The sequence below is a fragment of the Heterodontus francisci genome, chromosome 24, assembly GCF_036365525.1.
Source record: "Heterodontus francisci isolate sHetFra1 chromosome 24, sHetFra1.hap1, whole genome shotgun sequence".
Taxonomy (NCBI): Eukaryota; Metazoa; Chordata; class Chondrichthyes; order Heterodontiformes; family Heterodontidae; genus Heterodontus; species Heterodontus francisci.
This window is the reverse complement of record NC_090394.1, coordinates 178,049-244,031: the sequence shown is the minus strand read 5'-3', so window position 1 is coordinate 244,031 and position 65,983 is coordinate 178,049.

Sequence of the window (65,983 nt, the reverse complement as noted above, 5' to 3'; positions counted from 1 at the left end):
AGAGTGTCAGAGATTGCCAGAGATTGTCAGACAGTTTCAGAGAGTTTCAGAGAATGTCAGAGATTTTCAAAGTGTTTCAGAGATCTTCAGAGAGTGTCAGAGAGTGCGAGAAAGTTTCAGAGAGTGTGACAGAGTGTCGGAGAGATTCAGAGAGATTCAGAGAGTGTCCGAGAGATTCAGAAAGTGTCAGATAGTTTCAGAAAGCGTCAGAGAGCGTCAGAGAGTGTCTGAGAGTGCCAGAGATTGTCAGGGAGTTTCAGAGAGTGTCAGAGAGTGTCAGAGAGTTTCAGAGAATGTCAGAGAGTGTCAGAGTGTTTCGGAGAGTTTCAAAGAGTTTCAGAGAGTGTCAGAGATTTTCAAAGAGTTTCAGAGAGTTTCAGAGAGTGTCAGGGAGTGTCAGAGAGTTTCAGAGAGAGTCAGTGAGTGTCAGAGATTGTCAAAGTGTGTCACAGAGTTTCAGAGAGTGTCAGAGAGCGTCAGAGAGTGTCAGAGAGTTTCAGAGAGTTTCAGAGCGTTTCAGAGACTTTCTGAGAGTGTCAGAGAGTTTCAGTGAGCTTCTGAGAGTTTCTGAGAGTGTCAGAGAGTTACAAAGAGTTTCAGAGAGTTTCAGAGAGTGTCAGAAAGTTTCAGAGATTGTCACAGAGTTTCAGAGAGTTTCAGAGGGTGTCACAGACTGTCAGAGAGTTTCAGAAAGCTTCAGAGAGTGTCAGAGTGTGTCAGAGAGTTTCAGAGAGAGTCTGACAGTGTCTGAGAGTGTCAAAGAGTGTCAAAGCGTTTCAGAGAGTGTCAGAGAGTGTCAGAGAGTGTCAGAGGGTTTCAGAGAGTGTCAGAGAGTTTCAGAGAATTTCTGAGAGTGTCAGAGAGTGCCTGAGAGTTTCCGACAGTTTCTGAGAGTGCCAGAGAGTGTCAGAGATTGTCAGAGTGTTTCAGAGAGTGTCACAGAGTTTCAGAGAGTGTCAGAGATTTTCAGAGAGTTTCGGAGATCTTCAGAGAGTGTCAGTGAGTGCCACAGAGTGTCAGTGAGTGTCAGAGAGTTTCAGAGAGTGTCAGCGATTTTCAGAGAGTTTCAGAGATTTTCAGAGAGTGTCAGAGAGTGCCAGAAAGTTTCAGAGAGTGTCACAGAGTGTTGGAGAGTTTCAGAGAGATTCAGAGAGTGTCCGAGAGATTCAGAAAGTGTCAGATAGTGTCAGAGAGTTTCAGAAAGTGTCAGAGAGTGTCAGAGAGTGTCTGAGAGTGCCAGAGATTGTCAGAGAGTTTCAGAGAGTGTCAGAGAGTGTCAGAGAGTTTCAGAGAGTTTCAGAGAGTGTCAGAGAGTGTCAGAGAGCTTCAGACAGTGTCAGAGAGTGTCAGAGAGTTTCAGATAGAGTCAGACAGTGTCTGAGATTGTCAAAGAGTGTCAAAGAGTTTCAGAGAGTGTCAGAGAGTGTCAGAGAGTTTCAGAGAGTGTCAGGGAGTGTCAGAGAGTGTCAGAGAGTTTCAGAGAGAGTCAGACAGTGTCTGAGAGTGTCAAAGAGTGTTAAAGAGTTTCAGAGAGTTTCAGAGTGTGTCAGAGAGTGTCAGAGAGTTTCAGAGAGTGTCAAAGAGTTTCAGAGAGTTTCTGAGAGTGTCAGAGAGTGCCAGAGAGTTTCAGAGAGTTTCTGAGTGTGTCGAAGTGTGTCTGCGGGAGTCAGAGAGTATCTGAGAGTATCACAGAGTGTCAGAGAGTGTCAGAGATTTTCAGAGAGTTTCAGAGATGTTCAGAGAGTGTCAGAGAGTGTCAGAAAGTTTCAGAGAGTGTCAAAGAGTGTCAGGGAGTTTCAGAGAGTTACAGAGTGTCACAGAGTGTCAGAGAGTTTCAGAGAGATTCAGAGAGTGTCAGAGAGTGTCACAGTGTGACACAGAGTTGCAGAGTGTGTCAGAGAGTGTCCGAGAGATTCAGAAAGTGTCAGATACTGTCAGAGAGTTTCAGAAAGTGTCAGAGAGTGTCAGAGAGTGTCTGAGAATGTCAGAGAGTGTCAGAGTTTTTCAGAGAGTTTCACAGAGTTTCAGAGAGTGTCAGAGATTTTCAAAGAGTTTCAGAGATCTTCAGAGAGTGTCAGAGAGTGAGAGAAAGTTTCAGAGAGTGTGACAGAGTGTCGGAGAGTTTCAGGGAGATTCAGAGAGTGTCCGAGAGATTCAGAAAGTTTCAGATAGTTTCAGAGATCTTCAGAGAGTGTCTGAGAGTGTCTGAGAGTGCCAGAGATTGTCAGAGAGTTTCAGAGAGTTTCAGAGAATGTCAGAGAGTTTCAGAGAGTTTCAGAGAGTGTCAGATAGTGTCAGAGAGTTTCAGAAAGTGTCAGAGAGTGTCAGAGAGTGTCTGAGAGTGTCAGAGAGTGTCAGAGTCTTTCAGAGAGTGTCACAGAGTTTCAGAGAGTGTCAGAGATTTTTAGAGAGTGCAAGAGATCTTCAGAGAGTGTCAGAGATTGCCAGAAAGTTTCAGAGAGTGTCACAGAGTGTCGGAGAGTTTCAGAGAGATTCAGAGAGTGTCCGAGAGATTCAGAACGTGTCAGATAGTGTCAGAGAGTTTCAGAAAGTGTCACAGAGTGTCAGAGAGTGTCTGAGAGTGTCAGAGAGTGTCAGAGAGTTTCAGAGAGTGTCAGAGAGTGTCAGAGAGTTTCAGAGAATTTCAGAGAGTGTCAGAGAGTTTCAGAGAGTCTCAGAGAGAGTCAGACAGTTTCTGAGAGTGTCAAAGAGTGTCAAAGAGTTTCAGAGAGTGTCAGAGAGTGTCAGAGAGTGTCAGAGAGTTTCAGAGAGTGTCAAAGAGTTTCCGAGAGTTTCTAAGAGTGTCAGAGAGTGCCAGAGAGTTTCTGAGAGTTTCTGAGTGTGTCGAAGTGTGTCTGCGGGAGTCAGAGAGTATCTGAGAGTGTCACAGAGTGTCAGAGATTGTCAGAGAGTTTCAGAGGGTGTCACAGAGTGTCAGAGAGTGTCAGAGAGTGTCAGAAAGTTTCAGAGAGTGTCAGAGAGTGTCAGGGAGTTTCAGAGAGTTACAGAGTGTCACAGTGCGTCAGAGAGTTTCAGAGAAATTCAGAGAGTGTCAGAGAGTGTCAGAGAGTGTCACAGTGTGACACAGAGTTGCAGAGTGTGTCAGAGAGTGTCCGAGAGTTTCAGAAAGTGTCAGATACTGTCAGAGAGTTTCAGAAAGTGTCAGAGAGTGTCAGAGAGTGTCTGAGAATGTCAGAGAGTGTCAGAGTTTTTCAGAGAGTTTCACAGAGTTTCAGAGAGTGTCAGAGATTTTCAGAGAGTTTCAGAGATCTTCAGAGAGTGTCAGAGAGTGCGAGAAAGTTTCAGAGAGTGTGACAGAGTGTCGGAGAGTTTCAGAGAGATTCAGAGAGTGTCCGAGAGATTCAGAAAGTTTCAGATAGTTTCAGAGATCTTCAGAGAGTGTCTGAGAGTGTCTGAGAGTGCCAGAGATTGTCAGAGAGTTTCAGAGAGTGTCAGAGAATGTCAGAGAGTTTCAGAGAGTTTCAGAGAGTGTCAGATAGTGTCAGAGAGTTTCAGAAAGTGTCAGAGAGTGTCAGAGAGTGTCAGAGAGTGTCTGAGAGTGTCAGAGAGTGTCAGAGTCTTTCAGAGAGTGTCACAGAGTTTCAGAGAGTGTCAGAGATTTTCAGAGAGTGCCAGAGATCTTCAGAGAGTGTCAGAGAGTGCCAGAAAGTTTCAGAGAGTGTCACAGAGTGCCGGAGAGTTTCAGAGAGATTCAGAGAGTGTCCGAGAGATTCAGAACGTGTTAGATAGTGTCAGAGAGTTTCAGAAAGTGTCACAGAGTGTCAGAGAGTGTCTGAGAGTGTCAGAGAGTGTCAGAGAGTTTCAGAGAGTGTCAGAGAGTGTCAGAGAGTTTCAGAGAATTTCAGAGAGTGTCAGAGAGTTTCAGAGAGTCTCAGAAATTGTCACAGAGTGTCAGAGAGTGTCTGAGAGTGTCAGAGAGTGTCAGAGAGTTTCAGAGAGTGTCAGAGAGTCTCAGATAGTGTCAGAGAGTGTCAGAAAGTGTCTGAGAGTGTCCGAGAGTTTCAGAGAGTGTCAGAGATTGTCAGAGAGTTTCAGAGAGCTTCTGAGAGTTTCTGAGAGTTTCAGAGAGTTACAAAGAGTTTCAGAGAGTTTCAGAGAGTGTCAGAAAGTTTCAGAGAGTGTCCGAGAGTTTCAGAGAGTTTCAGAGGGTGTCACAGAGTGTCAGAGAGTTTCAGAAAGCTTCAGAGAGTGTCAGGGAGTGTCAGAGAGTGTCAGAGTTTCAGAGAGTTTCAGAGAGAGTCAGTCAGTGTCTGAGAGTGTCAAAGAGTGTCAAAGAGTTACAGAGAGTGTCAGAGAGTGTCAGAGAGTGTCAGAGAGTGTAGGAGAGTGTCAGAGAGTGTCAGAGAGTGTCAGAGAGTTTCAGAGAATTTCTGAGAGTGTCAGAGAGTGCCTGTAGTTTCTGACAGTTTCTGAGTGTGCCGGAGAGTGTCAGAGAGTGTGAGAGTGTTTCAGAGAGTGTCACAGAGTTTCAGAGAGTGTCAGAGATTTTCAGAGAGTTTCAGAGGTCTTCAGAGAGTGTCAGTGAGTGCCACAGAGTTTCAGTGAGTGTCAGAGAGTTTCAGAGAGTGTCAGAGATTTTCAGAGAGTTTCAGAGATCTTCAGAGAGTGTCAGAGAGTTTCAGAGAGTTTCAGAGAGTGTCAGAGAGTGTCAGAGAGTTTCAGAGAGTGTCAGAGAGTGTCAGAGAGTTTCAGAAAGAGTCAGAGAGTGTCAGAGAGTGTCACAAAGTGTCAGAGATTGTCAGAGAGTTTCAGAGAGTGTCAGAGAGTGTCAGAGAGTTTCAGAGAGTTTCAGAGAGTGTCAGAGAGTTTCAGAGAGAGTCAGTGAGTGTCAGAGAGTGTCAAAGTGTGTCACAGAGTTTCAGAGATTGTCAGAGAGCGTCAGATAGTGTCAGAGAGTTTCAGAGAGTGTCAGAGTGTTTCAGAGACTTTCTGAGAGTGTCAGAGAGTTCCAGAGAGTTTCTGAGAGTTTCTGAGTGTGTCGGAGTGTGTCTGAGAGAGTCAGAGAGTATCTGAGAGTGTCACAGAGTGTCAAAGAGTGTCAGAGATTTTCAGAGAGTTTCAGAGATGTTCAGAGAGTGTCAGAGAGTGACAGAAAGTTTCAGAGAGTGTCAGAGAGTGTCAGGGACTTTCAGAGAGTTTCAGAGAGTGTCACAGAGTGTCAGAGCTTTTCAGAGAGATTCAGAGAGTGTCAGAGAGTGTCACATAGTGTCATAGAGCTGCAGAGTGTGTCAGAGAGTGCCCGAGAGTTTCAGAAAGAGTCAGATAGTGTCAGAGAGTTTCAGAGATCTTCAGAGAGTGTCTGAGAGTGTCTGAGAGTGCCAGAGATTGTCAGAGAGTTTCAGAGAGTCTCAGAGAGTGTCAGAGAGTTTCAGAGAGTTTCAGAGAGTGTCAGAGAGTTTCAGAGAGTTTCAGAGAGCTTCAGAGAGTTTCAGAGCGTGTCAGAAAGTTTCAGAGAGTGTCAGAGAGTTTCAGAGAGTGTCACAGAGTGTCAGAGTGATTCAGAGAGATTCAGAGAGTGTCAGAGATTGTCAGAGAGTGTCAGACAGTTTCAGAGAGTGTCAAAGAGTGTCACAGAGTTTCAGAGAGTGTCAGAGAGCGTCAGAGAGTGTCAGAGAGTTTCAGAGAGAGTCAGAGAGTTTCAGAGACTTTCTGAGAGTGTCAGAGAGTTCCAGAGAGTTTCTGAGAGTTTCTGAGTGTGTCGGAGTGTGTCTGAGAGAGTCAGAGAGTATCTGAGAGTGTCACAGAGTGTCAGAAGGTGTCAGAGATATTCAGAGAGTTTCAGAGAGAGTCAGAGAGTGTCAGGGAGTTTCAGATAGTTTCAGAGAGTGTCACACAGTGTCAGAGCTTTTCAGAGAGATTCAGAGAGTGTCAGAGAGTGTCACAGAGTGTCATAGAGTTACAGAGTGTGTCAGAGAGTGTCCGAGAGTTTCAGAAAGAGTCAGATAGTGTCAGAGAGATTCAGAAAGTGTCAGAGAGTGTCTGAGAGTGTCAGAGAGTGTCAGAGTCTTTCAGAGAGTGTCACAGAGTTTCAGAGAGTGTCAGACAGTTTCAGAGAGTGCCAGAGATCTTAAGAGAGTGTCAGAGAGTGCCAGAAAGTTTCAGAGAGTGTCACAGAGTGTCGGAGAGTTTCAGAGAGGTTCAGAGAGTGTCCGAGAGATTCAGAAAGTGTCAGATAGTGTCAGAGAGTTTCAGAAAGTGTCAGAGAGTGTCAGAGAGTGTCTGAGAGTGTCAGAGAGTGTCAGAGAGTTTCAGAGAGTGTCAGAGAGTGTCAGAGAGTTTCAGAGAATTTCAGAGAGTGTCAGAGAGTTTCAGAGAGTCTCAGATAGTGTCAGAGAGTGTCAGAGAGTTTCTGAGAGTGTCTGAGAGTTTCAGAGAGTGTCAGAGAGTGTCAGAGTATTTCAGTGAGCTTCTGAGAGTTTCGGAGAGTGTCAGAGAGTTACAAAGATTTTCAGAGAGTTTCAGAGAGTGTCAGAAAGTTTCAGGGAGTGTCCGAGAGATTCGGAGAGTTTCAGAGGGTGTCACAGAGTGTCCGAGAGTTTCAGAAAGCTTCAGAGAGTGTCAGGGAGTGTCAGAGAGTGTCAAAGAGTTTCAGAGAGTGTCAGAGAGTGTCAGAGAGTGTCAGAGGGTTTCAGAGAGTGTCAGAGAGTTTCAGAGAATTTCTGAGAGTGTCAGAGAGTGCCTGAGAGTTTCTGACAGTTTCTGAGTGTGCCGGAGAGTGTCAGAGAGTGTCAGAGTGTTTCAGAGATTGTCACAGAGTTTCAGAGAGTGTCAGAGATTTTCAGAGAGTTTCAGAGATCTTCAGAGAGTGTCAGTGAGTGCCACAGAGTGTCAGTGAGTGTCAGAGAGTTTCAGAGAGTGTCAGAGATTTTCAGAGAGTTTCAGAGATCTTCAGAGAGTGTCAGAGAGTGCCAGAAAGTTTCAGAGAGTGTCACAGAGTGTCAGAGAGATTCAGAGAGATTCAGAGAGTGTCCGAGAGATTCAGAAAGTGTCAGATAGTGTCAGAGAGTTTCAGAAAGCGTCAGAGAGCGTCAGAGAGTGTCTGAGAGTGCCAGAGATTGTCAGGGAGTTTCAGAGAGTTTCAGAGAGTGTCAGAGAGTGTCAGAGAGCTTCAGACAGTGTCAGGGAGTGTCAGAGAGTGTCAGAGAGTTTCAGATAGAGTCAGACAGTGTCTGAGATTGTCAAAGAGTGTCAAAGAGTTTCTGAGAGTGTCAGAGAGTGTCAGAGAGTTTCAGAGAGTGTCAGGGAGTGTCAGAGAGTTTCAGAGAGAGTCAGACAGTGTCTGAGAGTGTCAAAGAGTGTCAAAGAGTTTCAGAGAGTGTCAGAGAGTGTCAGAGAGTGTCAGAGAGTTTCAGAGAGTGTCAAAGAGTTTCAGAGAGTTTCTGAGAGTGTCAGAGAGTGCCAGAGAGTTTCTGAGAGTTTCTGAGTGTGTCGAAGTGTGTCTGCGGGAGTCAGAGAGTATCTGAGAGTGTCACAGAGTGTCAGAGAGTGTCAGAGATTTTCAGAGAGTTTCAGAGATGTTCAGAGAGTGTCAGAGAGTGTCAGAAAGTTTCAGAGAGTGTCAGAGAGTGTCAGGGAGTTTTAGAGAGTTACAGAGTGTCACCGAGAGTGTCAGAGAGTTTCAGAGAGATTCAGAGAGTGTCAGAGAGTGTCAGAGAGTGTCACAGTGTGACACAGAGTTGCAGAGTGTGTCAGAGAGTGTCCGAGAGTTTCAGAAAGTGTCAGATACTGTCAGAGAGTTTCAGAAAGTGTCAGTGAGTGTCAGAGAGTGTCTGAGAATGTCAGAGAGTGTCAGAGTGTTTCGGAGAGTTTCACAGAGTTTCAGAGAGTGTCAGAGATTTTCAAAGAGTTTCAGAGATCTTCAGAGAGTGTCAGAGAGTGCGAGAAAGTTTCAGAGATTGTGACAGAGTGTCGGAGAGTTTCAGAGAGATTCAGAGAGTGTCCGAGAGTGTCTGAGAGTGCCAGAGATTGTCAGAGAGTTTCAGAGAGTGTCAGAGAGTGTCAGAGAGTTTCAGAGAGTGTCAGAGAGTGTCAGAGAGTGTCAGAGAGTGTCAGAGAGTTTCAGAGAGTTTCAGAGAGCTTCAGAGAGTTTCAGAGAGTGTCTGAAAGTTTCAGAGAGTGTCAGAGAGTTTCAGAGAGTGTCACAGAGTGTCAGAGTGATTCAGAGAGATTCAGAGAGTGTCAGAGATTGCCAGAGATTGTCAGACAGTTTCAGAGTGTTTCCGAGAATGTCAGAGAGTTTCAGAGAGAGTCAGTGAGTGTCAGAGAGTGTCAAAGTGTGTCACAGAGTTTCAGAGAGTGTCAGAGCGTTTCAGAGACTTTCTGAGAGTGTCAGAGAGTTCCAGAGGGTTTCTGAGAGTTTCTGAGTGTGTCGGAGTGTGTCTGAGAGAGTCAGAGAGTATCTGAGAGTGTCACAGAGTGTCAGAGAGTGTCAGAAATTTTCAGAGAGTTTCAGAGATGTTCAGAGAGTGTCAGAGAGTGTCAGAAAGTTTCAGAGAGAGTCAGAGAGTGTCAGGGAGTTTCAGAGAGTTTCAGAGAGTGTCACAGAGTGTCAGAGCTTTTCAGAGAGATTCAGAGAGTGTCAGAGAGTGTCACAGAGTGTCATAGAGTTGCAGAGTGTGTCAGAGGGTGTCCGAGAGTTTCAGAATTAGTCAGATAGTGTCAGAGAGTTTCAGAAAGTGTCAGAGAGTGTCAGAGAGTGTCTGAGAGTGTCTGAGAGTGTAAGAGAGTGTCAGAGTCTTTCAGAGAGTGTCACAGAGTTTCAGAGAGTGTCAGAGATTTTCAGAGAGTGCCAGAGATCTTCAGAGAGTGTCGGAGAGTGCCAGAAAGTTTCAGAGAGTGTCACAGAGTGTCGGAGAGTTTCAGAGAGATTCAGAGAGTGTCCGAGAGATTCAGAAAGTGTCAGATAGAGTCAGAGAGTTTCAGAAAGTGTCACAGAGTGTCAGAGAGTGTCTGAGAGTGTCAGAGAGTGTCAGAGAGTTTCAGAGAGTGTCAGAGAGTTTCAGAGAATTTCAGAGAGTGTCAGAGAGTTTCAGAGGGTCTCAGATAGTGTCAGAGAGTGTCAGAGAGTGTCTGAGAGTGTCTGAGAGTTTCTGAGAGTGTCAGAGAGTTTCAGTGAGCTTCTGAGAGTTTCTGAGAGTGTCAGAGAGTTACAAAGAGTTTCAGAGAGTTTCAGAGAGTGTCAGAAAGTTTCAGAGATTGTCACAGAGTTTCAGAGAGTTTCAGAGGGTGTCACAGAGTGTCAGAGAGTTTCAGAAAGCTTCAGAGAGTGTCAGAGAGCGTCAGAGAGTTTCAGAGAGAGTCCGACTGTGTCTGAGAGTGTCAAAGAGTGTCAAAGCGTTTCAGAGAGTGTCAGAGAGTGTCAGAGGGTTTCAGAGAGTGTCAGAGAGTTTCAGAGAATTTCTGAGAGTGTCAGAGAGTGCCTGAGAGTTTCTGACAGTTTCTGAGAGTGCCGGAGAGTGTCAGAGATTGTCAGAGTGTTTCAGAGAGTGTCACAGAGTTTCAGAGAGTGTCAGAGATTTTCAGAGAGTTTCGGAGATCTTCAGAGAGTGTCAGTGAGTGCCACAGAGTGTCAGTGAGTGTCAGAGAGTTTCAGAGAGTGTCAGAGATTTTCAGAGAGTTTCAGAGATCTTCAGAGAGTGTCAGAGAATGCCAGAAAGTTTCAGAGAGTGTCACAGAGTGTTGGAGAGATTCAGAGAGATTCAGAGAGTGTCCGAGAGATTCAGAAAGTGTCAGATAGTGTCAGAGAGATTCAGAAAGTGTCAGAGAGTGTCAGAGAGTATCTGAGAGTGCCAGAGATTGTCAGAGAGTTTCAGAGAGTGTCAGAGAGTGTCAGAGAGTTTCAGAGAGTTTCAGAGAGTGTCAGAGAGTGTCAGAGAGCTTCAGACAGTGTCAGAGATTGTCAGAGAGTTTCAGATAGAGTCAGACAGTGTCTGAGATTTTCAAAGAGTGTCAAAGAGTTTCAGAGAGTGTCAGAGAGTGTCAGAGAGTTTCAGAGAGTGTCAGGGAGTGTCAGAGAGTGTCAGAGAGTTTCAGAGAGAGTCAGACAGTGTCTGAGAGTGTCAAAGAGTGTTAAAGAGTTTCAGAGACTTTCAGAGAGTGTCAGAGAGTGTCAGAGAGTGCCAGAGAGTGCCAGAGAGTTTCTGAGAGTTTCTGAGTGTGTCGAAGTGTGTCTGCGGGAGTCAGAGAGTATCTGAGAGTATCACAGAGTGTCAGAGAGTGTCAGAGATTTTCAGAGAGTTTCAGAGATGTTCAGAGAGTGTCAGAGAGTGCCAGAAAGTTTCAGAGAGTTACAGAGTGTCACAGAGTGTCAGTGAGTTTCAGAGAGATTCAGAGAGTGTCAGAGAGTGTCACAGAGTGACACAGAGTTGCAGAGTGTGTCAGAGAGTGTCCGAGAGTTTCAGAACGTGTCAGATAGTGTCAGAGAGTTTCAGAAAGTGTCAGAGAGTGTCAGAGAGTGTCTGAGAATGTCAGAGAGTGTCAGAGTGTTTCAGAGAGTTTCACAGAGTTTCAGAGAGTGTCCGAGATTTTCAGAGAGTTTCAGAGATGTTCAAAGAGTGTCAGAGAGTGTCAGAGATTTTCAGAGAGTTTCAGAGATGTTCAGAGAGTGTCAGAGAGTGTCAGAGATTTTCAGAGATTTTCAGAGATGTTCAGAGAGTGTCAGAGAGTGTCGGAAAGTTTCAGAGAGAGTCAGAGAGTGTCAGGGAGTTTCAGAGAGTGTCAGAGAGTGTCACAGAGTGTCATAGTGTTGCAGAGTGTGTCAGAGAGTGTCCGAGAGTTTCAGAAAGAGTCAGATAATGTCAGAGAGTTTCAGAAAGTGTCAGAGAGTGTCAGAGAGTGTCTGAGAGTGTAGGAGAGTGTCAGAGGGTTTCAGAGAGTGTCAGAGAGTTTCAGGGAGTTTCAGAGAATTTCTGAGAGATTCAGAGAGTGCCTGAGAGTTTCTGACAGTTTCTGAGTGTGCCGGAGAGTGTCAGAGAGTGTCAGAGTGTTTCAGAGAGTGTCACAGAGTTTCAGAGAGTGTCAGAGATTTTCAGAGAGTTTCAGAGGTCTTCAGAGAGTGTCAGTGAGTGCCACAGAGTGTCAGTGAGTGTCAGAGAGTTTCAGAGAGTGTCAGAGATTTTCAGAGAGTTTCAGAGATCTTCAGAGAGTGTCAGAGAGTTTGAGAGAGTTTCAGAGAGTGTCAAAGAGTGTCAGAGAGTTTCAGAGAGTGTCAGAGAGTGTCAGAGAGTTTCAGAAAGAGTCAGAGAGTGTCAGAGAGTGTCACAAAGTGTCAGAGATTGTCAGAGAGTTTCAGAGAGTGTCAGAGAGTGTCAGAGAGTTTCACAGAGTTTCAGAGAGAGTCAGAGAGTGTCAGAGAGTTTCAGAGAGAGTCAGTGAGTGTCAGAGAGTGTCAAAGTGTGTCACAGTGTTTCAGAGAGTGTCAGAGAGCGTCAGATAGTGTCAGAGAGTTTCAGAGAGTGTCAGAGTGTTTCAGAGACTTTCTGAGAGTGTCAGAGAGTTCCAGAGAGTTTCTAAGAGTTTCTGAGTGTGTCGGAGTGTGTCTGAGAGAGTCAGAGAGTATCTGAGAGTGTCACAGAGTGTCAGTGAGTGTCAGAGATTTTCAGAGAGTTTCAGAGAGTGTCACAGAGTGTCAGAGCTTTTCAGAGAGATTCAGAGAGTGTCAGAGAGTGTCACATAGTGTCATAGAGTTGCAGAGTGTGTCAGAGAGTGCCCGAGAGTTTCAGAAAGAGTCAGATAGTGTCAGAGAGTTTCAGAGATCTTCAGAGAGTGTCTGAGAGTGTCTGAGAGTGCCAGAGATTGTCAGAGAGTTTCAGAGAGTCTCAGAGAGTGTCAGAGAGTTTCAGAGAGTTTCAGAGAGTGTCAGAGAGTTTCAGAGAGTTTCAGAGAGATTCAGAGAGTTTCAGAGAGTGTCAGAAAGTTTCAGAGAGTGTCAGAGAGTTTCAGAGAGTGTCACAGAGTGTCAGAGTGATTCAGAGAGATTCAGAGAGTGTCAGAGATTGTCAGAGAGTGCCAGACAGTTTCAGAGAGTTTCAGAGAGTGTCAGAGAGTTTCAGAGAGAGTCAGTGAGTGTCAGAGTGTCAAAGAGTGTCACAGTGTTTCAGAGAGTGTCAGAGAGCGTCAGAGAGTGTCAGAGAGTTTCAGAGAGAGTCAGAGAGTTTCAGAGACTTTCTGAGAGTGTCAGAGAGTTCCAGAGAGTTTCTGAGAGTTTCTGAGTTTGTCGGAGTGTATCTGAGAGAGTCAGAGAGTATCTGAGAGTGTCACAGAGTGTCAGAGAGTGTCAGAGATATTCAGAGAGTTTCAGAGAGAGTCAGAGAGTGTCAGGGAGTTTCAGAGAGTTTCAGAGAGTGTCACACAGTGTCAGAGCTTTTCAGAGAGATTCAGAGAGTGTCAGAGAGTGTCACAGAGTGTCATAGAGTTACAGAGTGTGTCAGAGAGTGTCCGAGAGTTTCAGAAAGAGTCAGATAGTGTCAGAGAGATTCAGAAAGTGTCAGAGAATGTCAGAGAGTGTCTGAGAGTGTCAGAGAGTGTCAGAGTCTTTCAGAGAGGGTCACAGAGTTTCAGAGAGTGTCAGAGATTTTCAGAGAGTGCCAGAGATCTTAAGAGAGTGTCAGAGAGTGCCAGAAAGTTTCAGAGAGTGTCACAGAGTGTCGGAGAGTTTCAGAGAGATTCAGAGAGTGTCCGAGAGATTCAGAAAGTGTCAGATAGTGTCAGAGAGTTTCAGAAAGTGTCAGGGAGTGTCAGAGAGTGTCTGAGAGTGTCAGAGATTGTCAGAGAGTTTCAGAGTGTCAGAGAGTGTCAGAGAGTTTCAGAGAATTTCAGAGAGTGTCAGAGAGTTTCAGAGAGTCTCAGATAGTGTCAGAGAGTGTCAGAGAGTGTCTGAGAGTGTCTGAGAGTTTCAGAGAGTGTCAGAGAGTGTCAGAGTATTTCAGTGAACTTCTGAGAGTTTCTGAGAGTGTCAGAGAGTTACAAAGAGTTTCAGAGAGTGTCAGAAAGTTTCAGAGAGTGTCCGAGAGATTCAGAGAGTTTCAGAGGGTGTCACAGAGTGTCCGAGAGTTTCAGAAAGCTTCAGAGAGTGTCAGGGAGTGTCAGAGAGTGTCAGAGAGTGTCAAAGAGTTTCAGAGAGTGTCAGAGAGTGTCAGAGAGTGTCAGAGAGTGTCAGAGGGTTTCAGAGAGTGTCAGAGAGTTTCAGAGAATTTCTGAGAGTGTCAGAGAGTGCCTGAGAGTTTCTGACAGTTTCTGAGTGTGCCGGAGAGTGTCAGAGAGTGTCAGAGTGTTTCAGAGAGTGTCACAGAGTTTCAGAGAGTGTCAGAGATTTTCAGAGAGTTTCAGAGATCTTCAGAGAGTGTCAGTGAGTGCCACAGAGTGTCAGTGAGTGTCAGAGAGTTTCAGAGAGTGTCAGAGATTTTCAGAGAGTTTCAGAGATCTTCAGAGAGTGTCAGAGAGTGCCAGAAAGTTTCAGAGAGTGTCACAGAGTGTCGGAGAGTTTCAGAGAGATTCCGAGAGTGTCCGAGAGATTCAGAAAGTGTCAGATAGTGTCAGAGAGTTTCAGAAAGCGTCAGAGAGCGTCAGAGAGTGTCTGAGAGTGCCAGAGATTGTCAGGGAGTTTCAGAGAGTGTCAGAGAGTGTCAGAGAGTTTCAGAGAGTTTCAGAGAGTGTCAGAGAGTGTCAGAGAGTTTCAGATAGAGTCAGACAGTGTCTGAGATTGTCAAAGAGTGTCAAAGAGTTTCAGAGAGTGTCAGAGAGTGTCAGAGAGTTTCAGAGAGTGTCAGGGAGTGTCAGAGAGTTTCAGAGAGAGTCAGACAGTGTCTGAGAGTGTCAATGAGTGTCAAAGAGTTTCAGAGAGTGTCAGAGAGTGTCAGAGAGTGTCAGAGAGTTTCAGAGACTGTCAAATTGTTTCAGAGAGTTTCTGAGAGTGTCAGAGAGTGCCAGAGAGTTTCTGAGAGCTTCTGAGTGTGTCGAAGTGTGTCTGCGGGAGTCAGAGAGTATCTGAGAGTATCACAGAGTGTCAGAGAGTGTCAGAGAGTTTCAGAGAGAGTCAGTGAGTGTCAGAGTGTCAAAGAGTGTCACAGAGTTTCAGAGAGTGTCAGAGAGCGTCAGAGAGTGTCAGAGAGTTTCAGAGAGGGTCAGAGAGTTTCAGAGACTTTCTGAGAGTGTCAGAGAGTTCCAGAGAGTTTCTGAGAGTTTCTGAGTGTGTCGGAGTGTGTCTGAGAGAGTCAGAGAGTTTTTGAGAGTGTCACAGAGTGTCAGAGAGTGTCAGAGATATTCAGAGAGTTTCAGAGAGAGTCAGAGAGTGTCAGGGAGTTTCAGAGAGTTTCAGAGAGTGTCACACAGTGTCAGAGCTTTTCAGAGAGATTCAGAGAGTGTCAGAGAGTGTCACAGAGTGTCATAGAGTTACAGAGTGTGTCAGAGAGTGTCCGAGAGTTTCAGAAAGAGTCAGATAGTGTCAGAGAGATTCAGAAAGTGTCAGAGAGTGTCAGAGAGTGTCTGAGAGTGTCAGAGAGTGTCAGAGTCTTTCAGAGAGTGTCACAGAGTTTCAGAGAGTGTCAGAGAGATTCAGAGAGTGTCCGAGAGATTCAGAAAGTGTCAGATAGTGTCAGAGAGTTTCAGAAAGTGTCAGGGAGTGTCAGAGAGTGTCTGAGAGTGTCAGAGATTGTCAGAGAGTTTCAGAGAGTGTCAGAGAGTGTCAGAGAGTGTCAGAGAGTGTCAAAGAGTTTCAGAGAGTGTCAGAGAGTGTCAGAGAGTGTCAGAGGGTTTCAGAGAGTGTCAGAGAGTTTCAGAGAATTTCTGAGAGTGTCAGAGAGTGCCTGAGAGTTTCTGACAGTTTCTGAGTGTGCCGGAGAGTGTCAGAGAGTGTCAGAGTGTTTCAGAGAGTGTCACAGAGTTTCAGAGAGTGTCAGAGATTTTCAGAGAGTTTCAGAGATCTTCAGAGAGTGTCAGTGAGTGCCACAGAGTGTCAGTGAGTGTCTGAGAGTTTCAGAGAGTGTCAGAGATTTTCAGAGAGTTTCAGAGATCTTCAGAGAGTGTCAGAGAGTGCCAGAAAGTTTCAGAGAGTGTCACAGAGTATCGGAGAGTTTCAGAGAGATTCCGAGAGTGTCCGAGAGATTCAGAAAGTGTCAGATAGTGTCAGAGAGTTTCAGAAAGCGTCAGAGAGCGTCAGAGAGTGTCTGAGAGTGCCAGAGATTGTCAGGGAGTTTCAGAGAGTGTCAGAGAGTGTCAGAGAGTTTCAGAGAGTTTCAGAGAGTGTCAGAGAGTGTCAGAGAGCTTCAGACAGTGTCAGGGAGTGTCAGAGAGTGTCAGAGAGTTTCAGATAGAGTCAGAGAGTGTCAGAGAGTTTCAGAGAGTGTCAGGGAGTGTCAGAGAGTTTCAGAGAGAGTCAGACAGTGTCTGAGAGTGTCAAAGAGTGTCAAAGAGTTTCAGAGAGTGTCAGAGAGTGTCAGAGAGTTTCAGAGAGTGTCAAATTGTTTCAGAGAGTTTCTGAGAGTGTCAGAGAGTGCCAGAGAGTTTCTGAGAGCTTCTGAGTGTGTCGAAGTGTGTCTGCGGGAGTCAGAGAGTATCTGAGAGTATCACAGAGTGTCAGAGAGTGTCAGAGAGTTTCAGAGAGAGTCAGTGAGTGTCAGAGTGTCAAAGAGTGTCACAGAGTTTCAGAGAGTGTCAGAGAGCGTCAGAGAGTGTCAGAGAGTTTCAGAGAGAGTCAGAGAGTTTCAGAGAGAGTCAGACAGTGTCTGAGTGTGTCAAAGAGTGTTAAAGAGTTTCAGAGAGTTTCAGAGAGTGTCAGAGAGTGTCAGAGAGTTTCAGAGAGTGTCAAAGAGTTTCAGAGAGTTTCTGAGAGTGTCAGAGAGTGCCAGAGAGTTTCTGAGAGTTTCTGAGTGTGTCGAAGTGTGTCTGCGGGAGTCAGAGAGTATCTGAGAGTATCACAGAGTGTCAGAGAGTGTCAGAGATTTTCAGAGAGTTTCAGAGATGTTCAGAGAGTGTCAGAGAGTGCCAGAAAGTTTCAGAGAGTGTCAGAGAGTGACAGGGAGTTTCAGAGAGTTACAGAGTGTCACAGAGTGTCAGAGAGTTTCAGAGAGATTCAGAGAGTGTCAGAGAGTGTCACAGAGTGACACAGAGTTGCAGAGTGTGTCAGAGAGTGTCCGAGAGTTTCAGAACGTGTCAGATAGTGTCAGAGAGTTTCAGAAAGTGTCAGAGAGTGTCTGAGAATGTCAGAGAGTGTCAGAGTGTTTCAGAGAGTTTCACAGAGTTTCAGAGAGTGTCAGAGATTTTCAGAGAGTTTCAGAGATGTTCAAAGAGTGTCAGAGAGTGTCAGAGATTTTCAGAGAATTTCAGAGATGTTCAGAGAGCGTCAGAGAGTGTCAGAGATTTTCAGAGATTTTCAGAGATGTTCAGAGAGTGTCAGAGAGTGTCAGAAAGTTTCAGAGAGAGTCAGAGAGTGTCAGGGAGTTTCAGAGAGTGTCAGAGAGTGTCACAGAGTGTCATAGTGTTGCAGAGTGTGTCAGAGAGAGTCCGAGAGTTTCAGAAAGAGTCAGATAGTGTCAGAGAGTTTCAGAAAGTGTCAGAGAGTGTCAGAGAGTGTCTGAGAGTGTAAGAGAGTGTCAGAGTCTTTCAGAGAGTTTCACAGAGTTTCAGAGAGTGTCAGAGATCTTCAGAGAGTGTCAGAGAGTGCCAGAAAGTTTCAGAGAGTGTCACAGAGTGTCGGAGAGTTTCAGAGAGATTCAGAGAGTGTCCGAGAGATTCAGAAAGTGTCAGATAGTGTCAGAGAGTTTCAGAAAATTTCAGAGAGTGTCAGAGAGTTTCAGAGAGTCTCAGATAGTGTCAGAGAGTGTCAGAGAGTGTCTGAGAGTGTCTGAGAGATTCTGAGAGTGTCAGAGAGTTACAAAGAGTTTCAGAGAGTTTCAGAGACTGTCAGAAAGTTTCAGAGATTGTCCGAGAGTTTCAGCGAGTTTAAGAGGGTGTCACAGAGTGTCAGAGAGTTTCAGAGAGTTTCAGAGAGAGTCAGACAGTGTCTGAGAGTGTCAAAGATTGTCAAAGAGTGTCAGAGAGTGTCAGAGGGTTTCAGAGAGTGTCAGAGAGTTTCAGAGAATTTCTGAGAGTGTCAGAGAGTGCCTGAGAGTTTCTGACATTTTCTGCGTTTGCCGGAGAGTGTCAGAGAGTGTCAGAGAGTGTCAGAGATATTCAGAGAGTTTCAGAGGTCTTCAGAGAGTGTCAGTGAGTGCCACAGAGTGTCAGTGAGTGTCAGAGAGTTTCAGAGAGTGTCAGAGATTTTCAGAGAGTTTCAGAGATCTTCAGAGAGTGTCAGAGTGTGCCAGAAAGTTTCAGAGAGTGTCACAGAGTGTCGGAGAGTTTCAGAGAGATTCAGAGAGTGTCCGAGAGATTCAGAAAGTGTCAGATAGTGTCAGAGAGTTTCAGAAAGTGTCAGAGAGTTTCAGAGAGTGTCAGAGAGTTTCAGAGAGTTTCAGAGAGTGTCAGAGAGTGTCAGAGAGCTTCAGACAGTGTCAGGGAGTGTCAGAGAGTGTCAGAGAGTTTCAGATAGAGTCAGACAGTGTCTGAGATTGTCAAAGAGTGTCAAAGGGTTTCAGAGAGTGTCAGAGAGTTTCAGAGAGTGTCAGGGAGTGTCAGAGAGTGTCATAGAGTTTCAGAGAGAGTCAGACAGTGTCACAGAGTGTCAAAGAGTGTCAAAGAGTTTCAGAGAGTGTCAGAGAGTGTCAGAGATTTTCAGAGAGTTTCAGAGAGTGTCAAAGAGTTTCAGAGAGTTTCTGAGAATGTCAGAGAGTGCCAGAGAGTTTCTGAGAGATTCTGAGTGTGTCGAAGTGTGTCTGAGAGAGTCAGAGAGTATCTGAGTGTGTCGCAGAGTGTCAGAGAGTGTCAGAGATTTTCAGAGAGTTTCAGAGATGTTCAGAGAGTGTCAGAGAGTGTCAGAAAGTTTCAGAGAGTGTCAGAGAGTGTCAGGGAGTTTCAGAGAGTTACAGATTATCTCAGAGTGTCAGAGAGTTTCAGAGAGATTCAGAGAGTGTCAGAGAGTGTCACAGAGTGACACAGAGTTGTAGAGTGTGTCAGAGAGTGTCCGAGAGTTTCAGAAAGTGTCAGATACTGTCAGAGAGTTTCAGAACGTGACAGAGAGTGTCAGAGAGTGTCTGAGAATGTCAGAGAGTGTCAGAGTGTTTCAGAGAGTTTCACAGAGTTTCAGAGAGTGTCAGAGATTTTCAGAGAGTTTCAGAGATCTTCAGAGAGTGTCAGAGAGTGCCAGAAAGTTTCAGAGAGTGTGACAGAGTGTCGGAGAGTTTCAGAGAGATTCAGAGAGTGTCCGAGAGATTCAGAAAGTGTCAGATAGTGTCAGAGAGTTTCAGAGATCATCAGAGAGTGTCTGAGATTGTCTGAGAGTGCTAGAGATTGTCAGAGAGTTTCAGAGAGTGTCAGAGAATGTCAGAGAGTTTCAGAGAGTTTCAGAGAGTGTCAGAGAGTTTCAGAGAGTTTCAGAGAGCTTCAAAGAGTTTCAGAGAGTGTCAGAAAGTTTCAGAGAGTGTCAGAGAGTTTCAGAGAGTGTCACAGAGTGTCAGAGTGATTCAGAGAGATTCAGAGAGTGTCAGAGATTGTCAGAGAGTTTCAGACAGTTTCAGAGAGTTTCAGAGAGTGTCAGAGAGTTTCAGAGAGAGTCAGTGAGTGTCAGAGAGTGTCAAAGTGTGTCACAGAGTTTCAGAGAGTTTCAGAGAGCGTCAGATAGTGTCAGAGAGTTTCAGAGAGTGTCAGAGTGTTTCAGAGACTTTCTGAGAGTGTCAGAGAGTTCCAGAGAGTTTCTGAGAGTTTCTGAGTGTGTCGGAGTGTGTCTGAGAGAGTCAGAGAGTATCTGAGAGTGTCACAGAGTGTCAGAGATATTCAGAGAGTTTCAGAGATGTTCAGAGAGTGTCAGAGAGTGTCAGAAAGTTTTAGAGAGAGTCAGAGAGTGTCAGGGACTTTCAGAGAGTTTCAGAGAGTGTCACAGAGTGTCAGAGCTTTTCAGAGAGATTCAGAGAGTGTCAGAGAGTGTCACATAGTGTCATAGAGTTGCAGAGTGTGTCAGAGAGTGTCCGAGAGTTTCAGAAAGAGTCAGATAGTGTCAGAGAGTTTCAGAGATCTTCAGAGAGTGTCTGAGAGTGTCTGAGAGTGACAGAGATTGTCAGAGAGTGTCAGAGAGTGTCAGAGAGTTTCAGGGAGTTTCAGAGAGTGTCAGAGAGTGTCAGAGAGTTTCAGAGAGTTTCAGAGAGCTTCACAGAGTTTCAGAGAGTGTCAGAAAGTTTCAGAGAGTGTCAGAGAGTTTCAGAGAGTGTCACAGAGTGCCAGAGTGATTCAGAGAGATTCAGAGAGTGTCAGAGATTGTCAGAGAGTGTCAGACAGTTTCAGAGAGTTTCAGAGAGTGTCAGAGAGTTTCAGAGAGAGTCAGTGAGTGTCAGAGAGTGTCAAAGAGTGTCACAGAGTTTCAGAGAGTGTCAGAGAGCGTCAGAGCGTGTCAGAGAGTTTCCGAGAGTTTCAGAGAGTTTCAGAGACTTTCTGAGAGTGTCAGAGAGTTCCAGAGAGTTTCAGAGACTTTCAGAGAGTGTCAGAAAGTTTCAGAGATTGTCCGAGAGTTTCAGAGAGTTTCAGAGGGTGTCACAGAGTGTCAGAGAGTTTCAGAAAGCTTCCAAGAGTGTCAGACAGTCTCTGAGAGTGTCAGAGAGTGTCAAAGAGTTTCAGAGAGTGTCAGAGAGTGTCAGAGAGTGTCAGAGGGTTTCAGAGAGTGTCAGAGAGTTTCAGAGAATTTCTGAGAGTGTCAGAGAGTGCCTGAGAGTTTCTGACAGTTTCTGAGTGTGCCGGAGAGTGTCAGAGAGTGTCAGAGTGTTTCAGAGAGTGTCACAGAGTTTCAGAGAGTGTCAGAGATTTTCAGAGTTTCAGAGATCTTCAGAGAGTGTCAGTGAGTGCCACAGAGTGTCAGTGAGTGTCAGAGAGTTTCAGAGAGTGTCAGAGATTTTCAGAAAGTTTCAGAGATCTTCAGAGAGTTTCAGAGAGTGCCAGAAAGTTTCAGAGAGTGTCACAGAGTGGCGGAGAGTTTCAGAGAGATTCCGAGAGTGTCCGAGAGATTCAGAAAGTGTCAGATAGTGTCAGAGAGTTTCAGAAAGCGTCAGAGAGCGTCAGAGAGTGTCTGAGAGTGCCAGAGATTGTCAGGGAGTTTCAGAGAGTGTCAGAGAGTGTCAGAGAGTGTCAGAGAGCTTCAGACAGTGTCAGGGAGTGTCAGAGAGTGTCAGAGAGTTTCAGATAGAGTCAGACAGTGTCTGAGATTGTCAAAGAGTGTCAAAGGGTTTCAGAGAGTGTCTGAGAGTGTCAGAGAGTTTCAGAGAGTGTCAGGGAGTTTCAGAGAGTTTCAGAGAGTGTCAGAGAGTGTCACAGAGTGACACAGAGTTGCAGAGTGTGTCAGAGAGTGTCCGAGAGTTTCAGAACGTGTCAGAGAGTGTCAGGGAGTTTCAGAGAGTTACAGAGTGTCACAGAGTGTCAGAGAGTTTCAGAGAGATTCAGAGAGTGTCAGAGAGTGTCACAGAGTGACACAGAGTTGCAGAGTGTGCCAGAGAGTGTCCGAGAGTTTCAGAACGTGTCAGATAGTGTCAGAGAGTTTCAGAAAGTGTCAGAGAGTGTCAGAGAGTGTCTGAGAATGTCAGAGAGTGTCAGAGTGTTTCAGAGAGTTTCACAGAGTTTCAGAGAGTGTCAGAGATTTTCAGAGAGTTTCAGAGATGTTCAAAGAGTGTCAGAGAGTGTCAGAGATTTTCAGAGAATTTCAGAGATGTTCAGAGAGCGTCAGAGAGTGTCAGAGATTTTCAGAGATTTTCAGAGATGTTCAGAGAGTGTCAGAGAGTGTCAGAAAGTTTCAGAGAGAGTCAGAGAGTGTCAGGGAGTTTCAGAGAGTGTCAGAGAGTGTCACAGAGTGTCATAGTGTTGCAGAGTGTGTCAGAGAGAGTCCGAGAGTTTCAGAAAGAGTCAGATAGTGTCAGAGAGTTTCAGAAAGTTTCAGAGAGTGTCAGAGAGTGTCTGAGAGTGTAAGAGAGTGTCAGAGTCTTTCAGAGAGTTTCACAGAGTTTCAGAGAGTGTCAGAGATCTTCAGAGAGTGTCAGAGAGTGCCAGAAAGTTTCAGAGAGTGTCACAGAGTGTCGGAGAGTTTCAGAGAGATTCAGAGAGTGTCCGAGAGATTCAGAAAGTGTCAGATAGTGTCAGAGAGTTTCAGAAAATTTCAGAGAGTGTCAGAGAGTTTCAGAGAGTCTCAGATAGTGTCAGAGAGTGTCAGAGAGTGTCTGAGATTGTCTGAGAGATTCTGAGAGTGTCAGAGAGTTACAAAGAGTTTCAGAGAGTTTCAGAGACTGTCAGAAAGTTTCAGAGATTGTCCGAGAGTTTCAGCGAGTTTAAGAGGGTGTCACAGAGTGTCAGAGAGTTTCAGAGAGTTTCAGAGAGAGTCAGACAGTGTCTGAGAGTGTCAAAGATTGTCAAAGAGTGTCAGAGAGTGTCAGAGGGTTTCAGAGAGTGTCAGAGAGTTTCAGAGAATTTCTGAGAGTGTCAGAGAGTGCCTGAGAGTTTCTGACATTTTCTGCGTTTGCCGGAGAGTGTCAGAGAGTGTCAGAGAGTGTCAGAGATATTCAGAGAGTTTCAGAGGTCTTCAGAGAGTGTCAGTGAGTGCCACAGAGTGTCAGTGAGTGTCAGAGAGTTTCAGAGAGTGTCAGAGATTTTCAGAGAGTTTCAGAGATCTTCAGAGAGTGTCAGAGTGTGCCAGAAAGTTTCAGAGAGTGTCACAGAGTGTCGGAGAGTTTCAGAGAGATTCAGAGAGTGTCCGAGAGATTCAGAAAGTGTCAGATAGTGTCAGAGAGTTTCAGAAAGTGTCAGAGAGTTTCAGAGAGTGTCAGAGAGTTTCAGAGAGTTTCAGAGAGTGTCAGATAGTGTCAGAGAGTTTCAGAAAGTGTCAGAGAGTGTCAGAGAGTGTCTGAGAATGTCAGAGAGTGTCAGAGTGTTTCAGAGAGTTTCACAGAGTTTCAGAGAGTGTCAGAGATTTTCAGAGAGTTTCAGAGATGTTCAAAGAGTGTCAGAGAGTGTCAGAGATTTTCAGAGAATTTCAGAGATGTTCAGAGAGCGTCAGAGAGTGTCAGAGATTTTCAGAGATTTTCAGAGATGTTCAGAGAGTGTCAGAGAGTGTCAGAAAGTTTCAGAGAGAGTCAGAGAGTGTCAGGGAGTTTCAGAGAGTGTCAGAGAGTGTCACAGAGTGTCATAGTGTTGCAGAGTGTGTCAGAGAGAGTCCGAGAGTTTCAGAAAGAGTCAGATAGTGTCAGAGAGTTTCAGAAAGTGTCAGAGAGTGTCAGAGAGTGTCTGAGAGTGTAAGAGAGTGTCAGAGTCTTTCAGAGAGTTTCACAGAGTTTCAGAGAGTGTCAGAGATCTTCAGAGAGTGTCAGAGAGTGCCAGAAAGTTTCAGAGAGTGTCACAGAGTGTCGGAGAGTTTCAGAGAGATTCAGAGAGTGTCCGAGAGATTCAGAAGGTGTCAGATAGTGTCAGAGAGTTTCAGAAAATTTCAGAGAGTGTCAGAGAGTTTCAGAGAGTCTCAGATAGTGTCAGAGAGTGTCAGAGAGTGTCTGAGAGTGTCTGAGAGATTCTGAGAGTGTCAGAGAGTTACAAAGAGTTTCAGAGAGTTTCAGAGACTGTCAGAAAGTTTCAGAGATTGTCCGAGAGTTTCAGCGAGTTTAAGAGGGTGTCACAGAGTGTCAGAGAGTTTCAGAGAGTTTCAGAGAGAGTCAGACAGTGTCTGAGAGTGTCAAAGATTGTCAAAGAGTGTCAGAGAGTGTCAGAGGGTTTCAGAGAGTGTCAGAGAGTTTCAGAGAATTTCTGAGAGTGTCAGAGAGTGCCTGAGAGTTTCTGACATTTTCTGCGTTTGCCGGAGAGTGTCAGAGAGTGTCAGAGAGTGTCAGAGATATTCAGAGAGTTTCAGAGGTCTTCAGAGAGTGTCAGTGAGTGCCACAGAGTGTCAGTGAGTGTCAGAGAGTTTCAGAGAGTGTCAGAGATTTTCAGAGACTTTCAGAGATCTTCAGAGAGTGTCAGAGTGTGCCAGAAAGTTTCAGAGAGTGTCACAGAGTGTCGGAGAGTTTCAGAGAGATTCAGAGAGTGTCCGAGAGATTCAGAAAGTGTCAGATAGTGTCAGAGAGTTTCAGAAAGTGTCAGAGAGTTTCAGAGAGTGTCAGAGAGTTTCAGAGAGTTTCAGAGAGTGTCAGAGAGTGTCAGAGAGCTTCAGACAGTGTCAGGGAGTGTCAGAGAGTGTCAGAGAGTTTCAGATAGAGTCAGACAGTGTCTGAGATTGTCAAAGAGTGTCAAAGGGTTTCAGAGAGTGTCAGAGAGTTTCAGAGAGTGTCAGGGAGTGTCAGAGAGTGTCATAGAGTTTCAGAGAGAGTCAGACAGTGTCACAGAGTGTCAAAGAGTGTCAAAGAGTTTCAGAGAGTGTCAGAGAGTGTCAGAGATTTTCAGAGAGTTTCAGAGAGTGTCAAAGAGTTTCAGAGAGTTTCTGAGAATGTCAGAGAGTGCCAGAGAGTTTCTGAGAGATTCTGAGTGTGTCGAAGTGTGTCTGAGAGAGTCAGAGAGTATCTGAGAGTGTCGCAGAGTGTCAGAGAGTGTCAGAGATTTTCAGAGAGTTTCAGAGATGTTCAGAGAGTGTCAGAGAGTGTCAGAAAGTTTCAGAGAGTGTCAGAGAGTTTCAGGGAGTTTCAGAGAGTTACAGATTATCTCAGAGTGTCAGAGAGTTTCAGAGAGATTCAGAGAGTGTCAGAGAGTGTCACAGAGTGACACAGAGTTGTAGAGTGTGTCAGAGAGTGTCCGAGAGTTTCAGAAAGTGTCAGATACTGTCAGAGAGTTTCAGAAAGTGACAGAGAGTGTCAGAGAGTGTCTGAGAATGTCAGAGAGTGTCAGAGTGTTTCAGAGAGTTTCACAGAGTTTCAGAGAGTGTCAGAGATTTTCAGAGAGTTTCAGAGATCTTCAGAGAGTGTCAGAGAGTGCCAGAAAGTTTCAGAGAGTGTGACAGAGTGTCGGAGAGTTTCAGAGAGATTCAGAGAGTGTCCGAGAGATTCAGAAAGTGTCAGATAGTGTCAGAGAGTTTCAGAGATCATCAGAGAGTGTCTGAGATTGTCTGAGAGTGCTAGAGATTGTCAGAGAGTTTCAGAGAGTGTCAGAGAATGTCAGAGAGTTTCAGAGAGTTTCAGAGAGTGTCAGAGAGTTTCAGAGAGTTTCAGAGAGCTTCAGAGAGTTTCAGAGAGTGTCAGAAAGTTTCAGAGAGTGTCAGAGAGTTTCAGAGAGTGTCACAGAGTGTCAGAGTGATTCAGAGAGATTCAGAGAGTGTCAGAGATTGTCAGAGAGTTTCAGACAGTTTCAGAGAGTTTCAGAGAGCGTCAGATAGTGTCAGAGAGTTTCAGAGAGTGTCAGAGTGTTTCAGAGACTTTCTGAGAGTGTCAGAGAGTTCCAGAGAGTTTCTGAGAGTTTCTGAGTGTGTCGGAGTGTGTCTGAGAGAGTCAGAGAGTATCTGAGAGTGTCACAGAGGGACAGAGATATTCAGAGAGTTTCAGAGATGTTCAGAGAGTGTCAGAGAGTGTCAGAAAGTTTTAGAGAGAGTCAGAGAGTGTCAGGGACTTTCAGAGAGTTTCAGAGAGTGTCACAGAGTGTCAGAGCTTTTCAGAGAGATTCAGAGAGTGTCAGAGAGTGTCACATAGTGTCATAGAGTTGCAGAGTGTGTCAGAGAGTGTCCGAGAGTTTCAGAAAGAGTCAGATAGTGTCAGAGAGTTTCAGAGATCTTCAGAGAGTGTCTGAGAGTGTCTGAGAGTGACAGAGATTGTCAGAGAGTTTCAGAGAGTGTCAGAGAGTGTCAGAGAGTTTCAGGGAGTTTCAGAGAGTGTCAGAGAGTGTCAGAGAGTTTCAGAGAGTTTCAGAGAGCTTCACAGAGTTTCAGAGAGTGTCAGAAAGTTTCAGAGAGTGTCAGAGAGTTTCAGAGAGTGTCACAGAGTGCCAGAGTGATTCAGAGAGATTCAGAGAGTGTCAGAGATTGTCAGAGAGTGTCAGACAGTTTCAGAGAGTTTCAGAGAGTGTCAGAGAGTTTCAGAGAGAGTCAGTGAGTGTCAGAGAGTGTCAAAGAGTGTCACAGAGTTTCAGAGAGTGTCAGAGAGCGTCAGAGCGTGTCAGAGAGTTTCCGAGAGTTTCAGAGAGTTTCAGAGACTTTCTGAGAGTGTCAGAGAGTTCCAGAGAGTTTCAGAGACTTTCAGAGAGTGTCAGAAAGTTTCAGAGATTGTCCGAGAGTTTCAGAGAGTTTCAGAGGGTGTCACAGAGTGTCAGAGAGTTTCAGAAAGCTTCCAAGAGTGTCAGACAGTGTCTGAGAGTGTCAGAGAGTGTCAAAGAGTTTCAGAGAGTGTCAGAGAGTGTCAGAGAGTGTCAGAGGGTTTCAGAGAGTGTCAGAGAGTTTCAGAGAATTTCTGAGAGTGTCAGAGAGTGCCTGAGAGTTTCTGACAGTTTCTGAGTGTGCCGGAGAGTGTCAGAGAGTGTCAGAGTGTTTCAGAGAGTGTCACAGAGTTTCAGAGAGTGTCAGAGATTTTCAGAGTTTCAGAGATCTTCAGAGAGTGTCAGTGAGTGCCACAGAGTGTCAGTGAGTGTCAGAGAGTTTCAGAGAGTGTCAGAGATTTTCAGAAAGTTTCAGAGATCTTCAGAGAGTTTCAGAGAGTGCCAGAAAGTTTCAGAGAGTGTCACAGAGTGGCGGAGAGTTTCAGAGAGATTCCGAGAGTGTCCGAGAGATTCAGAAAGTGTCAGATAGTGTCAGAGAGTTTCAGAAAGCGTCAGAGAGCGTCAGAGAGTGTCTGAGAGTGCCAGAGATTGTCAGGGAGTTTCAGAGAGTGTCAGAGAGTGTCAGAGAGTGTCAGAGAGCTTCAGACAGTGTCAGGGAGTGTCAGAGAGTGTCAGAGAGTTTCAGATAGAGTCAGACAGTGTCTGAGATTGTCAAAGAGTGTCAAAGGGTTTCAGAGAGTGTCTGAGAGTGTCAGTGAGTTTCAGAGAGTGTCAGGGAGTTTCAGAGAGTTTCAGAGAGTGTCAGAGAGTGTCAGAGAGCTTCAGACAGTGTCAGGGAGTGTCAGAGAGTGTCAGAGAGTTTCAGATAGAGTCAGACAGTGTCTGAGATTGTCAAAGAGTGTCAAAGGGTTTCAGAGAGTGTCAGAGAGTGTCAGAGAGTTTCAGAGAGTGTCAGGGAGTGTCAGAGAGTTTCAGAGAGAGTCAGACAGTGTCTGAGAGTGTCAAAGAGTGTCAAAGAGTTTCAGAGAGTGTCAGAGTGTCAGAGAGTGTCAGAGAGTTTCAGAGAGTGTCAAAGAGTTTCACAGAGTTTCTGAGAGTGTCAGAGAGTGCCAGAGAGTTTCTGAGAGTCTCTGAGTGTGTCGAAGTCTGTCTGCTTCAGTCCGAGAGTATCTGAGAGTATCACAGAGTGTCAGAGAGTGTCAGAGATTTTCAGAGAGTTTCAGAGATGTTCAGAGAGTGTCAGAGAGTGTCAGAAAGTTTCAGAGAGTGTCAGAGAGTGTCAGGGAGTTTTAGAGAGTTACAGAGTGTCACAGAGTGTCAGAGAGTTTCAGAGAGATTCAGAGTGTGTCAGAGAGTGTCCGAGAGTTTCAGAAAGTGTCAGATACTGTCCGAGAGTTTCAGAAAGTGTCAGAGAGTGTCAGAGAGTGTCTGAGAATGTCAGAGAGTGTCAGAGTGTTTCGGAGAGTTTCACAGAGTTTCAGAGAGTGTCAGAGATTTTCAAAGAGTTTCAGAGATCTTCAGAGAGTGTCAGAGAGTGCGAGAAAGTTTCAGAGAGTGTGGCAGAGTGTCGGAGAGTTTCAGAGAGATTCAGAGAGTGTCCGAGAGATTCAGAAAGTGTCAGATAGTTTCAGAGATCTTCAGAGAGTGTCTGAGAGTGTCTGAGAGTGCCAGAGATTGTCAGAGAGTTTCAGAGAGTGTCAGAGAGTGTCAGAGAGTTTCAGAGAGTGTCAGAGAGTGTCAGAGAGTTTCAGAGAGTTTCAGAGAGCTTCAGAGAGTTTCAGAGATAGTCAGAAAGTTTCAGAGAGTGTCAGAGAGTTTCAGAGAGTGTCACAGAGTGTCAGAGTGATTCAGAGAGATTCAGAGAGTGTCAGAGATTGCCAGAGATTGTCAGACAGTTTCAGAGAGTTTCAGAGAATGTCAGAGAGTTTCAGAGAGAGTCAGTGAGTGTCAGAGAGTGTCAAAGTGTGTCACAGAGTTTCAGAGAGTGTCAGAGAGCGTCAGAGAGTGTCAGAGAGTTTCAGAGAGTTTCAGAGCGTTTCAGAGACTTTCTGAGAGTGTCAGAGAGTTTCAGAGAGATTCAGAGAGTGTCAGAAAGTGTCACAGAGTGACACAGAGTTGCAGAGTGTGTCAGAGAGTGTCCGAGAGTTTCAGAAAGTGTCAGATAGTGTCAGAGAGTTTCAGAAAGTGTCAGAGAGTGTCAGAGAGTGTCTGAGAATGTCAGAGAGTTTCAGAGATCTTCAGAGAGTGTCAGAGAGTGCCAGAAAGTTTCAGAGAGTGTCACAGAGTGTCGGAGAGTTTCAGAGAGATTCAGAGAGTGTCCGAGAGATTCAGAAAGTGTCAGATAGAGTCAGAGAGTTTCAGAAAGTGTCACAGAGTGTCAGAGAGTGTCTGAGAGAGTCAGAGAGTGTCAGAGAGTTTCAGAGAGTGTCAGAGAGTTTCAGAGAATTTCAGAGAGTGTCAGAGAGTTTCAGAGGGTCTCAGATAGTGCCAGAGAGTGTCAGAGAGTGTCTGAGAGTGTCTGAGAGTTTCTGAGAGTGTCAGAGAGTTTCAGTGAGCTTCTGAGAGTTTCTGAGAGTGTCAGAGAGTTACAAAGAGTTTCAGAGATTGTCACAGTGTTTCAGAGAGTTTCAGAGGGTGTCACAGAGTGTCAGAGAGTTTCCGAAAGCTTCAGAGAGTGTCAGAGAGTGTCAGAGAGTTTCAGAGAGAGTCCGACAGTGTCTGAGAGTGTCAAAGAGTGTCAAAGCGTTTCAGAGAGTGTCAGAGAGTGTCAGAGAGTGTCAGAGGGTTTCAGAGAGTGTCAGAGAGTTTCAGAGAATTTCTGAGAGTGTCAGAGAGTGCCTGAGAGTTTCTGACAGTTTCTGAGAGTGCCGGAGAGTGTCAGAGTGTTTCAGAGAGTGTCACAGAGTTTCAGAGAGTGTCAGAGAGTGTCAGAGATTTTCAGAGAGTTTCGGAGATCTTCAGAGAGTGTCAGTGAGTGCCACAGAGTGTCAGTGAGTGTCAGACAGTTTCAGAGAGTGTCAGAGATTTTCAGAGAGTTTCAGAGATCTTCAGAGAGTGACAGAGAGTGCCAGAAAGTTTCAGAGACTGTCACAGAGTGTTGGAGAGTTTCAGAGAGATTCAGAGAGTGTCCGAGAGACTCAGAAAGTGTCAGATAATGTCAGAGAGTTTCAGAAAGTGTCAGAGAGTGTCAGAGAGTGTCTGAGAGTGCCAGAGATTGTCAGAGAGTTTCGGAGAGTGTCAGAGAGTGTCAAAGAGTTTCAGAGAGTTTCAGAGAGTGTCAGAGAGTGTCAGAGAGCTTCAGACAGTGTCAGGGAGTGTCAGAGAGTTTCAGATAGAGACAGACAGTGTCTGAGATTGTCAAAGAGTGTCAAAGAGTTCCAGAGAGTGTCAGAGAGTGTCAGAGAGTTTCAGAGAGTGTCAGGGAGTGTCAGAGAGTGTCAGAGAGTTTCAGAGAGAGTCAGACAGTGTCTGAGAGTGTCAAAGAGTGTTAAAGAGTTTCAGAGAGTTTCAGAGAGTGTCAGAGAGTGTCAGAGAGTTTCAGAGAGTGTCAAAGAGTTTCAGAGAGTTTCTGAGAATGTCAGAGAGTGCCAGAGAGTTTCTGAGAGTTTCTGAGTGTGTCGAAGTGTGTCTGCGGGAGTCAGAGAGTATCTGAGAGTATCACAGAGTGTCAGAGAGTGTCAGAGATTTTCAGAGAGTTTCAGAGATGTTCAGAGAGTGTCAGAGAGTGCCAGAAAGTTTCAGAGAGTGTCAGAGAGTGTCAGGGAGTTTCAGAGAGTTACAGAGTGTCACAGAGTGTCAGAGAGTTTCAGAGAGATTCAGAGAGTGTCAGAGAGTGTCACAGAGTGACACAGAGTTGCAGAGTGTGTCAGAGTGTGTCCGAGAGTTTCAGAACGTGTCAGATAGTGTCAGAGAGTTTCAGAAAGTGTCAGAGAGTGTCTGAGAATGTCAGAGAGTGTCAGAGTGTTTCAGAGAGTTTCACAGAGTTTCAGAGAGTGTCAGAGATTTTCAGAGAGTTTCAGAGATGTTCAAAGAGTGTCAGAGAGTGTCAGAGATTTTCAGAGAATTTCAGAGATGTTCAGAGAGTGTCAGAGAGTGTCAGAGATTTTCAGAGATTTTCAGAGATGTTCAGAGAGTGTCAGAGAGTGTCAGAAAGTTTCAGAGAGAGTCAGAGAGTGTCAGGGAGTTTCAGAGAGTGTCAGAGAGTGTCACAGAGTGTCATAGTGTTGCAGAGTGTGTCAGAGAGAGTCCGAGAGTTTCAGAAAGAGTCAGATAGTGTCAGAGAGTTTCAGAAAGTGTCAGAGAGTGTCAGAGAGTGTCTGAGAGTGTAAGAGAGTGTCAGAGTCTTTCAGAGAGTTTCACAGAGTTTCAGAGAGTGTCAGAGATTTTCAGAGAGTGCCAGAGATCTTCAGAGAGTGTCAGAGAGTGCCAGAAAGTTTCAGAGAGTGTCACAGAGTGTCGGAGAGTTTCAGAGAGATTCAGAGAGTGTCCGAGAGATTCAGAAAGTGTCAGATAGTGTCAGAGAGTTTCAGAAAATTTCAGAGAGTGTCAGAGAGTTTCAGAGAGTCTCAGATAGTGTCAGAGAGTGTCAGAGAGTGTCTGAGAGTGTCTGAGAGATTCTGCGAGTGTCAGAGAGTTACAAAGAGTTTCAGAGAGTTTCAGAGACTGTCAGAAAGTTTCAGAGATTGTCCGAGAGTTTCAGCGAGTTTAAGAGGGTGTCACAGAGTGTCAGAGAGTTTCAGAGAGTTTCAGAGAGAGTCAGACAGTGTCTGAGAGTGTCAAAGAGTGTCAAAGAGTGTCAGAGAGTGTCAGAGGGTTTCAGAGAGTGTCAGAGAGTTTCAGAGAATTTCTGAGAGTGTCAGAGAGTGCCTGAGAGTTTCTGACATTTTCTGCGTTTGCCGGAGAGTGTCAGAGAGTGTCAGAGAGTGTCAGAGATATTCAGAGAGTTTCAGAGGTCTTCAGAGAGTGTCAGTGAGTGCCACAGAGTGTCAGTGAGTGTCAGAGAGTTTCAGAGAGTGTCAGAGATTTTCAGAGAGTTTCAGAGATCTTCAGAGAGTGTCAGAGTGTGCCAGAAAGTTTCAGAGAGTGTCACAGAGTGTCGGAGAGTTTCAGAGAGATTCAGAGAGTGTCCGAGAGATTCAGAAAGTGTCAGATAGTGTCAGAGAGTTTCAGAAAGTGTCAGAGAGTTTCAGAGAGTGTCAGAGAGTTTCAGAGAGTTTCAGAGAGTGTCAGAGAGTGTCAGAGAGCTTCAGACAGTGTCAGGGAGTGTCAGAGAGTGTCAGAGAGTTTCAGATAGAGTCAGACAGTGTCTGGCATTGTCAAAGAGTGTCAAAGGGTTTCAGAGAGTGTCAGAGAGTTTCAGAGAGTGTCTGGGAGTGTCAGAGAGTGTCATAGAGTTTCAGAGAGAGTCAGACAGTGTCACAGAGTGTCAAAGAGTGTCAAAGAGTTTCAGAGAGTGTCAGAGAGTGTCAGAGATTTTCAGAGAGTTTCAGAGAGTGTCAAAGAGTTTCAGAGAGTTTCTGAGAATGTCAGAGAGTGCCAGAGAGTTTCTGAGAGATTCTGAGTGTGTCGAAGTGTGTCTGAGAGAGTCAGAGAGTATCTGAGAGTGTCGCAGAGTGTCAGAGAGTGTCAGAGATTTTCAGAGAGTTTCAGAGATGTTCAGAGAGTGTCAGAGAGTGTCAGAAAGTTTCAGAGAGTGTCAGAGAGTGTCAGGGAGTTTCAGAGAGTTACAGATTATCTCAGAGTGTCAGAGAGTTTCAGAGAGATTCAGAGAGTGTCAGAGAGTGTCACAGAGTGACACAGAGTTGTAGAGTGTGTCAGAGAGTGTCCGAGAGTTTCAGAAAGTGTCAGATACTGTCAGAGAGTTTCAGAAAGTGACAGAGAGTGTCAGAGAGTGTCTGAGAATGTCAGAGAGTGTCAGAGTGTTTCAGAGAGTTTCACAGAGTTTCAGAGAGTGTCAGAGATTTTCAGAGAGTTTCAGAGATCTTCAGAGAGTGTCAGAGAGTGCCAGAAAGTTTCAGAGAGTGTGACAGAGTGTCGGAGAGTTTCAGAGAGATTCAGAGAGTGTCCGAGAGATTCAGAAAGTGTCAGATAGTGTCAGAGAGTTTCAGAGATCATCAGAGAGTGTCTGAGATTGTCTGAGAGTGCTAGAGATTGTCAGAGAGTTTCAGAGAGTGTCAGAGAATGTCAGAGAGTTTCAGAGAGTTTCAGAGAGTGTCAGAGAGTGTCAGAGAGTTTCAGAGAGTTTCAGAGAGCTTCAGAGAGTTTCAGAGAGTGTCAGAAAGTTTCAGAGAGTGTCAGAGAGTTTCAGAGAGTGTCACAGAGTGTCAGAGTGATTCAGAGAGATTCAGAGAGTGTCAGAGATTGTCAGAGAGTTTCAGACAGTTTCAGAGAGTTTCAGAGAGTGTCAGAGAGTTTCAGAGAGAGTCAGTGAGTGTCAGAGAGTGTCAAAGTGTGTCACAGAGTTTCAGAGAGTTTCAGAGAGCGTCAGATAGTGTCAGAGAGTTTCAGAGAGTGTCAGAGTGTTTCAGAGACTTTCTGAGAGTGTCAGAGAGTTCCAGAGAGTTTCTGAGAGTTTCTGAGTGTGTCGGAGTGTGTCTGAGAGAGTCAGAGAGTATCTGAGAGTGTCACAGAGTGTCAGAGATATTCAGAGAGTTTCAGAGATGTTCAGAGAGTGTCAGAGAGTGTCAGGGACTTTCAGAGAGTTTCAGAGAGTGTCACAGAGTGTCAGAGCTTTTCAGAGAGATTCAGAGAGTGTCAGAGAGTGTCACATAGTGTCATAGAGTTGCAGAGTGTGTCAGAGAGTGTCCGAGAGTTTCAGAAAGAGTCAGATAGTGTCAGAGAGTTTCAGAGATCTTCAGAGAGTGTCTGAGAGTGTCTGAGAGTGACAGAGATTGTCAGAGAGTTTCAGAGAGTGTCAGAGAGTGTCAGAGAGTTTCAGGGAGTTTCAGAGAGTGTCAGAGAGTGTCAGAGAGTTTCAGAGAGCTTCACAGAGTTTCAGAGAGTGTCAGAAAGTTTCAGAGAGTGTCAGAGAGTTTCAGAGAGTGTCACAGAGTGCCAGAGTGATTCAGAGAGATTCAGAGAGTGTCAGAGATTGTCAGAGAGTGTCAGACAGTTTCAGAGAGTTTCAGAGAGTGTCAGAGAGTTTCAGAGAGAGTCGGTGAGTGTCAGAGAGTGTCAAAGAGTGTCACAGAGTTTCAGAGAGTGTCAGAGAGCGTCAGAGCGTGTCAGAGAGTTTCCGAGAGTTTCAGAGAGTTTCAGAAACCTTCTGAGAGTGTCAGAGAGTTCCAGAGAGTTTCTGAGAGTTTCTGAGTGTGTCGGAGTGTGTCTGAGAGAGTCAGAGAGTATCTGAGAGTGTCAGAGAGTGTCAGAGAGTTTCAGAGAGTGTCAGAGAGTCTCAGGGAGTTTCAGAGAATTTCAGAGAGTGTCAGAGAGTTTCAGAGAGTCTCAGATAGTGTCAGAGAGTGTCAGAGAGTGTCTGAGAGTGTCTGAGAGTTTCAGAGAGTGTCAGAGAGTGTCAGAGAGTTTCAATGAGCTTCTGAGAGTTTCTGAGAGTGTCAGAGAGTTACAAAGAGTTTCAGAGAGTTTCAGAGAGTGTGAGAAAGTTTCAGAGAGTGTCCGAGAGTTTCAGAGAGTTTCAAAGGGTGTCACAGAGTGTCAGACAGTTTCAGAAAGCTTCAGAGAGTGTCAGGGAGTGTCAGAGAGTGTCAGGGAGTTTCAGAGTGTTTCAGAGAGAGTCAGAGAGTGTCTGAGAGTGTCAAAGAGTGTCAAAGAGTTTCAGAGAGTGTCAGAGAGTGTCAGAGGGTTTCAGAGAGTGTCAGAGAGTTTCAGAGATTTTCTGAGAGTGTCAGAGACTGCCTGAGAGTTTCTGACAGTTTCTGAGTGTGCCGGAGAGTGTCAGAGAGTGTCAGAGTGTTTCAGAGAGTGTCACAGAGTTTCAGAGAGTGTCAGAGATTTTCAGAGAGTTTCAGAGATCTTCAGAGAGTGTCAGTGAGTGCCACAGAGTGTCAGTGAGTGTCAGAGAGTTTCAGAGAGTGTCAGAGATTTTCAGAGAGTTTCAGAGATCTTCAGAGAGTGTCAGAGAGTGCCAGAAAGTTTCAGAGAGTGTCACAGAGTGTCGGAGAGTTTCAGAGAGATTCAGAGAGTGTCCGAGAGATTCAGAAAGTGTCAGATAGTGTCAGAGAGTTTCAGAAAGTGTCAGAGAGTGTCAGAGAGTGTCTGAGAGTGTCAGAGATTGTCAGAGAGTTTCAGAGAGTGTCAGAGAGTGTCAGAGAGTTTCAGAGAGTTTCAGAGAGTGTCAGAGAGTGTCAAAGTGTGTCACAGAGTTTCAGAGAGTGTCAGAGAGCGTCAGATAGTGTCAGAGAGTTTCAGAGAGTGTCAGAGTGTTTCAAAGACTTTCTGAGAGTGTCAGAGAGTTCCAGAGAGTTTCTGAGAGTTTCTGAGTGTGTCGGAGTGTGTCTGAGAGAGTCAGAGAGTATCTGAGAGTGTCACAGAGTGTCAGAGAGTGTCAGAGATTTTCAGAGAGTTTCAGAGATGTTCAGAGAGTGTCAGAGAGTGTCAGAAAGTTTCAGAGAGAGTCAGAGAGTGTCAGGGAGTTTCAGACAGTTTCAGAGAGTGTCACAGAGTGTCAGAGCTTTTCAGAGAGATTCAGAGAGTGTCAGAGAGTGTCACATAGTGTCATAGAGTTGCAGAGTGTGTCAGAGAGTGTCCGAGAGTTTCAGAAAGAGTCAGATAGTGTCAGAGAGTTTCAGAGATCTTCAGAGAGTGTCTGAGAGTGTCTGAGAGTGACAGAGATTGTCAGAGAGTTTCAGAGAGTGTCAGAGAGTGTCAGAGAGTTTCAGGGAGTTTCAGAGAGTGTCAGAGAGTGTCAGAGAGTTTCAGAGAGTTTCAGAGAGCTTCACAGAGTTTCAGAGAGTGTCAGAAAGTTTCAGAGAGTGTCAGAGAGTTTCAGAGAGTGTCACAGAGTGCCAGAGTGATTCAGAGAGATTCAGAGAGTGTCAGAGATTGTCAGAGAGTGTCAGACAGTTTCAGAGAGTTTCAGAGAGTGTCAGAGAGTTTCAGAGAGAGTCGGTGAGTGTCAGAGAGTGTCAAAGAGTGTCACAGAGTTTCAGAGAGTGTCAGAGAGCGTCAGAGCGTGTCAGAGAGTTTCCGAGAGTTTCAGAGAGTTTCAGAAACCTTCTGAGAGTGTCAGAGAGTTCCAGAGAGTTTCTGAGAGTTTCTGAGTGTGTCGGAGTGTGTCTGAGAGAGTCAGAGAGTATCTGAGAGTGTCAGAGAGTGTCAGAGAGTTTCAGAGAGTGTCAGAGAGTCTCAGGGAGTTTCAGAGAATTTCAGAGAGTGTCAGAGAGTTTCAGAGAGTCTCAGATAGTGTCAGAGAGTGTCAGAGAGTGTCAGAGAGTGTCAGAGAGTTTCAGAGAGTGTCAGAGAGTGTCAGAGAGTTTCAATGAGCTTCTGAGAGTTTCTGAGAGTGTCAGAGAGTTACAAAGAGTTTCAGAGAGTTTCAGAGAGTGTGAGAAAGTTTCAGAGAGTGTCCGAGAGTTTCAGAGAGTTTCAAAGGGTGTCACAGAGTGTCAGACAGTTTCAGAAAGCTTCAGAGAGTGTCAGGGAGTGTCAGAGAGTGTCAGGGAGTTTCAGAGTGTTTCAGAGAGAGTCAGAGAGTGTCTGAGAGTGTCAAAGAGTGTCAAAGAGTTTCAGAGAGTGTCAGAGAGTGTCAGAGGGTTTCAGAGAGTGTCAGAGAGTTTCAGAGATTTTCTGAGAGTGTCAGAGACTGCCTGAGAGTTTCTGACAGTTTCTGAGTGTGCCGGAGAGTGTCAGAGAGTGTCAGAGTGTTTCAGAGAGTGTCACAGAGTTTCAGAGAGTGTCAGAGATTTTCAGAGAGTTTCAGAGATCTTCAGAGAGTGTCAGTGAGTGCCACAGAGTGTCAGTGAGTGTCAGAGAGTTTCAGAGAGTGTCAGAGATTTTCAGAGAGTTTCAGAGATCTTCAGAGAGTGTCAGAGAGTGCCAGAAAGTTTCAGAGAGTGTCACAGAGTGTCGGAGAGTTTCAGAGAGATTCAGAGAGTGTCCGAGAGATTCAGAAAGTGTCAGATAGTGTCAGAGAGTTTCAGAAAGTGTCAGAGAGTGTCAGAGAGTGTCTGAGAGTGTCAGAGATTGTCAGAGAGTTTCAGAGAGTGTCAGAGAGTGTCAGAGAGTTTCAGAGAGTTTCAGAGAGTGTCAGAGAGTGTCAAAGTGTGTCACAGAGTTTCAGAGAGTGTCAGAGAGCGTCAGATAGTGTCAGAGAGTTTCAGAGAGTGTCAGAGTGTTTCAGAGACTTTCTGAGAGTGTCAGAGAGTTCCAGAGAGTTTCTGAGAGTTTCTGAGTGTGTCGGAGTGTGTCTGAGAGAGTCAGAGAGTATCTGAGAGTGTCACAGAGTGTCAGAGAGTGTCAGAGATTTTCAGAGAGTTTCAGAGATGTTCAGAGAGTGTCAGAGAGTGTCAGAAAGTTTCAGAGAGAGTCAGAGAGTGTCAGGGAGTTTCAGACAGTTTCAGAGAGTGTCACAGAGTGTCAGAGCTTTTCAGAGAGATTCAGAGAGTGTCAGAGAGTGTCACAGAGTGTCATAGAGTTGCAGAGTGTGTCAGAGAATGTCCGAGAGTTTCAGAAAGAGTCAGATAGTGTCAGAGTGATTCAGAGAGATTCAGAGAGTTTCAGAGAGTGTCTGAGAGTGTCAGAGAGTGTCAGAGTCTTTCAGAGAGTGTCACAGAGTTTCAGAGATTGTCAGAGATTTTCAGAGAGTGCCAGAGATCTTCAGAGAGTGTCAGAGAGTGCCAGAAAGTTTCAGAGAGTGTCACAGAGTGTCGAAAGGTTTCAGAGAGATTCAGAGAGTGTCCGAGAGATTCAGAAAGTGTCAGATAGTGTCAGAGAGTTTCAGAAAGTGTCACAGCTTGTCAGAGAGTGTCTGAGAGTGTCAGAGAGTGTCAGAGAGTTTCAGAGAGTGTCAGAGAGTGACAGAGAGTTTCAGAGAATTTCAGAGAGTGTCAGAGAGTTTCAGAGAGTCTCAGATAGTGTCAGAGAGTGTCAGAGAGTGTCACAGCGTGTCAGAGAGTGTCTGAGAGTGTCAAAGAGTGTCAAAGAGTTTCAGAGAGTGTCAGAGAGTGTCAGAGGGTTTCAGAGAGTGTCAGAGAGTTTCAGAGATTTTCTGAGAGTGTCAGAGACTGCCTGAGAGTTTCTGACAGTTTCTGAGTGTGCCGGAGAGTGTCAGAGAGTGTCAGAGTGTTTCAGAGAGTGTCACAGAGTTTCAGAGAGTGTCAGAGATTTTCAGAGAGTTTCAGAGATCTTCAGAGAGTGTAAGTGAGTGCCACAGAGTGTCAGTGAGTGTCAGAGAGTTTCAGAGAGTGTCAGAGATTTTCAGAGAGTTTCAGAGATCTTCAGAGAGTGTCAGAGAGTGCCAGAAAGTTTCAGAGAGTGTCACAGAGTGTCGGAGAGTTTCAGAGAGATTCAGAGAGTGTCCGAGAGATTCAGAAAGTGTCAGATAGTGTCAGAGAGTTTCAGAAAGTGTCAGAGAGTGTCAGAGAGTGTCTGAGAGTGTCAGAGATTGTCAGAGAGTTTCAGAGAGTGTCAGAGAGTGTCAGAGAGTTTCAGAGAGTTTCAGAGAGTGTCAGAGAGTGTCAAAGTGTGTCACAGAGTTTCAGAGAGTGTCAGAGAGCGTCAGATAGTGTCAGAGAGTTTCAGAGAGTGTCAGAGTGTTTCAGAGACTTTCTGAGAGTGTCAGAGAGTTCCAGAGAGTTTCTGAGAGTTTCTGAGTGTGTCGGAGTGTGTCTGAGAGAGTCAGAGAGTATCTGAGAGCGTCACAGAGTGTCAGAGAGTGTCAGAGATTTTCAGAGAGTTTCAGAGATGTTCAGAGAGTGTCAGAGAATGTCAGAAAGTTTCAGAGAGAGTCAGAGAGTGTCAGGGAGTTTCAGACAGTTTCAGAGAGTGTCACAGAGTGTCAGAGCTTTTCAGAGAGATTCAGAGAGTGTCAGAGAGTGTCACAGAGTGTCATAGAGTTGCAGAGTGTGTCAGAGAATGTCCGAGAGTTTCAGAAAGAGTCAGATAGTGTCAGAGTGATTCAGAGAGATTCAGAGAGTTTCAGAGAGTGTCTGAGAGTGTCAGAGAGTGTCAGAGTCTTTCAGAGAGTGTCACAGAGTTTCAGAGATTGTCAGAGATTTTCAGAGAGTGCCAGAGATCTTCAGAGAGTGTCAGAGAGTGCCAGAAAGTTTCAGAGAGTGTCACAGAGTGTCGAAAAGTTTCAGAGAGATTCAGAGAGTGTCCGAGAGATTCAGAAAGTGTCAGATAGTGTCAGAGAGTTTCAGAAAGTGTCACAGCGTGTCAGAGAGTGTCTGCGAGTGTCAGAGAGTGTCAGAGAGTTTCAGAGAGTGTCAGAGAGTGACAGAGAGTTTCAGAGAATTTCAGAGAGTGTCAGAGAGTTTCAGAGAGTCTCAGATAGTGTCAGAGAGTGTCAAAGAGTGTCTGAGAGTGTCTGAGAGTTTCAGAGAGTGTCAGAGAGTGTCAGAGAGTTTCAGTGAGCTTCTGAGAGTTTCTGAGAGCGTCAGAGAGTTACAAAGAGTTTCAGAGAGTGTCAGAAAGTTTCAGAGAGTGTCCGAGAGTTTCAGAGAGTTTCAAAGGGTGTCACAGAGTGTCAGAGAGTTTCAGAAAGCTTCAGAGAGTGACAGGGAGTGTCAGAGAGTGTCAGAGAGTTTCAGAGTGTTTCAGAGAGAGTCAGAGAGTGTCTGAGAGTGTCAAAGAGTGTCAAAGAGTTTCAGAGAGTGTCAGAAAGTGTCAGTGGGTTTCAGAGAGTGTCAGAGAGTTTCAGAGAATTTCTGAGATTGTCAGAGAGTGCCTGAGAGTTTCTGACAGATTCTGAGTGTGCCGGACAGTGTCAGAGAGTGTCAGAGTGTTTCAGAGAGTGTCACAGAGTTTCAGAGAGTGTCAGAGAGTTTCAGAGATCTTCAGAGAGTGTCAGTGAGTGCCACAGAGTGTCAGTGAGTGTCAGAGAGTTTCAGAGAGTGTCAGAGATTTTCAGAGAGTTTCAGAGATCTTCAGAGAGTGTCAGAGAGTGCCAGAAAGTTTCAGAGAGTGTCACAGAGTGTCGGAGAGTTTCAGAGAGATTCAGAGAGTGTCCGAGAGATTCAGACAGTGTCAGATATTGTCAGAGAGGTTCAGAAAGTGTCAGAGAGTGTCAGAGAGTGTCTGAGAGTGTCAGAGATTGTCAGAGAGTTTCAGAGAGTGTCAGAGAGTGTCAGAGAGATTCAGAGAGTTTCAGAGAGTGTCAGAGAGTGTCAAAGTGTGTCACAGAGTTTCAGAGAGTGTCAGAGAGCGTCAGATCCTGTCAGAGAGTTTCAGAGAGTGTCAGAGTGTTTCAGAGACTTTCTGAGAGTGTCAGAGACTTCCAGAGAGTTTCTGAGAGTTTCTGAGTGTGTCGGAGTGTGTCTGAGAGAGTCAGAGAGTATCTGAGAGTGTCACAGAGTGTCAGAGAGTGTCAGAGATTTTCAGAGAGTTTCAGAGATGTTCAGAGAGTGTCAGAGAGTGTCAGAAAGTTTCGGAGAGAGTCAGAGAGTGTCAGGGACTTTCAGAGAGTTTCAGAGAGTGTCACAGAGTGTCAGAGCTTTTCAGAGAGATTCAGAGAGTGTCAGAGAGTGTCACATAGTGTCAAAGAGTTGCAGAGTGTGTCAGAGAGTGTCCGAGAGTTTCAGAAAGAGTCAGATAGTGTCAGAGAGTTTCAGAGATCTTCAGAGAGTGTCTTAGAGTGTCACAGAGTGCCAGAGATTGTCAGAGAGTTTCAGAGAGTGTCAGAGAGTTTCAGAGAGTGTCACAGAGTGTCAGAAAGTTTCAGAGAGATTCAGAGAGTGTCAGGGAGTTTCAGAGAGTTTCAGAGAGTGTCACAGAGTGTCAGAGCTTTTCAGAGAGATTCAGAGAGTGTCAGAGAGTGTCAGAGAGTGTCATAGAGTTGCAGAGTGTGTCAGAGAGTGTCCGAGAGTTTCAGAAAGAGTCAGATAGTGTCAGAGTGATTCAGAGAGATTCAGAGAGTTTCAGAGAGTGTCAGAGAGTGTCAGAGTCTTTCAGAGAGTGTCACAGAGTTTCAGAGAGTGTCAGAGATTTTCAGAGAGTGCCAGAGATCTTCAGAGAGTGTCAGAGAGTGCCAGAAAGTTTCAGAGAGTGTCAGAGTGTCGGAGAGTTTCAGAGAGATTCAGAGAGTGTCCGAGAGATTCAGAAAGTGTCAGATAGTGTCAGAGAATTTCAGAAAGTGTCACAGAGTGTCAGAGAGTGTCTGAGAGTGTCAGAGAGTGTCAGAGAGTTTCAGAGAATGTCAGAGAGTGTCAGAGAGTTTCAGAGAATTTCAGAGAGTGTCAGAGAGTTTCAGAGAGTCTCAGATAGTGTCAGAGAGTGTCAGAGAGTGTCTGAGAGTGTCTGAGAGTTTCAGAGAGTGTCAGAGAGTGTCAGAGAGTTTCAGTGAGCTTCTGAGAGTTTCTGAGAGTGTCAGAGAGTTACAAAGAGTTTCAGAGAGTTTCAGAGAGTGTCAGAAAGTTTCAGAGAGTGTCCGAGAGTTTCAGAGAGTTTCAAAGGGTGTCACAGAGTGTCAGAGAGTTTCAGAAAGCTTCAGAGAGTGTCAGGGAGTGTCAGAGAGTGTCAGAGGGTTTCAGAGTGTTTCAGAGAGAGTCAGAGAGTGTCTGAGAGTGTCAAAGAGTGTCAAAGAGTTTCAGAGAGTGTCAGAGAGTGTCAGAGGGGTTCAGAGAGTGTCAGAGATTTTCAGAGAGTTTCAGAGATCTTCAGAGAGTGTCAGTGAGTGCCACAGAGTGTCAGTGAGTGTCAGAGAGTTTCAGAGAGTGTCAGAGATTTTCAGAGAGTTTCAGAGATCTTCAGAGAGTGTCAGAGAGTGCCAGAAAGTTTCAGAGAGTGTCACAGAGTGTCGGAGAGTTTCAGAGAGATTCAGAGAGTGTCCGAGAGATTCAGACAGTGTCAGATAGTGTCAGAGAGTTTCAGAAAGTGTCAGAGAGTGTCAGAGAGTGTCTGAGAGTGTCAGAGATTGTCAGAGAGTTTCAGAGAGTGTCAGAGAGTGTCAGAGAGTTTCAGAGAGTTTCAGAGAGTGTCAGAGAGTGTCAAAGTGTGTCACAGAGTTTCAGAGAGTGTCAGAGAGCGTCAGATAGTGTCAGAGAGTTTCAGAGAGTGTCAGAGTGTTTCAGAGACTTTCTGAGAGTGTCAGAGAGTTCCAGAGAGTTTCTGAGAGTTTCTGAGTGTGTCGGAGTGTGTCTGAGAGAGTCAGAGAGTATCTGAGTGTGTCACAGAGTGTCAGAGAGTTCCAGAGAGTTTCTGAGAGTTTCTGAGTGTGTCGGAGTGTGTCTGAGAGAGTCAGAGAGTATCTGAGTGTGTCACAGAGTGTCAGAGAGTGTCAGAGATTTTCAGAGAGTTTCAGAGATGTTCAGAGAGTGTCAGAGAGTGTCAGAAAGTTTCAGAGAGTGTCAGAGAGTGTCAGGGAATTTCAGAGAGTTTCAGAGAGTGTCACAGAGTGTCAGAGCTTTTCAGAGAGATTCAGAGAGTGTCAAAGAGTGTCACATAGTGTCAAAGAGTTGCAGAGTGTGTCAGAGAGTGTCGGAGAGTTTCAGAAAGAGTCAGATAGTGTCAGAGAGTTTCAGAGATCTTCAGAGTGTGTCTTAGAGTGTCACAGAGTGCCAGAGATTGTCAGAGAGTTTCAGAGAGTGTCAGAGTTTCAGAGAGTGTCACAGAGTGTCAGAGTGATTCAGAGAGATTCAGAGAGTGTCAGAGATTGTCAGAGAGTGTCAGACAGTTTCAGAGAGTTTCAGAGAGTGTCAGAGAATTTCAGAGAGTCAGTGAGTGTCAGAGAGTGTCAAAGTGTGTCACAGAGTTTCAGAGAGTGTCAGAGAGCGTCAGAGAGTGTCAGAGAGTTTCAGAGAGAGTCAGAGAGTTTCAGAGACTTTCTGAGAGTGTCAGAGAGTTCCAGAGAGGTTCTGAGAGTTTCTGAGTGTGTCGGAGTGTGTCTGAGAGAGTCTGAGAGTATCTGAGAGTGTCACAGAGTGTCAGAGAGTGTCAGAGATTTTCAGAGAGTTTCAGAGAGAGTCAGAGAGTTTCAGAGACATTCTGAGAGTGTCAGAGAGTTCCAGAGAGGTTCTGAGAGTTTCTGAGTGTGTCGGAGTGTGTCTGAGAGAGTCTGAGAGTATCTGAGAGTGTCACAGAGTGTCAGAGAGTGTCAGAGATTTTCAGAGAGTTTCAGAGAGAGTCAGAGAGTTTCAGAGACTTTCGGAGAGTGTCAGAGAGTTCCAGAGAGGTTCTGAGAGTTTCTGAGTGTGTCGGAGTGTGTCTGAGAGAGTCTGAGAGTATCTGAGAGTGTCACAGAGTGTCAGAGAGTGTCAGAGAGTGCCAGAAAATTTCAGAGTGTCGGAGAGTTTCAGAGAGATTCAGAGAGTGTCCGAGAGATTCAGAGAGTGTCAGATAGTGTCAGAGAGTTTCAGAAAGTGTCACAGAGTGTCAGAGAGTGTCTGAGAGTGTCAGAGAGTGTCAGAGAGTTTCAGAGAGTGTCAGAGAGTTTCAGAGAATTTTAGAGAGTGTCAGAGAGTTTCAGAGAGTCTCAGATAGTGTCAGAGAGTGTCAGAGAGTGTCTGAGAGTGTCTGAGAGTTTCAGAGAGTGTCAGAGAGTTTCAGTGAGCTTCTGAGAGTTTCAGAGAGTGTCAGAAAGTTTCAGAGATTGTCCGTGAGTTTCAGAGAGTGTCAGAGAGTTACAAAGAGTTTCAGAGAGTTTCAGAGAGTGTCAGAAAGTTTCAGAGATTGTCCGTGAGTTTCAGAGAGTTTCAGAGGGTGTCACAGAGTGTCAGAGAGTTTCAGAAAGCTTCAGAGGGTGTCAGACAGTGTCTGAGAGTGTCAAAGAGTGTCAAAGAGTTACAGAGAATGTCAGAGAGTGTCAGAGAGTGTCAGAGGGTTTCAGAGAGTGTCAGAGAGTTTCAGACAATTTCTGAGAGTGTCAGAGAGTGCCTGAGAGTTTCTGACAGTTTCTGAGTGTGCCGGAGAGTGTCAGAGATTGTCAGAGTGTTTCAGAGAGTGTCACAGAGTTTCAGAGAGTGTCAGAGATTTTCAGAGAGTTTCAGAGATCTTCAGAGAGTGTCAGTGAGTGCCAATGAGTGTCAGTGAGTGTCAGAGAGTTTCAGAGAGTGTCAGAGATTTTCAGAGAGTTTCAGACATCTTCAGAGAGAGTCAGAGAGTGCCAGAAAGTTTCAGAGAGTGTCACAGAGTGTCGGAGAGTTTCAGAGAGATTCAGAGAGTGTCCGAGAGATTCAGAAAGTGTCAGATAGTGTCAGCGAGTTTCAGAAAGTGTCAGAGAGTGTCAAAGAGTGTCAAAGAGTTTCAGAGAGTGTCAGAGAGTGTCAGAGAGTGTCAGAGGGTTTCAGAGAGTGTCCGAGAGTTTCAGAGAATTTCTGAGGATGTCAGAGAGTGCCTGAGAGTTTCGGACAGTTTCTGAGTGTGCCGGAGAGTGTCAGAGAGTGTCAGAGTGTCAGTGAGTGTCAGAGAGTTTCAGAGAGTGTCAGAGATTTTCAGAGAGTTTCAGAGATCTTCAGAGAGTGTCAGAGAGTGCCAGAAAGTTTCAGAGAGTGTCACAGAGTGTCGGAGAGTTTCAGAGAGATTCAGAGAGTGTCCGAGAGATTCAGAAAGTGTCAGATAGTGTCAGAGAGTTTCAGAAAGTGTCAGAGAGTGTCAGAGAGTGTCTGAGAGTGCCAGAGATTGTCAGAGAGTTTCAGAGAGTTTCAGTGAGCTTCTGAGAGTTTCAGAGAGTGTCAGAAAGTTTCAGAGATTGTCCGTGAGTTTCAGACAGTGTCAGGGAGTGTCAGAGAGTGTCAGAGAGTTTCAGATAGAGTCAGACAGTGTCTGAGATTGTCAAAGAGTGTCAAAGAGTTTCAGAGAGTGTCACAGAGTGTCAGAGAGTTTCAGAGAATGTCAGGGAGTGTCAGAGAGTGTCAGAGAGTTTCAGAGAGAGTCAGACAGTGTCTGAGAGTGTCAAAGAGTGTCAAAGGGTTTCAGAGAGTGTCAGAGAGTGTCAGAGAGGTTCAGAGAGTGTCAAAGAGTTTCAGACAGTTTCAGAGAGTGTCAGAGAGTTTCAGAGAGTTTCAGAGAGTGTCAGAGAGTGTCAAAGTGTGTCACAGAGTTTCAGAGAGTTTCAGAGAGCGTCAGATAGTGTCAGAGAGTTTTAGAGAGTGTCAGAGTGTTTCAGAGACTTTCTGAGAGTGTCAGAGAGTTCCAGAGAGTTTCTGAGAGTTTCTGAGTGTGTCGGAGTGTGTCTGAGAGAGTCAGAGAGTATCTGAGTGTGTCACAGAGTGTCAGAGAGTGTCAGAGATTTTCAGAGAGTTTCAGAGATGTTCAGAGAGTGTCAGAGAGTGTCAGAAAGTTTCAGAGAGTGTCAGAGAGTGTCAGGGACTTTCAGAGAGTTTCAGAGAGTGTCACAGAGTGTCAGAGCTTTTCAGAGAGATTCAGAGAGTGTCAGAGAGTGTCACATAGTGTCAAATAGTTGCAGAGTGTGTCAGAGAGTGTCGGAGAGTTTCAGAAAGAGTCAGATAGTGTCAGAGAGTTTCAGAGATCTTCAGAGAGTGTCAAAGAGTTTCAGAGAGTTTCTGAGAGTGACAGAGAGTGCCAGAGAGTTTCTGAGAGTTTCTGAGTGTGTCGAAGTGTGTCTGCGGGAGTCAGAGAGTATCTGAGAGTGTCACAGAGTGCCAGAGATTGTCAGAGAGTTTCAGAGAGTGTCAGAGTTTCAGAGAGTGTCACAGAGTGTCAGAGTGGTTCAGAGAGATTCAGAGAGTGTCAGAGATTGTCAGAGAGTGTCAGACAGTTTCAGAGAGTTTCAGAGAGTGCCAGAGAATTTCAGAGAGTCAGTGAGTGTCAGAGAGTGTCAAAGTGTGTCACAGAGTTTCAGAGAGTGTCAGAGAGCGTCAGAGAGTGTCAGAGAGTTTCAGAGAATTTCTGAGGGTGTCAGAGAGTGCCTGAGAGTTTCTGACAGTTTCTGAGTGTGCCGGAGAGTGTCAGAGAGTGTCAGAGTGTCAGTGAGTGTCAGAGAGTTTCAGAGAGTGTCAGAGATTTTCAGAGAGTTTCAGAGATCTTCAGAGAGTGTCAGAGAGTGCCAGAAAGTTTCAGAGAGTGTCACAGAGTGTCGGAGAGTTTCAGAGAGATTCAGAGAGTGTCCGAGAGATTCAGAAAGTGTCAGATAGTGTCTGAGAGTTTCAGAAAGTGTCAGAGAGTGTCAGAGAGTGTCTGAGAGTGCCAGGGATTGTCAGAGAGTTTCAGAGAGTTTCAGTGAGCTTCTGAGAGTTTCAGAGAGTGTCAGAAAGTTTCAGAGATTGTCCGTGAGTTTCAGACAGTGTCAGGGAGTGTCAGAGAGTGTCAGAGAGTTTCAGATAGAGTCAGACAGTGTCTGAGATTGTCAGAGTGTCAAAGAGTTTCAGAGAGTGTCACAGAGTGTCAGAGAGTTTCAGAGAATGTCAGGGAGTGTCAGAGAGTGTCAGAGAGTTTCAGAGAGAGTCAGACAGTGTCTGAGAGTGTCAAAGAGTGTCAAAGGGTTTCAGAGAGTGTCAGAGAGTGTCAGAGAGGTTCAGAGAGTGTCAAAGAGTTTCAGAGAGTTTCAGAGAGTGTCAGAGAGTTTCAGAGAGTTTCAGAGAGTGTCAGAGAGTGTCAAAGTGTGTCACAGAGTTTCAGAGAGTTTCAGAGAGCGTCAGATAGTGTCAGAGAGTTTTAGAGAGTGTCAGAGTGTTTCAGAGACTTTCTGAGAGTGTCAGAGAGTTCCAGAGAGTTTCTGAGAGTTTCTGAGTGTGTCGGAGTGTGTCTGAGAGAGTCAGAGAGTATCTGAGTGTGTCACAGAGTGTCAGAGAGTGTCAGAGATTTTCAGAGAGTTTCAGAGATGTTCAGAGAGTGTCAGAGAGTGTCAGAAAGTTTCAGAGAGTGTCAGAGAGTGTCAGGGACTTTCAGAGAGTTTCAGAGAGTGTCACAGAGTGTCAGAGCTTTTCAGAGAGATTCAGAGAGTGTCAGAGAGTGTCACATAGTGTCAAATAGTTGCAGAGTGTGTCAGAGAGTGTCGGAGAGTTTCAGAAAGAGTCAGATAGTGTCAGAGAGTTTCAGAGATCTTCAGAGAGTGTCAAAGAGTTTCAGAGAGTTTCTGAGAGTGACAGAGAGTGCCAGAGAGTTTCTGAGAGTTTCTGAGTGTGTCGAAGTGTGTCTGCGGGAGTCAGAGAGTATCTGAGAGTGTCACAGAGTGCCAGAGATTGTCAGAGAGTTTCAGAGAGTGTCAGAGTTTCAGAGAGTGTCACAGAGTGTCAGAGTGGTTCAGAGAGATTCAGAGAGTGTCAGAGATTGTCAGAGAGTGTCAGACAGTTTCAGAGAGTTTCAGAGAGTGTCAGAGAATTTCAGAGAGTCAGTGAGTGTCAGAGAGTGTCAAAGTGTGTCACAGAGTTTCAGAGAGTGTCAGAGAGCGTCAGAGAGTGTCAGAGAGTTTCAGAGAATTTCTGAGGGTGTCAGAGAGTGCCTGAGAGTTTCTGACAGTTTCTGAGTGTGCCGGAGAGTGTCAGAGAGTGTCAGAGTGTCAGTGAGTGTCAGAGAGTTTCAGAGAGTGTCAGAGATTTTCAGAGAGTTTCAGAGATCTTCAGAGAGTGTCAGAGAGTGCCAGAAAGTTTCAGAGAGTGTCACAGAGTGTCGGAGAGTTTCAGAGAGATTCAGAGAGTGTCCGAGAGATTCAGAAAGTGTCAGATAGTGTCAGAGAGTTTCAGAAAGTGTCAGAGAGTGTCAGAGAGTGTCTGAGAGTGCCAGAGATTGTCAGAGAGTTTCAGAGAGTGTCAGAGAGTGTCAGAGAGTTTCAGAGAGTTTCAGAGAGTGTCAGAGAGTGTCAGAGAGCTTCAGACAGTGTCAGGGAGTGTCAGAGAGTGTCAGAGAGTTTCAGATAGAGTCAGACAGTGTCTGAGATTGTCAAAGAGTGTCAAAGAGTTTCAGAGAGTGTCAGAGAGTGTCAGAGAGTTTCAGAGAATGTCAGGGAGTGTCAGAGAGTGTCAGAGAGTTTCAGAGAGAGTCAGACAGTGTCTGAGAGTGTCAAAGAGTGTCAAAGGGTTTCAGAGAGTGTCAGAGAGTGTCAGAGAGTGTCAGAGAGGTTCAGAGAGTGTCAAAGAGTTTCAGAGAGTTTCAGAGAGTGTCAGAGATTTTCAGAGAGTTTCAGAGATCTTCAGAGAGTGCCAGAAAGTTTCAGAGAGTGTCACAGAGTGTCGGAGAGATTCAGAGAGATTCAGAGAGTGTCCGAGAGATTCAGAAAGTGTCAGATAGTGTCAGAGAGTTTCAGAGAGTGTCAGAGAGTGTCAGAGAGTGTCTGAGAGTGCCAGAGATTGTCAGAGAGTTTCAGAGAGTGTCAGAGAGTGTCAGAGAGTTTCAGAGAGTTTCAGAGAGTGTCAGAGAGTGTCAGAGAGCTTCAGACAGTGTCAGGGAGTTTCAGAGAGTGTCGGAGAGTTTCAGATAGAGTCAGACAGTGTCTGAGATTGTCAAAGAGTGTCAAAGAGTTTCAGAGAGTGTCAGAGAGTTTCAGAGAATGTCAGGGAGTGTCAGAGAGTGTCAGAGAGTTTCAGAGAGAGTCAGACAGTGTCTGAGAGTGTCAAAGAGTGTCAAAGGTTTCAGAGAGTGTCAGAGAGTGTCAGAGAGTGTCAGAGAGGTTCAGAGAGTGTCAAAGAGTTTCAGAGAGTTTCTGAGAGTGACAGAGAGTGCCAGAGAGTTTCTGAGACTTTCTGAGTGTGTCGAAGTGTGTCTGCGGGAGTCAGAGAGTATCTGAGAGTGTCACAGAGTGTCAGAGAGTGTCAGAGCTTTTCAGAGAGTTTCAGAGATGTTCAGAGAGTGTCAGAGAGTGTCAGAAAGTTTCAGAGAGTGTCAGAGAGTGTCAGGGAGTTTCAGAGAGTTACAGAGTGTCAAACAGTGTCAGAGAGTTTCAGCGAGATTCAGAGAGTGTCAGAGATTTTCAGAGAGTTTCAGAGATCTTCAGAGAGTGTCAGAGAGTGCCAGAAAGTTTCAGAGAGTGTCACAGAGTGTCAGAGAATTTCAGAGAGTCAGTGAGTGTCAGAGAGTGTCAACGTGTGTCACAGAGTTTCAGAGAGTGTCAGAGAGCGTCAGAGAGTGTCAGAGAGTTTCAGAGAATTTCTGAGGGTGTCAGAGAGTGCCTGAGAGTTTCTGACAGTTTCTGAGTGTGCCGGAGAGTGTCAGAGAGTGTCAGAGTGTCAGTGAGTGTCAGAGAGTTTCAGAGAGTGTCAGAGATTTTCAGAGAGTTTCAGAGATCTTCAGAGAGTGTCAGAGAGTGCCAGAAAGTTTCAGAGAGTGTCACAGAGTGTCGGAGAGTTTCAGAGAGATTCAGAGAGTGTCCGAGAGATTCAGAAAGTGTCAGATAGTGTCAGAGAGTTTCAGAAAGTGTCAGAGAGTGTCAGAGAGTGTCTGAGAGTGCCAGAGATTGTCAGAGAGTTTCAGAGAGTGTCAGAGAGTGTCAGAGAGTTTCAGAGAGTTTCAGAGAGTGTCAGAGAGTGTCAGAGAGCTTCAGACAGTGTCAGGGAGTGTCAGAGAGTGTCAGAGAGTTTCAGATAGAGTCAGACAGTGTCTGAGATTGTCAAAGAGTGTCAAAGAGTTTCAGAGAGTGTCAGAGAGTGTCAGAGAGTTTCAGAGAATGTCAGGGAGTGTCAGAGAGTGTCAGAGAGTTTCAGAGAGAGTCAGACAGTGTCTGAGAGTGTCAAAGAGTGTCAAAGGGTTTCAGAGAGTGTCAGAGAGTGTCAGAGAGTGTCAGAGAGGTTCAGAGAGTGTCAAAGAGTTTCAGAGAGTTTCAGAGAGTGTCAGAGATTTTCAGAGAGTTTCAGAGATCTTCAGAGAGTGCCAGAAAGTTTCAGAGAGTGTCACAGAGTGTCGGAGAGATTCAGAGAGATTCAGAGAGTGTCCGAGAGATTCAGAAAGTGTCAGATAGTGTCAGAGAGTTTCAGAGAGTGTCAGAGAGTGTCAGAGAGTGTCTGAGAGTGCCAGAGATTGTCAGAGAGTTTCAGAGAGTGTCAGAGAGTGTCAGAGAGTTTCAGAGAGTGTCAGAGAGTGTCAGAGAGCTTCAGACAGTGTCAGGGAGTTTCAGAGAGTGTCGGAGAGTTTCAGATAGAGTCAGACAGTGTCTGAGATTGTCAAAGAGTGTCAAAGAGTTTCAGAGAGTGTCAGAGAGTTTCAGAGAATGTCAGGGAGTGTCAGAGAGTGTCAGAGAGTTTCAGAGAGAGTCAGACAGTGTCTGAGAGTGTCAAAGAGTGTCAAAGGTTTCAGAGAGTGTCAGAGAGTGTCAGAGAGTGTCAGAGAGGTTCAGAGAGTGTCAAAGAGTTTCAGAGAGTTTCTGAGAGTGACAGAGAGTGCCAGAGAGTTTCTGAGACTTTCTGAGTGTGTCGAAGTGTGTCTGCGGGAGTCAGAGAGTATCTGAGAGTGTCACAGAGTGTCAGAGAGTGTCAGAGCTTTTCAGAGAGTTTCAGAGATGTTCAGAGAGTGTCAGAGAGTGTCAGAAAGTTTCAGAGAGTGTCAGAGAATGTCAGGGAGTTTCAGAGAGTTACAGAGTGTCAAACAGTGTCAGAGAGTTTCAGCGAGATTCAGAGAGTGTCAGAGATTTTCAGAGAGTTTCAGAGATCTTCAGAGAGTGTCAGAGAGTGCCAGAAAGTTTCAGAGAGTGTCACAGAGTGTCGGAGAGTTTCAGAGAGATTCAGAGAGTGTCCGAGAGATTCAGACAGTGTCAGATAGTGTCAGAGAGTTTCAGAAAGTGTCAGAGAGTGTCAGAGAGTGTCTGAGAGTGTCAGAGATAGTCAGAGAGTTTCAGAGAGTGTCAGAGAGTGTCAGAGAGTGTCTGAGAGTGCCAGAGATTGTCAGAGAGTTTCAGAGAGTGTCAGAGAGTGTCAGAGAGTTTCAGAGAGTTTCAGAGAGTGTCAGAGAGTGTCAGAGAGCTTCAGACAGTGTCAGGGAGTGTCAGAGAGTGTCAGAGAGTTTCAGATAGAGTCAGACAGTGTCTGAGATTGTCAAAGAGTGTCAAAGAGTTTCAGAGAGTGTCAGAGAGTTTCAGAGAATGTCAGGGAGTGTCAGAGAGTGTCAGAGAGTTTCAGAGAGAGTCAGACAGTGTCTGAGAGTGTCAAAGAGTGTCAAAGGGTTTCAGAGAGTGTCAGAGAGTGTCAGAGAGTGTCAGAGAGGTTCAGAGAGTGTCAAAGAGTTTCAGAGAGTTTCTGAGAGTTTCTGAGTGTGTCGGAGTGTGTCTGAGAGAGTCAGAGAGTATCTGAGTGTGTCACAGAGTGTCAGAGAGTGTCAGAGATTTTCAGAGAGTTTCAGAGATGTTCAGAGAGTGTCAGAGAGTGTCAGAAAGTTTCAGAGAGTGTCAGAGAGTGTCAGGGAATTTCAGAGAGTTTCAGAGAGTGTCACAGAGTGTCAGAGCTTTTCAGAGAGATTCAGAGAGTGTCAAAGAGTGTCACATAGTGTCAAAGAGTTGCAGAGTGTGTCAGAGAGTGTCGGAGAGTTTCAGAAAGAGTCAGATAGTGTCAGAGAGTTTCAGAGATCTTCAGAGTGTGTCTTAGAGTGTCACAGAGTGCCAGAGATTGTCAGAGAGTTTCAGAGAGTGTCAGAGTTTCAGAGAGTGTCACAGAGTGTCAGAGTGATTCAGAGAGATTCAGAGAGTGTCAGAGATTGTCAGAGAGTGTCAGACAGTTTCAGAGAGTTTCAGAGAGTGTCAGAGAATTTCAGAGAGTCAGTGAGTGTCAGAGAGTGTCAAAGTGTGTCACAGAGTTTCAGAGAGTGTCAGAGAGCGTCAGAGAGTGTCAGAGAGTTTCAGAGAGAGTCAGAGAGTTTCAGAGACTTTCTGAGAGTGTCAGAGAGTTCCAGAGAGGTTCTGAGAGTTTCTGAGTGTGTCGGAGTGTGTCTGAGAGAGTCTGAGAGTATCTGAGAGTGTCACAGAGTGTCAGAGAGTGTCAGAGATTTTCAGAGAGTTTCAGAGAGAGTCAGAGAGTTTCAGAGACATTCTGAGAGTGTCAGAGAGTTCCAGAGAGGTTCTGAGAGTTTCTGAGTGTGTCGGAGTGTGTCTGAGAGAGTCTGAGAGTATCTGAGAGTGTCACAGAGTGTCAGAGAGTGTCAGAGATTTTCAGAGAGTTTCAGAGAGAGTCAGAGAGTTTCAGAGACTTTCGGAGAGTGTCAGAGAGTTCCAGAGAGGTTCTGAGAGTTTCTGAGTGTGTCGGAGTGTGTCTGAGAGAGTCTGAGAGTATCTGAGAGTGTCACAGAGTGTCAGAGAGTGTCAGAGAGTGCCAGAAAATTTCAGAGTGTCGGAGAGTTTCAGAGAGATTCAGAGAGTGTCCGAGAGATTCAGAGAGTGTCAGATAGTGTCAGAGAGTTTCAGAAAGTGTCACAGAGTGTCAGAGAGTGTCTGAGAGTGTCAGAGAGTGTCAGAGAGTTTCAGAGAGTGTCAGAGAGTTTCAGAGAATTTCAGAGAGTGTCAGAGAGTTTCAGAGAGTCTCAGATAGTGTCAGAGAGTGTCAGAGAGTGTCTGAGAGTGTCTGAGAGTTTCAGAGAGTGTCAGAGAGTTTCAGTGAGCTTCTGAGAGTTTCAGAGAGTGTCAGAAAGTTTCAGAGATTGTCCGTGAGTTTCAGAGAGTGTCAGAGAGTTACAAAGAGTTTCAGAGAGTTTCAGAGAGTGTCAGAAAGTTTCAGAGATTGTCCGTGAGTTTCAGAGAGTTTCAGAGGGTGTCACAGAGTGTCAGAGAGTTTCAGAAAGCTTCAGAGAGTGTCAGACAGTGTCTGAGAGTGTCAAAGAGTGTCAAAGAGTTACAGAGAATGTCAGAGAGTGTCAGAGAGTGTCAGAGGGTTTCAGAGAGTGTCAGAGAGTTTCAGACAATTTCTGAGAGTGTCAGAGAGTGCCTGAGAGTTTCTGACAGTTTCTGAGTGTGCCGGAGAGTGTCAGAGATTGTCAGAGTGTTTCAGAGAGTGTCACAGAGTTTCAGAGAGTGTCAGAGATTTTCAGAGAGTTTCAGAGATCTTCAGAGAGTGTCAGTGAGTGCCAATGAGTGTCAGTGAGTGTCAGAGAGTTTCAGAGAGTGTCAGAGATTTTCAGAGAGTTTCAGACATCTTCAGAGAGAGTCAGAGAGTGCCAGAAAGTTTCAGAGAGTGTCACAGAGTGTCGGAGAGTTTCAGAGAGATTCAGAGAGTGTCCGAGAGATTCAGAAAGTGTCAGATAGTGTCAGCGAGTTTCAGAAAGTGTCAGAGAGTGTCAAAGAGTGTCAAAGAGTTTCAGAGAGTGTCAGAGAGTGTCAGAGAGTGTCAGAGGGTTTCAGAGAGTGTCCGAGAGTTTCAGAGAATTTCTGAGGATGTCAGAGAGTGCCTGAGAGTTTCGGACAGTTTCTGAGTGTGCCGGAGAGTGTCAGAGAGTGTCAGAGTGTCAGTGAGTGTCAGAGAGTTTCAGAGAGTGTCAGAGATTTTCAGAGAGTTTCAGAGATCTTCAGAGAGTGTCAGAGAGTGCCAGAAAGTTTCAGAGAGTGTCACAGAGTGTCGGAGAGTTTCAGAGAGATTCAGAGAGTGTCCGAGAGATTCAGAAAGTGTCAGATAGTGTCAGAGAGTTTCAGAAAGTGTCAGAGAGTGTCAGAGAGTGTCTGAGAGTGCCAGAGATTGTCAGAGAGTTTCAGAGAGTTTCAGTGAGCTTCTGAGAGTTTCAGAGAGTGTCAGAAAGTTTCAGAGATTGTCCGTGAGTTTCAGACAGTGTCAGGGAGTGTCAGAGAGTGTCAGAGAGTTTCAGATAGAGTCAGACAGTGTCTGAGATTGTCAAAGAGTGTCAAAGAGTTTCAGAGAGTGTCACAGAGTGTCAGAGAGTTTCAGAGAATGTCAGGGAGTGTCAGAGAGTGTCAGAGAGTTTCAGAGAGAGTCAGACAGTGTCTGAGAGTGTCAAAGAGTGTCAAAGGGTTTCAGAGAGTGTCAGAGAGTGTCAGAGAGGTTCAGAGAGTGTCAAAGAGTTTCAGACAGTTTCAGAGAGTGTCAGAGAGTTTCAGAGAGTTTCAGAGAGTGTCAGAGAGTGTCAAAGTGTGTCACAGAGTTTCAGAGAGTTTCAGAGAGCGTCAGATAGTGTCAGAGAGTTTTAGAGAGTGTCAGAGTGTTTCAGAGACTTTCTGAGAGTGTCAGAGAGTTCCAGAGAGTTTCTGAGAGTTTCTGAGTGTGTCGGTGTGTGTCTGAGAGAGTCAGAGAGTATCTGAGTGTGTCACAGAGTGTCAGAGAGTGTCAGAGATTTTCAGAGAGTTTCAGAGATGTTCAGAGAGTGTCAGAGAGTGTCAGAAAGTTTCAGAGAGTGTCAGAGAGTGTCAGGGACTTTCAGAGAGTTTCAGAGAGTGTCACAGAGTGTCAGAGCTTTTCAGAGAGATTCAGAGAGTGTCAGAGAGTGTCACATAGTGTCAAATAGTTGCAGAGTGTGTCAGAGAGTGTCGGAGAGTTTCAGAAAGAGTCAGATAGTGTCAGAGAGTTTCAGAGATCTTCAGAGAGTGTCAAAGAGTTTCAGAGAGTTTCTGAGAGTGACAGAGAGTGCCAGAGAGTTTCTGAGAGTTTCTGAGTGTGTCGAAGTGTGTCTGCGGGAGTCAGAGAGTATCTGAGAGTGTCACAGAGTGCCAGAGATTGTCAGAGAGTTTCAGAGAGTGTCAGAGTTTCAGAGAGTGTCACAGAGTGTCAGAGTGGTTCAGAGAGATTCAGAGAGTGTCAGAGATTGTCAGAGAGTGTCAGACAGTTTCAGAGAGTTTCAGAGAGTGCCAGAGAATTTCAGAGAGTCAGTGAGTGTCAGAGAGTGTCAAAGTGTGTCACAGAGTTTCAGAGAGTGTCAGAGAGCGTCAGAGAGTGTCAGAGAGTTTCAGAGAATTTCTGAGGGTGTCAGAGAGTGCCTGAGAGTTTCTGACAGTTTCTGAGTGTGCCGGAGAGTGTCAGAGAGTGTCAGAGTGTCAGTGAGTGTCAGAGAGTTTCAGAGAGTGTCAGAGATTTTCAGAGAGTTTCAGAGATCTTCAGAGAGTGTCAGAGAGTGCCAGAAAGTTTCAGAGAGTGTCACAGAGTGTCGGAGAGTTTCAGAGAGATTCAGAGAGTGTCCGAGAGATTCAGAAAGTGTCAGATAGTGTCTGAGAGTTTCAGAAAGTGTCAGAGAGTGTCAGAGAGTGTCTGAGAGTGCCAGGGATTGTCAGAGAGTTTCAGAGAGTTTCAGTGAGCTTCTGAGAGTTTCAGAGAGTGTCAGAAAGTTTCAGAGATTGTCCGTGAGTTTCAGACAGTGTCAGGGAGTGTCAGAGAGTGTCAGAGAGTTTCAGATAGAGTCAGACAGTGTCTGAGATTGTCAGAGTGTCAAAGAGTTTCAGAGAGTGTCACAGAGTGTCAGAGAGTTTCAGAGAATGTCAGGGAGTGTCAGAGAGTGTCAGAGAGTTTCAGAGAGAGTCAGACAGTGTCTGAGAGTGTCAAAGAGTGTCAAAGGGTTTCAGAGAGTGTCAGAGAGTGTCAGAGAGGTTCAGAGAGTGTCAAAGAGTTTCAGAGAGTTTCAGAGAGTGTCAGAGAGTTTCAGAGAGTTTCAGAGAGTGTCAGAGAGTGTCAAAGTGTGTCACAGAGTTTCAGAGAGTTTCAGAGAGCGTCAGATAGTGTCAGAGAGTTTTAGAGAGTGTCAGAGTGTTTCAGAGACTTTCTGAGAGTGTCAGAGAGTTCCAGAGAGTTTCTGAGAGTTTCTGAGTGTGTCGGAGTGTGTCTGAGAGAGTCAGAGAGTATCTGAGTGTGTCACAGAGTGTCAGAGAGTGTCAGAGATTTTCAGAGAGTTTCAGAGATGTTCAGAGAGTGTCAGAGAGTGTCAGAAAGTTTCAGAGAGTGTCAGAGAGTGTCAGGGACTTTCAGAGAGTTTCAGAGAGTGTCACAGAGTGTCAGAGCTTTTCAGAGAGATTCAGAGAGTGTCAGAGAGTGTCACATAGTGTCAAATAGTTGCAGAGTGTGTCAGAGAGTGTCGGAGAGTTTCAGAAAGAGTCAGATAGTGTCAGAGAGTTTCAGAGATCTTCAGAGAGTGTCAAAGAGTTTCAGAGAGTTTCTGAGAGTGACAGAGAGTGCCAGAGAGTTTCTGAGAGTTTCTGAGTGTGTCGAAGTGTGTCTGCGGGAGTCAGAGAGTATCTGAGAGTGTCACAGAGTGCCAGAGATTGTCAGAGAGTTTCAGAGAGTGTCAGAGTTTCAGAGAGTGTCACAGAGTGTCAGAGTGGTTCAGAGAGATTCAGAGAGTGTCAGAGATTGTCAGAGAGTGTCAGACAGTTTCAGAGAGTTTCAGAGAGTGTCAGAGAATTTCAGAGAGTCAGTGAGTGTCAGAGAGTGTCAAAGTGTGTCACAGAGTTTCAGAGAGTGTCAGAGAGCGTCAGAGAGTGTCAGAGAGTTTCAGAGAATTTCTGAGGGTGTCAGAGAGTGCCTGAGAGTTTCTGACAGTTTCTGAGTGTGCCGGAGAGTGTCAGAGAGTGTCAGAGTGTCAGTGAGTGTCAGAGAGTTTCAGAGAGTGTCAGAGATTTTCAGAGAGTTTCAGAGATCTTCAGAGAGTGTCAGAGAGTGCCAGAAAGTTTCAGAGAGTGTCACAGAGTGTCGGAGAGTTTCAGAGAGATTCAGAGAGTGTCCGAGAGATTCAGAAAGTGTCAGATAGTGTCAGAGAGTTTCAGAAAGTGTCAGAGAGTGTCAGAGAGTGTCTGAGAGTGCCAGAGATTGTCAGAGAGTTTCAGAGAGTGTCAGAGAGTGTCAGAGAGTTTCAGAGAGTTTCAGAGAGTGTCAGAGAGTGTCAGAGAGCTTCAGACAGTGTCAGGGAGTGTCAGAGAGTGTCAGAGAGTTTCAGATAGAGTCAGACAGTGTCTGAGATTGTCAAAGAGTGTCAAAGAGTTTCAGAGAGTGTCAGAGAGTGTCAGAGAGTTTCAGAGAATGTCAGGGAGTGTCAGAGAGTGTCAGAGAGTTTCAGAGAGAGTCAGACAGTGTCTGAGAGTGTCAAAGAGTGTCAAAGGGTTTCAGAGAGTGTCAGAGAGTGTCAGAGAGTGTCAGAGAGGTTCAGAGAGTGTCAAAGAGTTTCAGAGAGTTTCAGAGAGTGTCAGAGATTTTCAGAGAGTTTCAGAGATCTTCAGAGAGTGCCAGAAAGTTTCAGAGAGTGTCACAGAGTGTCGGAGAGATTCAGAGAGATTCAGAGAGTGTCCGAGAGATTCAGAAAGTGTCAGATAGTGTCAGAGAGTTTCAGAGAGTGTCAGAGAGTGTCAGAGAGTGTCTGAGAGTGCCAGAGATTGTCAGAGAGTTTCAGAGAGTGTCAGAGAGTGTCAGAGAGTTTCAGAGAGTTTCAGAGAGTGTCAGAGAGTGTCAGAGAGCTTCAGACAGTGTCAGGGAGTTTCAGAGAGTGTCGGAGAGTTTCAGATAGAGTCAGACAGTGTCTGAGATTGTCAAAGAGTGTCAAAGAGTTTCAGAGAGTGTCAGAGAGTTTCAGAGAATGTCAGGGAGTGTCAGAGAGTGTCAGAGAGTTTCAGAGAGAGTCAGACAGTGTCTGAGAGTGTCAAAGAGTGTCAAAGGTTTCAGAGAGTGTCAGAGAGTGTCAGAGAGTGTCAGAGAGGTTCAGAGAGTGTCAAAGAGTTTCAGAGAGTTTCTGAGAGTGACAGAGAGTGCCAGAGAGTTTCTGAGACTTTCTGAGTGTGTCGAAGTGTGTCTGCGGGAGTCAGAGAGTATCTGAGAGTGTCACAGAGTGTCAGAGAGTGTCAGAGCTTTTCAGAGAGTTTCAGAGATGTTCAGAGAGTGTCAGAGAGTGTCAGAAAGTTTCAGAGAGTGTCAGAGAGTGTCAGGGAGTTTCAGAGAGTTACAGAGTGTCAAACAGTGTCAGAGAGTTTCAGCGAGATTCAGAGAGTGTCAGAGATTTTCAGAGAGTTTCAGAGATCTTCAGAGAGTGTCAGAGAGTGCCAGAAAGTTTCAGAGAGTGTCACAGAGTGTCAGAGAATTTCAGAGAGTCAGTGAGTGTCAGAGAGTGTCAACGTGTGTCACAGAGTTTCAGAGAGTGTCAGAGAGCGTCAGAGAGTGTCAGAGAGTTTCAGAGAATTTCTGAGGGTGTCAGAGAGTGCCTGAGAGTTTCTGACAGTTTCTGAGTGTGCCGGAGAGTGTCAGAGAGTGTCAGAGTGTCAGTGAGTGTCAGAGAGTTTCAGAGAGTGTCAGAGATTTTCAGAGAGTTTCAGAGATCTTCAGAGAGTGTCAGAGAGTGCCAGAAAGTTTCAGAGAGTGTCACAGAGTGTCGGAGAGTTTCAGAGAGATTCAGAGAGTGTCCGAGAGATTCAGAAAGTGTCAGATAGTGTCAGAGAGTTTCAGAAAGTGTCAGAGAGTGTCAGAGAGTGTCTGAGAGTGCCAGAGATTGTCAGAGAGTTTCAGAGAGTGTCAGAGAGTGTCAGAGAGTTTCAGAGAGTTTCAGAGAGTGTCAGAGAGTGTCAGAGAGCTTCAGACAGTGTCAGGGAGTGTCAGAGAGTGTCAGAGAGTTTCAGATAGAGTCAGACAGTGTCTGAGATTGTCAAAGAGTGTCAAAGAGTTTCAGAGAGTGTCAGAGAGTGTCAGAGAGTTTCAGAGAATGTCAGGGAGTGTCAGAGAGTGTCAGAGAGTTTCAGAGAGAGTCAGACAGTGTCTGAGAGTGTCAAAGAGTGTCAAAGGGTTTCAGAGAGTGTCAGAGAGTGTCAGAGAGTGTCAGAGAGGTTCAGAGAGTGTCAAAGAGTTTCAGAGAGTTTCAGAGAGTGTCAGAGATTTTCAGAGAGTTTCAGAGATCTTCAGAGAGTGCCAGAAAGTTTCAGAGAGTGTCACAGAGTGTCGGAGAGATTCAGAGAGATTCAGAGAGTGTCCGAGAGATTCAGAAAGTGTCAGATAGTGTCAGAGAGTTTCAGAGAGTGTCAGAGAGTGTCAGAGAGTGTCTGAGAGTGCCAGAGATTGTCAGAGAGTTTCAGAGAGTGTCAGAGAGTGTCAGAGAGTTTCAGAGAGTGTCAGAGAGTGTCAGAGAGCTTCAGACAGTGTCAGGGAGTTTCAGAGAGTGTCGGAGAGTTTCAGATAGAGTCAGACAGTGTCTGAGATTGTCAAAGAGTGTCAAAGAGTTTCAGAGAGTGTCAGAGAGTTTCAGAGAATGTCAGGGAGTGTCAGAGAGTGTCAGAGAGTTTCAGAGAGAGTCAGACAGTGTCTGAGAGTGTCAAAGAGTGTCAAAGGTTTCAGAGAGTGTCAGAGAGTGTCAGAGAGTGTCAGAGAGGTTCAGAGAGTGTCAAAGAGTTTCAGAGAGTTTCTGAGAGTGACAGAGAGTGCCAGAGAGTTTCTGAGACTTTCTGAGTGTGTCGAAGTGTGTCTGCGGGAGTCAGAGAGTATCTGAGAGTGTCACAGAGTGTCAGAGAGTGTCAGAGCTTTTCAGAGAGTTTCAGAGATGTTCAGAGAGTGTCAGAGAGTGTCAGAAAGTTTCAGAGAGTGTCAGAGAATGTCAGGGAGTTTCAGAGAGTTACAGAGTGTCAAACAGTGTCAGAGAGTTTCAGCGAGATTCAGAGAGTGTCAGAGATTTTCAGAGAGTTTCAGAGATCTTCAGAGAGTGTCAGAGAGTGCCAGAAAGTTTCAGAGAGTGTCACAGAGTGTCGGAGAGTTTCAGAGAGATTCAGAGAGTGTCCGAGAGATTCAGACAGTGTCAGATAGTGTCAGAGAGTTTCAGAAAGTGTCAGAGAGTGTCAGAGAGTGTCTGAGAGTGTCAGAGATAGTCAGAGAGTTTCAGAGAGTGTCAGAGAGTGTCAGAGAGTGTCTGAGAGTGCCAGAGATTGTCAGAGAGTTTCAGAGAGTGTCAGAGAGTGTCAGAGAGTTTCAGAGAGTTTCAGAGAGTGTCAGAGAGTGTCAGAGAGCTTCAGACAGTGTCAGGGAGTGTCAGAGAGTGTCAGAGAGTTTCAGATAGAGTCAGACAGTGTCTGAGATTGTCAAAGAGTGTCAAAGAGTTTCAGAGAGTGTCAGAGAGTTTCAGAGAATGTCAGGGAGTGTCAGAGAGTGTCAGAGAGTTTCAGAGAGAGTCAGACAGTGTCTGAGAGTGTCAAAGAGTGTCAAAGGGTTTCAGAGAGTGTCAGAGAGTGTCAGAGAGTGTCAGAGAGGTTCAGAGAGTGTCAAAGAGTTTCAGAGAGTTTCTGAGAGTGACAGAGAGTGCCAGAGAGTTTCTGAGAGTTTCTGAGTGTGTCGAAGTGTGTCTGCGGGAGTCAGAGAGTATCTGAGAGTGTCACAGAGTGTCAGAGAGTGTCAGAGCTTTTCAGAGTGTTTCAGAGATATTCAGAGAGTGTCAGAGAGTGTCAGAAAGTTTCAGAGAGTGTCAGAGAGTGTCAGGGAGTTTCAGAGAGTTACAGAGTGTCAAAGAGTGTCAGAGAGTTTCAGCGAGATTCAGAGAGTGTCAGAGATTTTCAGAGAGTTTCAGAGATCTTCAGAGAGTGTCAGAGAGTGCCAGAAAGTTTCAGAGAGTGTCACAGAGTGTCGGAGAGTTTCAGAGAGATTCAGAGAGTGTCCGAGAGATTCAGACAGTGTCAGATAGTGTCAGAGAGTTTCAGAAAGTGTCAGAGAGTGTCAGAGAGTGTCTGAGAGTGTCAGAGATTGTCAGAGAGTTTCAGAGAGTGTCAGAGAGTGTCAGAGAGTTTCAGAGAGTTTCAGAGAGTGTCAGAGAGTGTCAGAGAGTGTCAAAGTGTGTCACAGAGTTTCAGAGAGTTTCAGAGAGCGTCAGATAGTGTCAGAGAGTTTTAGAGAGTGTCAGAGTGTTTCAGAGACTTTCTGAGAGTGTCAGAGAGTTGCAGAGAGTTTCTGAGAGTTTCTGAGTGTGTCGGAGTGTGTCTGAGAGAGTCAGAGAGTATCTGAGTGTGTCACAGAGTGTCAGAGAGTGTCAGAGATTTTCAGAGAGTTTCAGAGATGTTCAGAGAGTGTCAGAGAGTGTCAGAAAGTTTCAGAGAGTGTCAGAGAGTGTCAGGGACTTTCAGAGAGTTTCAGAGAGTGTCACAGAGTGTCAGAGCTTTTCAGAGAGATTCAGAGAGTGTCAGAGAGTGTCACATAGTGTCAAATAGTTGCAGAGTGTGTCAGAGAGTGTCGGAGAGTTTCAGAAAGAGTCAGATAGTGTCAGAGAGTTTCAGAGATCTTCAGAGAGTGTCAAAGAGTTTCAGAGAGTTTCTGAGAGTGACAGAGAGTGCCAGAGAGTTTCTGAGAGTTTCTGAGTGTGTCGAAGTGTGTCTGCGGGAGTCAGAGAGTATCTGAGAGTGTCACAGAGTGCCAGAGATTGTCAGAGAGTTTCAGAGAGTGTCAGAGTTTCAGAGAGTGTCACAGAGTGTCAGAGTGATTCAGAGAGATTCAGAGAGTGTCAGAGATTGTCAGAGAGTGTCAGACAGTTTCAGAGAGTTTCAGAGAGTGTCAGAGAATTTCAGAGAGTCAGTGAGTGTCAGAGAGTGTCAAAGTGTGTCACAGAGTTTCAGAGAGTGTCAGAGAGCGTCAGAGAGTGTCAGAGAGTTTCAGAGAGAGTCAGAGAGTTCCAGAGACTTTCTGAGAGTGTCAGAGAGTTCCAGAGAGGTTCTGAGAGTTTCTGAGTGTGTCGGAGTGTGTCTGAGAGAGTCTGAGAGTATCTGAGAGTGTCACAGAGTGTCAGAGAGTGTCAGAGATTTTCAGAGAGTTTCAGAGAGAGTCAGAGAGTTTCAGAGACTTTCTGAGAGTGTCAGAGAGTTCCAGAGAGGTTCTGAGAGTTTCTGAGTGTGTCGGAGTGTGTCTGAGAGAGTCTGAGAGTATCTGAGAGTGTCACAGAGTGTCAGAGAGTGTCAGAGATTTTCAGAGAGTTTCAGAGAGAGTCAGAGAGTTTCAGAGACTTTCGGAGAGTGTCAGAGAGTTCCAGAGAGGTTCTGAGAGTTTCTGAGTGTGTCGGAGTGTGTCTGAGAGAGTCTGAGAGTATCTGAGAATGTCACAGAGTGTCAGAGAGTGTCAGAGAGTGCCAGAAAATTTCAGAGTGTCACAGAGTGTCGGAGAGTTTCAGAGAGATTCAGAGAGTGTCCGAGAGATTCAGAGAGTGTCAGATAGTGTCAGAGAGTTTCAGAAAGTGTCACAGAGTGTCAGAAGTGTCTGAGAGTGTCAGAGAGTGTCAGAGAGTTTCAGAGAGTGTCAGAGAGTTTCAGAGAATTTCAGAGAGTGTCAGAGAGTTTCAGAGAGTCTCAGATAGTGTCAGAGAGTGTCAGAGAGTGTCTGAGAGTGTCTGAGAGTTTCAGAGAGTGTCAGAGAGTTTCAGTGAGCTTCTGAGAGTTTCAGAGAGTGTCAGAAAGTTTCAGAGATTGTCCGTGAGTTTCAGAGAGTGTCAGAGAGTTACAAAGAGTTTCAGAGAGTTTCAGAGAGTGTCAGAAAGTTTCAGAGATTGTACGTGAGTTTCAGAGAGTTTCAGAGGGTGTCACAGAGTGTCAGAGAGTTTCAGAAAGCTTCAGAGAGTGTCAGACAGTGTCTGAGAGTGTCAAAGAGTGTCAAAGAGTTACAGAGAATGTCAGAGAGTGTCAGAGAGTGTCAGAGGGTTTCAGAGAGTGTCAGAGAGTTTCAGAGAATTTCTGAGAGTGTCAGAGAGTGCCTGAGAGTTTCTGACAGTTTCTGAGTGTGCCGGAGAGTGTCAGAGATTGTCAGAGTGTTTCAGAGAGTGTCACAGAGTTTCAGAGAGTGTCAGAGATTTTCAGAGAGTTTCAGAGATCTTCAGAGAGTGTCAGTGAGTGCCAATGAGTGTCAGTGAGTGTCAGAGAGTTTCAGAGAGTGTCAGAGATTTTCAGAGAGTTTCAGACATCTTCAGAGAGTGTCAGAGAGTGCCAGAAAGTTTCAGAGAGTGTCACAGAGTGTCGGAGAGTTTCAGAGAGATTCAGAGAGTGTCCGAGAGATTCAGAAAGTGTCAGATAGAGTCAGCGAGTTTCAGAAAGTGTCAGAGAGTGTCAAAGAGTGTCAAAGAGTTTCAGAGAGTGTCAGAGAGTGTCAGAGAGTGTCAGAGGGTTTCAGAGAGTGTCAGAGAGTTTCAGAGAATTTCTGAGGGTGTCAGAGAGTGCCTGAGAGTTTCGGACAGTTTCTGAGTGTGCCGGAGAGTGTCAGAGAGTGTCAGAGTGTCAGTGAGTGTCAGAGAGTTTCAGAGAGTGTCAGAGATTTTCAGAGAGTTTCAGAGATCTTCAGAGAGTGTCAGAGAGTGCCAGAAAGTTTCAGAGAGTGTCACAGAGTGTTGGAGAGTTTCAGAGAGATTCAGAGAGTGTCCGAGGGATTCAGAAAGTGTCAGATAGTGTCAGAGAGTTTCAGAAAGTGTCAGAGAGTGTCAGAGAGTGTCTGAGAGTGCCAGAGATTGTCAGAGAGTTTCAGAGAGTTTCAGTGAGCTTCTGAGAGTTTCAGAGAGTGTCAGAAAGTTTCAGAGATTGTCCGTGAGTTTCAGAGAGTGTCAGAGAGTTACAAAGAGTTTCAGAGAGTTTCAGAGAGTGTCAGAAAGTTTCAGAGATTGTCCGTGAGTTTCAGAGAGTTTCAGAGGGTGTCACAGAGTGTCAGAGAGTTTCAGAAAGCTTCAGAGAGTGTCAGACAGTGTCTGAGAGTGTCAAAGAGTGTCAAAGAGTTACAGAGAATGTCAGAGAGTGTCAGAGAGTGTCAGAGGGTTTCAGAGAGTGTCAGAGAGTTTCAGACAATTTCTGAGAGTGTCAGAGAGTGCCTGAGAGTTTCTGACAGTTTCTGAGTGTGCCGGAGAGTGTCAGAGATTGTCAGAGTGTTTCAGAGAGTGTCACAGAGTTTCAGAGAGTGTCAGAGATTTTCAGAGAGTTTCAGAGATCTTCAGAGAGTGTCAGTGAGTGCCAATGAGTGTCAGTCAGTGTCAGAGAGTTTCAGAGAGTGTCAGAGATTTTCAGAGAGTTTCAGACATCTTCAGAGAGTGTCAGAGAGTGCCAGAAAGTTTCAGAGAGTGTCACAGAGTGTCGGTGAGTTTCAGAGAGATTCAGAGAGTGTCCGAGAGATTCAGAAAGTGTCAGATAGTGTCAGCGAGTTTCAGAAAGTGTCAGAGAGTGTCAAAGAGTGTCAAAGAGTTTCAGAGAGTGTCAGAGAGTGTCAGAGAGTGTCAGAGGGTTTCAGAGAGTGTCAGAGAGTTTCAGAGAATTTCTGAGGGTGTCAGAGAGTGCCTGAGAGTTTCTGACAGTTTCTGAGTGTGCCGGAGAGTGTCAGAGAGTGTCAGAGTGTCAGTGAGTGTCAGAGAGTTTCAGAGAGTGTCAGAGATTTTCAGAGAGTTTCAGAGATCTTCAGAGAGTGTCAGAGAGTGCCAGAAAGTTTCAGAGAGTGTCACAGAGTGACGGAGAGTTTCCGAGAGATTCAGAGAGTGTCCGAGAGATTCAGAAAGTGTCAGATAGTGTCAGAGAGTTTCAGAAAGTGTCAGAGAGTGTCAGAGAGTGTCTGAGAGTGCCAGAGATTGTCAGAGAGTTTCAGAGAGTGTCAGAGAGTGTCAGAGAGTTTCAGAGAGTTTCAGAGAGTGTCAGAGAGTGTCAGAGAGCTTCAGACAGTGTCAGGGAGTGTCAGAGAGTGTCAGAGAGTTTCAGATAGAGTCAGACAGTGTCTGAGATTGTCAAAGAGTGTCAAAGAGTTTCAGAGAGTGTCAGAGAGTGTCAGAGAGTTTCAGAGAATGTCAGGGAGTGTCAGAGAGTGTCAGAGAGTTTCAGAGAGAGTCAGACAGTGTCTGAGAGTGTCAAAGAGTGTCAAAGGGTTTCAGAGAGTGTCAGAGAGTGTCAGAGAGTGTCAGAGAGGTTCCGAGAGTGTCAAAGAGTTTCAGAGAGTTTCAGAGAGTGTCAGAGATTTTCAGAGAGTTTCAGAGATCTTCAGAGAGTGCCAGAGAGTGCCAGAAAGTTTCAGAGAGTGTCACAGAGTGTCGGAGATATTCAGAGAGATTCAGAGAGTGTCCGAGAGATTCAGAAAGTGTCAGATAGTGTCAGAGAGTTTCAGAAAGTGTCAGAGAGTGTCAGAGAGTGTCTGAGAGTGCCAGAGATTGTCAGAGAGTTTCAGAGAGTGTCAGAGAGTGTCAGAGAGTTTCAGAGAGTTTCAGAGAGTGTCAGAGAGTGTCAGAGAGCTTCAGACAGTGTCAGGGAGTGTCAGAGAGTGTCAAAGAGTTTCAGATAGAGTCAGACAGTGTCTGAGATTGTCAAAGAGTGTCAAAGAGTTTCAGAGAGTTTCAGAGAATGTCAGGGAGTGTCAGAGAATGTCAGAGAGTTTCAGAGAGTGTCAGAGAGTTTCAGAGAATTTCTGAGGGTGTCAGAGAGTGCCTGAGAGTTTCTGACAGTTTCTGAGTGTGCCGGAGAGTGTCAGAGAGTGTCAGAGTGTCAGTGAGTGTCAGAGAGTTTCAGAGAGTGTCAGAGATTTTCAGAGAGTTTCAGAGATCTTCAGAGAGTGTCAGAGAGTGCCAGAAAGTTTCAGAGAGTGTCACAGAGTGACGGAGAGTTTCCGAGAGATTCAGAGAGTGTCCGAGAGATTCAGAAAGTGTCAGATAGTGTCAGAGAGTTTCAGAAAGTGTCAGAGAGTGTCAGAGAGTGTCTGAGAGTGCCAGAGATTGTCAGAGAGTTTCAGAGAGTGTCAGAGAGTGTCAGAGAGTTTCAGAGAGTTTCAGAGAGTGTCAGAGAGTGTCAGAGAGCTTCAGACAGTGTCAGGGAGTGTCAGAGAGTGTCAGAGAGTTTCAGATAGAGTCAGACAGTGTCTGAGATTGTCAAAGAGTGTCAAAGAGTTTCAGAGAGTGTCAGAGAGTGTCAGAGAGTTTCAGAGAATGTCAGGGAGTGTCAGAGAGTGTCAGAGAGTTTCAGAGAGAGTCAGACAGTGTCTGAGAGTGTCAAAGAGTGTCAAAGGGTTTCAGAGAGTGTCAGAGAGTGTCAGAGAGTGTCAGAGAGGTTCAGAGAGTGTCAAAGAGTTTCAGAGAGTTTCAGAGAGTGTCAGAGATTTTCAGAGAGTTTCAGAGATCTTCAGAGAGTGCCAGAGAGTGCCAGAAAGTTTCAGAGAGTGTCACAGAGTGTCGGAGATATTCAGAGAGATTCAGAGAGTGTCCGAGAGATTCAGAAAGTGTCAGATAGTGTCAGAGAGTTTCAGAAAGTGTCAGAGAGTGTCAGAGAGTGTCTGAGAGTGCCAGAGATTGTCAGAGAGTTTCAGAGAGTGTCAGAGAGTGTCAGAGAGTTTCAGAGAGTTTCAGAGAGTGTCAGAGAGTGTCAGAGAGCTTCAGACAGTGTCAGGGAGTGTCAGAGAGTGTCAAAGAGTTTCAGATAGAGTCAGACAGTGTCTGAGATTGTCAAAGAGTGTCAAAGAGTTTCAGAGAGTTTCAGAGAATGTCAGGGAGTGTCAGAGAGTGTCAGAGAGTTTCAGAGAGAGTCAGACAGTGTCTGAGAGTGTCAAAGAGTGTCAAAGGGTTTCAGAGAGTGTCAGAGAGTGTCAGAGAGTGTCAGAGAGGTTCAGAGAGTGTCAAAGAGTTTCAGAGAGTTTCTGAGAGTGACAGAGAGTGCCAGAGAGTTTCTGAGAGTTTCTGAGTGTGTCGAAGTGTGTCTGCGGGAGTCAGAGAGTATCTGAGAGTGTCACAGAGTGTCAGAGAGTGTCAGAGCTTTTCAGAGAGTTTCAGAGATGTTCAGAGAGTGTCAGAGAGTGTCAGAAAGTTTCAGAGAGTGTCAGAGAGTGTCAGGGAGTTTCAGAGAGTTACAGAGTGTCAAAGAGTGTCAGAGTTTCAGAGAGATTCAGAGAGTGTCAGAAAGTGTCACAGAGTGACACAGAGTTGCAGAGTGTGTCAGAGAGTGTCCGAGAGTTTCAGAAAGTGTCAGATAGTGTCAGAGAGTTTCAGAAAGTGTCAGAGAGTGTCAGAGAGTGTCTGAGAATGTCAGAGAGTTTCAGAGATCTTCAGAGAGTGTCAGAGAGTGCGAGAAAGTTTCAGAGAGTGTGACAGAGTGTCGGAGAGTTTCAGAGAGATTCAGAGAGTGTCCGAGAGATTCAGAAAGTGTCAGATAGTGTCAGAGAGTTTCAGAGATCTTCAGAGAGTGTCTGAGAGTGTCTGAGAGTGCCAGAGATTGTCAGAGAGTTTCAGAGAGTGTCAGATAGTGTCAGAGAGTTTCAGAGAGTTTCAGAGAGCTTCAGAGAGTTTCAGAGAGTGTCAGAAAGTTTCAGAGAGTGTCAGAGAGTTTCAGAGAGTGTCACAGAGTGTCAGAGTGATTCAGAGAGATTCAGAGAGTGTCAGAGATTGCCAGAGATTGTCAGACAGTTTCAGAGAGTTTCAGAGAATGTCAGAGAGTTTCAGAGAGAGTCAGTGAGTGTCAGAGAGTGTCAAAGTGTGTCACAGAGTTTCAGAGAATGTCAGAGAGCGTCAGAGAGTGTCAGAGAGTTTCAGAGAGTGTCAGAGTGTTTCAGAGACTTTCTGAGAGTGTCAGAGAGTTCCAGAGGGTTTCTGAGAGTTTCTGAGTGTGTCGGAGTGTGTCTGAGAGAGTCAGAGACTATCTGAGAGTGTCACAGAGTGTCAGAGAGTGTCAGAGATTTTCAGAGTGTTTCAGGGATGTTCAGAGAGTGTCAGAGAGTGTCAGAAAGTTTCAGAGAGTTTCAGAGAGTGTCACAGAGTGTCAGAGCTTTTCAGAGAGATACAGAGAGTGTCAGAGAGTGTCACAGAGTGTCATAGAGTTGCAGAGTGTGTCAGAGAGTGTCCGAGTGTTTCAGAAAGT